The 72,089-nt window shown below is 45.1% G+C and overlaps 2 protein-coding genes across 3 annotated transcripts; both read right to left on the reverse strand.

Moving 5' to 3' along the window:
* Positions 1 to 6,342: 6,342 nt before the first annotated feature.
* spsb1 (splA/ryanodine receptor domain and SOCS box containing 1) lies at positions 6,343 to 25,493 on the reverse strand. Its single transcript, XM_036531908.1, has 3 exons — positions 25,336 to 25,493; positions 10,531 to 11,423; positions 6,343 to 6,640 (listed from the first exon to the last, which is right to left on the reverse strand). The coding sequence occupies exons 2-3, from the start codon at positions 11,222 to 11,224 to the stop codon at positions 6,513 to 6,515; spliced, it is 822 nt and encodes a 273-aa protein (XP_036387801.1). The 5' UTR covers positions 11,225 to 11,423; positions 25,336 to 25,493; the 3' UTR covers positions 6,343 to 6,512.
* A 5,742-nt stretch (positions 25,494 to 31,235) lies between these two features.
* Positions 31,236 to 50,423, reverse strand: h6pd (hexose-6-phosphate dehydrogenase (glucose 1-dehydrogenase)). Of its 2 annotated transcripts, none has more exons than XM_036532331.1 (5): positions 50,360 to 50,423; positions 40,581 to 41,246; positions 40,264 to 40,381; positions 36,113 to 36,382; positions 31,236 to 34,008 (listed from the first exon to the last, which is right to left on the reverse strand). In XM_036532331.1, exons 2-5 carry the CDS (start codon positions 41,211 to 41,213, stop codon positions 32,648 to 32,650), a joined length of 2,382 nt encoding a protein of 793 aa, XP_036388224.1. In that variant the 5' UTR covers positions 41,214 to 41,246; positions 50,360 to 50,423; the 3' UTR covers positions 31,236 to 32,647. The 2 variants fall into 2 exon arrangements, with proteins under 2 accessions (XP_036388224.1, XP_036388223.1); XM_036532330.1 differs by having other exon boundaries at positions 40,581 to 41,317; positions 50,360 to 50,379.
* Positions 50,424 to 72,089: the final 21,666 nt, after the last annotated feature.

Raw genomic sequence — 72,089 nt, forward strand, 5'->3', positions numbered from 1 at the left:
ATGTCTTTTTATTACATTTGAAATGAATGTATTTGTCCAGATGTACTTTGGCACTGGGATAGATTTTTGGAATGTCTCATTTGGGATGTTTCATCAGCCACTGGTATGTCTCTCTCAGATAAACATGGTTTTTATATGGGGAGTTAATTCAATAAACATGTTGTACCTTGGGTGCAATGTAGTAGGAAAAAAAGTCAGAGGGTGACTGGACTGTCAGGTTCTTGTCACATTTTGCCCTTGTTTTGCACTCCTTACACCTTTTTCAGTGGAACTTCAGAAATTAAAAACCAGAGCATGCAAAAGACCCCTCTGGGCTAGGAAAGTAGGTCAAGGTCACTCATGAGCGAATTCATCTAAGCTTTTCCTGAAACACGTCTGTTCATTTGTGGTAGTTTCATAATTTCAGTTGCAGTGTAGACCCAGACACAGGACATAGACAGACAGACAAACACACACACACGCACGCACACACCGCTGACAGCATTGCATCAGTTTGCATGGCTGAGGCGGTAATGAAGGTTCTGATTTGCTCAAGATGTTTTGACTATGTTCTTTTTATTCAGCGCACCAGTGTTCTCTATGGTCACGTTTGGAGTTTCTTCACCTACTTGAGATTCAGTTCTCTCTTCCCTCATGGGCATGGCCTTTAAAATGCATAGCCTATTCATGGCATTGTTTTAGGTTAGTATCAATAAATACCATTACGTACCATACCGTTTCTAAAAGTCCCACCAACCTTGCACATCTCTCAAAAATGTGTCATGAAGGATTTTTGCTTAGGCTGTGGGAAAACTTTTTTTTGCAAGTACAAGAATTTAACCAGAACCATTATGTGGCAACTGATGAGAAAGAGTAGTCAAATCTGTTTCCCTTCCGTGATGATGTTCTCAGTGCCCATGTTATGTGAGGTCCCCTCTCTTGACTGTCTGTCTGCCACAGCTTTGGCAAATTGTTCCCTTTCCCATGACTTGATGTGTGACGTTGGGGCCTTGCTAATCCAGGGATCATTTTGCATTAGGTTAGGTTTCTTCGTTTTGTCTGTTGTCTTGACGTTCCCAAATCCCGCAACTGTTACACTTGCGGTTTGTCTAGACACAGACAAACTGCAAGTGCCTCAAGTTGTAATATCGATAAGAAGTTTGATCCTGTCATCTTTGCCTCAGTGTTTACAAAGCTTAAACCGAGTATCAACCACATCGCAAAAGATCACCTTTCAGTGTCAGTGCATGGTGACTAGCTGACCCACTACATGTAAAACTGCAGTTGTGTAGTGAAGTTTCTCTATTGTTCTGCAAATTTGAAAATAAAGCTGAAAATAAAATGTTTTTTTCTGCCCAGCCCAGATGGCTTGATAGCATGGCAGGAGAGCTGGAGCACATTCTTAATCATGTTTGAGTCAGCATAATTCCATTTTACAGGTAGCAGCTGCAGTTCGCTCCCGAGCTACAGATCTGCACTCCGGACCCCTGCCTTTCAAAGAAAGTCTGGAACAGTTTCGGAACAAGGAGGGACCGGGGTGAACAGTTCCAGACACCCAAACACCGCGCCGTTCCAGCCGGGCTGCATACTTGAGATGAATGACCTCATACCTCAGTCGCAGATCACCGTGTTTGCGAGTACATCTCCATGGCAACGAGGCGGCGTGCGGCGGGAAGTGGTCCGGGACACTGAAATGAACTCTTTCCTCACTCACCCAAAGGATCAGCGGTCAGCAGTCGCCTGAGATCAGCGGCGGCCCGTGCTGCTCTGGCGTTCCTGACACGCTGGCGCTGACTGAGGCCCCCTCAGAAATTAAGCCACAGCTGGATAGGGATGATACACTCTTTATCACTGTAACACCTTGATGTCAAAGCTATTCAACCTTCACTTTATATGGGTTTTTTTTTCGTTTGTTTTATGAAACACATTTACGATAACTGTGATGCAACAGGGAGCAATAAAGACAAGAAGTAGTAAAGCTACAATTTGGAATTTCCACTTTGGAGGAACAACACGTCATTGAAGGGCTTGGCAGAATGTGTGTGTACAGCCTCACCGAGGCACAAACCTGCATATTAAATACGTATACCCCTGGGTTCATTAATTATGCACAAGGCTTCCTCACATCTAACTACTGTTGGGGAGGACAGGAATGTTCCATTGCTCTGATCTGGGGGGTGTTTGAATTCCTGGCAGTTTAACTGCAATAAATGCGCTACTTCCATAAAATCCACTGTCTTTAAAGAAATGTGCTTCATGTTATGCTCTTCAGTATTCCTCATACCTTACCCCCCCACACCAATTTAAGTAATATGACATTAAGCTGTTAACTGGCATGAATTTTTTTGCATCCTTTGCTCAAGCATTTTGAAAGGTAATATGCAAGGAGAGAGCTGGTTTGCCTGTTCAATATAGATCTTTATTTCTGTAAATGGTAACAATTTCAAATGATCACATGAGGGGAGGTCTTTTTTTTTTTTTTTTGATATGAGCCAATAAACTCCATGAAGGCAATAAAAAGTACCATCATCACAATAAAGCAGACTGGCAGCTGTATTTCAAAATGCTTCTTGTTTCACACAGTTCTGCATGAACGTTATCTTCTAAATTGTGCAACGCGTTATCATTCTTAAATCTCATCTCCCATCACTCAGACATATTTAGCGATGAGATCAGTGCAAGACCAGCCCAATTTTGAGTGCGTTCCGCGTTTCGGAGAGGAGATACGGCTGGTTGAAATCATTCCAGTTTCAGGAGTCTAAATTGCCTATAACAGTCAAAGACCTTAAACATGGAGGTTAAGCACAGACATAACTGTGAAACCAGGACACATGGTTTCAATCACCACTGAGGCTTGAGGCAATAGAGCATCTGCCAGATCATTAAAATCGCATGGACTCCACGTAAAAGGCAGTGCGTTTGTCAACATCTACAGCGTCAGTGCTGTGACGGTTTACACTTAGCCATTTAGCAGACACTCTAGTGTCACAAAGCAAAGGTACATAAGCACATGTAATAAAACCACACAAGCAACATTACATACAGAAAACATATCTCTCTATGCTGCAGGACTTTAAGTTCTGAATCAGACTGATTTTCAGTTTCATATGTGTAATCATGAAAGGGTGGTGGTCGTTTGATTCTTAGGCACAGTCTACATCAAACAGAAACTATTTTTGGTTCAAAGTGTTCAAGTCTGGTTTCGCTGCATATCTGAAAAGCATTCCTAATTAGATTTTCCTACTGATGTACATGACACTTGGACAAATCAATCAAAAGAAGACAAACCTTTTAGAATAGAGGAGGGAGTTACACTCTAAGGGCCATGGTCTAACATACAAGCTTCAGCAGACATAAAACCCCCCAAAACACCTCAGTACTTTAAATATCAACATAAACATGTCATTTAAAAAGATGACTTAAACACATTATCACTTAATAATTGACCCATTTGGAGGCTGACTAAAGGTTTTGGTTATAACTGGGTGGGACACAATCCACATGAATTACTGAGAAAAGGAGAAGGTGTCAATACAAATTTAAGGGAAGTCTAACATACAGAGGTTAGGCACTACTGGCATCACATCCACGGCATCTAACCCTGCTGCAGGCAAAAGCTATGAAACAGGAAGTCACATCCTGAGTGTGGAAACTACACTACAAAGAACCAGTTCTGAAGGTCAGTCTTGAGCTCTCCGTGCAGACTCTCAGTTTGCAACATGGCATGATATCAACAAGCAATCAACCCCAGGCCATCAGAAACAGTGCTTCCTAATATATCTATTTACAAATAGGTTCTCATTGGACCATCTAAGCACTCATTTCCTATTGGCTTATATTCTCCATGTGACAAAATGTGACGGGGGCCAACTGGAGGAGCAAACGTTCAACAAGTAAAAGCAGCCTTTTCTGTATTTGCTCAGAACTACCTCCACGTTAAACACGCAACACAGCAAGATGTTCATTTCAAGCTGAGGAGGCCAAAAAGGTTAAACACTCTTCTGAAGTAGCATGAAGGCTGTTAAATGTTCCATCACTGCATATTTTTAGAATATCATAAGTTCTCTTCTCCCCCTAAAGAGCTTTAATCTTGTTTTTTTGAAAAGCCTGAGCACCTCACAAAGCACCGAGTTCCCATTCCAATCAGATTTAGATTTTTGTGACTTTTAAGGATAAATGAAAGATTTTAAAGGATTATCTCCACTGCTGCAACAGTCAAATCCCTATTAAACTGGAATACTTTGAAGCTGCAGTTGCAGGGTGAAATACCGTTTGAGACATGTTTTTTTAAAAAATACTTTTTTAGGCATGGACACACAATTGCAGATGCTCTTTGCAACAGTTATCAGACACATAACTTCTTGTCATCCATTTAATGCACAAGCATGATATCATTTACTATTAAGTGAAGTTAGTGAGTGTTAAGAAAATTTCAGGGTACATTTCAAAGAAACGAGCAATAAGGTAAGTAAGATTTAGCAATACTCCATGACTAAGGGATTGTGGGATATTTGATCACTTTCCAGGACTTTGTGGGGGGGGAAAAAAAAAATTAAGGATGACTGTGGGATCGCTGAAGGTCACCACGAACACATTCACTCAAAGACAGTAAAAGATTAACTTATAATAAACTTTATTAGGTAGTTACCAACATTATGTACAGCACTGAATACAAAGAAAATGATATTATGCAGGCATGACAGGGGACAGAGAGGAGGAGGAGGGGGGCACTGTGCACACATGCTTGGCAAAATGAACGCCAAACGAGGACCGCGTGTTACGCAGGAAAGAAAATCATTTAGGGACAGTCAGAGAAAACATGTCTTGGCAACTTTCACCCTCTGCGTCAAGTCAACAGGTCAGGACTGCAAACTTGGACATTTAAACACTTCCTATGGATTACTGTCAACACATCACTTCACCTTCTAATGAGGAAAAAATGGACTGGGTCTTTAACAAGGCACCATACAGCAGCATCACACATATACAGTTTACTTCAGCGCCATCCCCCCCCCCATCCCCCCCGCACCCCCCCCCCCTCCCCCACAACCCCAAAAGTCCTCAAAGACCAAACACAAGCACAAAATAACTCATTTTGACAAGTGATCTGATATTAAGTGAGATTTCACAAATTAGGGAGGGTATTATGTGGTATGACTGATGGACAGGTTGTACAGCCTATCACAGTGATGTAATCATTGGAGGAAAAAAAAAAACCCCTCCAATATTTCAGTACTGCAGGCACTTTGAACGTCACAGAGGAACCCCAACAGTCATTCTCTGTGTGGAGAGTGATGAGTGGATGGGTGGCCCCTGGTGTGGCTCTGGTACCGCAAAGTGCGGCTTCCCCACAGGAGGCACAGATTCGGCCGCTTCCCAGAGCGCTCAGAGTGACCGAGTCCCTGTGGCGACGTTAAAGCCGCAGCAACCGGGCTCGATTTCTCCTGGCCCTGCGTGCACTGAGTTGCGTTTGAGATGAGCTCAGCAACATGGGAACTGTCTGCTTATTGCGTGTCTGTGTGTGTGTGTGTGTGTGTGTGTGTGTGTGTGTGTGTGTGTGTGTAAGGGATGAGCACACAAACAGGAAAGAGCACACAAAAATACCCAATTATGTTTACACTCTCATTACATACGTCTAATGGTGTCTGAAATCTGACCTGTGCTTCCTGTTGGACAACAAATTTCACATGCAAATTTAAAAAGTAGCATTTTTAAAAATGACTAAACCAGTTGGCAGGATAAGCTCCAGTGCTCGGCAATTCATTGGCAGAGAATATCCATCAATGAAAGGAAAAAAAATCCAGGTCAACATTTAGCCTAGTAATTTACCACATGACAGTGCCAAACTTCATTTTTAAAAATAAAAAAACAAGGATGGTTTATAGATAGATGTTCTGCAACAAAAGTTATTAAAACACTCCCTTCCCAAATCAAGCCGTATCTGTTAAAACCGGTTAAGATCGTGTTCTTTAGTCACAAGCAATTAAAAAAAGAGAGGGGGGGGATGGACTCAAGTAATCACCAAGGAGAGGCCTGGCCAAACAGCTGATGTGCCCACAAGTTCACTGGACCTCTGACATGCAGACAGACGCAACAGGCTGGCCTTCTCAGTCACCAGGGTCTGCTTTGGAACAAAGTGTTCTGTGCATCTCTATAAATATTCCTACTGAGTAAATGATTGAAACGAGGCAGAATGAGGAAAATAAACCTAGGCAATAAAATGGAACGAAGCCAGGATGACGCTAAACAAAACACAATGAAGTATCAAAAAAAAAAAAAAAAGCCCTAACACAGGACGGTAGATTTCTCTCTGTGCAGTTTTTTGGACAATGCCATTTCATTTCATATGGAATGGCTGGGTGGTACAGCATAAATAATAAAAGGGTAGGGAGGTGGAGGTGGAGAAGTCAGATGTGACACGTCCATGTGACCCCGCGACAGGTCTTGAGGAGGATGGGGGAAGGCGAGAGGAGGAAGGCCTTGCAGAGATGGCGACGGGGCCCATTCCCGCAGCGGCACCGGTGCTCCCGCTGTCATTGGTAGAGCAGGTAGTTCTTGAGGGAGGCGGGCAGGGGCAGTCTGTGGATTTCTCCAAGCCGCTCCCTCCCCAGCGCCACTCGGACTGAGCGCCGACACAGGTCCATCAGTGGAAGGGGCTCCGCTGTGAGGAGGAGGAGAGAGAGACACTTAGCAAACCGGGCATTCAAAAGTACCAGGAGAACAGCAACATAAATACACGGTTGTGGATCTGGGGAGTAAAAACACACAAAAAAAATCCTTCCATACCGCTTCTCGCATGAAGCACTGTGTTCTTTCATTTGACAGGAGCTAACGTTTTGGTCGGACTGACCGTCAGATTGCCTGCAGTCACGCAGAATAAGCAAGAGAGAGACTTGCAGGGACTGTTTTAGAGGAATGATCCTAAACTGCCAATGTCCCACACTGAAAAGGTGTTTCAGTAATGGGACTATTAGGGTCAATGTTGCATTTGTCCTGTCCCCAGACAACGGAGAGAGGACACTGTCCAGCATTGGGTCAAACCCAGGACATAATGATTGAAGGCAGCTGTTCTCTCCAGTGTTCAGCAACCTTTGATCTGAGGAAAGACAAGACTATATACAGGGGCTATAGGAGCAACAATTTGGGTGAATCCTGTTCACATTGGAAAACATCCAAATTCTAAACACTGAAGCAAAGGATCCTGGGTAAACACTAGTGGTGCCAACCAAGCTCCCAAGGGAGGAGTTTCCACACTGACCATAGGAAAACAGCCTTTTATACATGAGCTCACAGCTGCATCCTCATCTATCAAGGCATTGAAGAGCAGATGTCAGGTCAGACGGTGAGCTGGGCTTGACTAACCGACCCAAAGAGGGGTGGATGAGAAATTTAAAAAAACAAATAAATAAATAAAAAGTCTTCCCAGCATCACCATTAGCGAATCAGCTGTGTGCCTCTGAATCACCCCTTTTAAAACTTTAAAGTCAAGATGTTCTCATTACAAAACCGCGAGCGGTTCTCATGAGCCGAAGCCAGCGCGCCGGTGCCACGCCGCTGACTAATGCTCTGGCTGAGAGCTTCTGAGACCTCCCACTGGAGGAAAGAGAGAAGCGCTCCCCACAGAAAGGAACACCTGCATCCTCGGACGCCGCGCGGAGCTAACGTCTCATTACCCCGTCCCTTCCTGAGAGGTCAGGCTTCCATTAAACAGCCGTCTCCCTCCGTGGGTAGCCTTCGGCGACCTCGGGACCAGTTTATTTTCAGCTGTCTGCAAAACACACGGGCGCAAGTATGTGTAATTCATTAGACGTGATGTAAAAGTTCGGCTGCCAAGCGGAGCAGCTCCACAGCAGCTGGGCCGTTCCGACTTGTGGAGCTCCGCTTATTACAAGTAGCAGACGCTGAGCCAAAGGGATCATTCCGTCAGCACTGAGCTGGGGTCAGTTTCGCAAATTCAGTTCAATTTGTCCTCTGGATCATTGGCCCAAATTCCCTGCTTGCTTATTGCTCTGAAAAGTTCCAGCTCCATTACGCTCAGTTCCACTCCATATCACGACAGTGAAACATGATGTTCAGTAAGATGGCATTAGCAAACTCAATTACAGAATATGCAGACTCCTCTGCCTTTACTTTTAGCTAAGGCATGTGCCAGTTTTTTGGATGGATGAAAGGAAAAACAAATCCCAAATTTACTGTAATCACACAGGTCTCAGCCCTACATCGTGGGGGCCCCGAGACGCGCTCTGGCACTTCCATGTGGTGCACTACTTAAGATGCTGTTCACAGGCACCGGAACATTTACAGCAGTTAACTTTCATTTTCATACACATAAACGTATTGAACTTGCATCGAAATAGCTCCCTAAAAAGACCCTTATGTGAAAATGACCACAGATGTGCCTGCTTTTCACCACAGGACAGTTATATGAGAGTACCCAGCAGCACAAGGTACTGGAGGCCCGAGGGTGGCCCACAGCCTTGTTACCTTTACATTGGCTACGTCGTGTCAGACAAGTAAAATGCTACTTGGCTCATGAGTTGAAAGCCATAGCCACTCAAACTGCCTGATCCTGGAAGATGAGCAAAATAGAGCCTGATGAACGCTAGGACAGCAGACTGCTTGGGAATACCATATGCTTGTAGCTTGGACGAGGCTGAGCTTGTTCTTTATGAACCCGCCTTGTTAAATAAACTTTAAGCAGAGTTCAACAAAACTGGCTCATCCTACCACATGAAAGTCACTAGGCAAGATGATTTCATGCCCGAATTTGACTACAGTTATATCAGAGGGAATATATTCTGCAATAAACCTTTGTATTATGAATAGTCTGGACCAATACAGATCAACCATTTTATGGCTGCTACTGTATGGTTAGGGCAATATCTTAACAGCCAGCTTATAAAAGAGGACATAAAGCTAAGCACAAAATTAAAGTCAAGGTTTTCCAAACATTCCTGGCAATATGAATGAAATTTTCAAAAAAAAATCATTTGGCCTCAGAGAACTTTAGAAAACATGCTCATTTCCAATGTTTACCCTAGATGCTCTTATTAACCACTTTAAAAAGATGAAAACTTATTGTTACTCTCAAATGGGACTGCATGCGATCGATAAGGATGTTATAAGTTTACCCCAATGCAGCAAATGTTAGCTTGTGCATTCTAGCAAGTAGTCCATCTGCTTGAAAAGCTTCCAGTAATGTGTTGGAATGTTTCAACGTTACTGTTTATATTAAAATTTCACACCAACATGTTCAAGCGTGACTATTTCACTAAAAGGTCTCTAGCGTGAAGAAACCATCATCTGCCAGTGCAAAAGGGAAAGGCTTATCAACACAAACCTTACTGAAATGTGATGAAATAATGTAGAGATTCAGAACACACGCATGAAGCCAAATTAGTTCTGCAACTGCAACAAAACCAATTGAGGTAAAAACATACTGGAGCCTAGTGTGCAGTTTTTGGCTGATTTAACTCTTAATAAAAGGTCACATTTATCAAAATGGAGGATTTAAAAAAAAAAGCAGCAAGAGTGTAATGGCAGACAGATACACCATGGTAAGGCATGGGCTCCACTGCAAAAGAACTGCAGAAAGAAGCAACCGATAAGGAGCTTAATGAGCTGGTAGTAGAATACCTTGCTGCACCAGCAGGGACCAAGAAACCAGCATAAATCTGCCTCTGTCCAGTGGAGAACTAAACTAGAGCATTGACTGATGGTGATCAGTGTGACAGCTCACCTGAGGTCTCCTCTGAAGCACTACCGTTAGCGCTGCACTTACAATGGCACCTTTCAAGCTCATTGTTCAGGCACCACACTCAGGTTAAAGGTAAATCATGGAAAACCCATGAAATTTTGCTAGTGCAAGGCCAAAAACAAATGGCCTGGCTGGGAGTTGCCACTCCAAAGCTAGTCTGGTTCGGTTTCTTCTCCGGCAAACAGCAGGAGCATTTATTAGATGCATACGCAAGTCGCCAGGTGGTGCATATGGGCTAAGAAGGTTGCAGCTGTCTTCTGGCCTTCATATCTCATCACACGTCCTGCGCATGACTCCACACATCCCACACAACACATGACGGGACCGTGGGGGCCGACCGGCCTGACATCTGCCCGCATGCATGGAACCGGCTCGGCTGGCTATGTAGGTCACGGAATCTCATTAGCACGATTCAGCAGTTTGACTCAAACCGGGAAGACGCTGCCTTTCAGGAACAAGCGCTCTCGGACATGCTCAAAGGAACCCCCGCAGGAGAGAGAGGCAATTCAAAAGGACTGGCTTTAGGAAATAAAATTACACACGCCGCCTCAATCTCAGACAATGCATCTCTTTGAAGAGCAAAAGGGTTCCCATCGCACATGAAGGCTAATTAAAAGGACATGTCAGAAGAAAATGTACTGTACAGTATCAAAAAATAAATATAAAAATGTCCAAAGCACACATATCTGCAAAATGAATTAACAACTTCTAAAACTAGAGAGCCATGACTAATGAGAACTACAGTACTCTCAGGGAAGGTGGGGGAGGAGGGCAGGGGGTTAGGAGATACTTACGATCGAGTCCGTTAATGTACCGGATTCTGATCTCGCAGTGTCCCCACACAGCGCTCACTACAGGATACAGTTTTTTGCCCTTCAGTCCTCTGAAGGCCACCCCCAGATACTGTCCATCCACAATGAAGCTTAGCGTGCCCTCGTCCATGTCCAAAACCACTAGAAAGGAATCTGGTACGATAAAGGTTTCGTCAGGCTCCAGAAACGCAGGGTAGGTCTTACTGGGCTGGTTTTTGCCATCGTGATACAGTTTGTTCCTACCCAGGTCCCAGCCCCAGGACTCACTATTGTTGCCTACTAGCGCCGTGTAGCCTACAGAATGCAGGGGCGCGTCGGCTGTAGCCACGCCCACCACCGCATGGGTGCCCCGCTGGCGCATCACCCAGCTGATCTCCCACACGTGAAGTCCCCGGGTGTACCCAACTTTCCCCCGAATCCCGTCCGTGCTCTGGGCCACCGGATGCCGGTGAAATATCAGCTTGTTGTCCTCCTTGACGAAGATGTTGAGGGAGCGGTCGTCGTTGTTCCAGGAGTGCTGGACCTGGACGTCCTGGGGAACGGGGGGCATGTCCAGCAGCATGTCCAGCCGGGCCGGCTTGGTGTAGGCCAGGGCCTGCAGCTCCAGCTTCAGCGGCCGAAACGCTGGGTCCCGCATGTCCACAGTCTTGATTCCACCAGGAACCTTCTGCCCCATGCTCTGGGTAGGGGTTTTCTTTGCACAAGTTTTCCGTTCCACCAGCAAAAAAAAAATATTAAGTAATAAAACAATGGAGAGAATATCCTTGGCTTGGAGCCCCCCTCCTCTTTCGCAGCCTGGTCTAACCAATCAGGAGGCTGACCCAGTCCTGTACCAGCTGCCGGGTAACGAGATCACAAATTCTGGTCAAGCACACCTGGAGAGATTGGAGGAGAAAAAAGTATATCATTGATCATGGTTACAGAAATGCATGTTTGGCTTGCTTGTGCAAGGTTTTTCTCCTGAATAAACATGCAAATATTAATATGCTTTTAAAAAAATGCCAAGACAACCATGTCACCTTGGGTAAAGGCATCTGTTAAATTATTTAACAGTGTTATGTTAGTCATTAGAATAGGAATTCATTTCACTTGTCTAGACATATTAGTCTTTACAAAAGAATTTGCATCTACACAATGTTGCCACACACCTGGCACAATATAATTACCCACATCATAAATAAAAGATGTGGGACCCATCAGTCCCACTGTTACATACATCATTAGGGTGTAAGCTGTGGTTCTGCCAAAGTGTAATTCTGTTCCCTTGACATTTCACAGTAGGAAAAAGGAGTGGAATTCCTGATTATTTTAATCATGGTGTGTGATAATCCTTTGAGGCATAGGGAACAATGAAAAGAACTTAGAGGTCAAAAAAAGGTCCTTTCGATCTGAAACATGTTTTTTCTGACTTGCACATGTCATTTTACCCCCCCCCCCCCCCCCCCCCCACCTGCACTGATCCATATCATCAACACCATTTCAAAAGCAAATACCCACAACTTCTGTGTAGTTTTTAAAAATAGGAATTAAAAATGCAAACAGGAAACAGCTATATGTTCTGCTTCACTTCCTCCCTTTACAAGGAGGTCTGGTGAAATAACAGGAAAGGCAATATTAAAATGTCTGACTAAAATGAGGAGAAAAAAAGCTCTGCAGCTGCGTCCTTTGAGGAAACCACAACAACATTGGGCTGGTTGCCATGCTGGTAGCGGCAGACACAGACACTTAATGTTATACTGCAGGCTGCCGTCACGCCTCAAACTGCTCAGTGCAGCAATGAAGCAAAATTACCCATATCCCCCTGGCAGATATAGCTAGAGTGTCGCCGCTTTCGGACTTAGACATGGTTCAGTTTCAGAACCGGAGACAGTGCAGACAAAAGAAGCCACACATCTACACCACCGACCGCATGCAAAATTGATGAGTTCCTGGAGGAATTCATGGAGCAGGTTCTCCGCTTCAAATGAATCATGCAAGCGCCGTGGCTCGACCGTTTCAAATTTGGTTTTTGGAGGATGACAGAGGTGCAGGGAGGGTGGGCCGAGTCAGTAACCTTCCGGTTCATGCACATCAAACAAAACCATCTCCGCAGGCCTGGAACTTGAGACTGCAGTGCCAGGATCCGGGAGACAGATCAGATCTTTTTGGTAAATGTGTTATACATTAGAGGACACACATATTGTTCAAGGTACCATTTGTTTAACATGTTTTTGCAGACAGATTGACTGAAAAGATGTCTGAGAGGCATCTTGCAGTATAACACCACAGAAAGAAAGGACGAAACTTGTGATCATACAAGCTGACAAAACATACCAAAAAATTCAATATCCCAGGATATTTTAACAGATGGACCCAGGAGAAACACTCTTTGTGTGATGCTATACCCAAAACCAAGCTCACCAGGGCTCCGCCAAACAGCTCACATGCAGGGGCTCCCTGCAGTCCAAAGGGTATCAGGACGACTTGAGACGAGCCCAGATTTTGGTTCTGAGGTAAATTCAAAAACTTGTGACACGGAAGTCACTGGAAAAAGGACAAATAAGAGAAAAACAGGGATAGACAAACAGAGGCAGAGAGTGAGCAAGAAACAGAGACTAGGTTACAGATTACACAACAGGCGAGTGAACAGTGAATGAGCATGCGAGAGTCTGCAGAGAGCCTGAATTTGCATGAGGATTAAATGTGGGCTTGACAGTCGCCACAAAAGGTGCCAGTGTTCCTCCAGGCCTGTGCATACAGAGGGCCTTTTCTGCATTTCAATCACCTCCCAATGCAGGGGGCCAGTACCCCTGCCAGCTGAAGAATCACATGTGAACTGAGAAGGGAGCAAGGCACTCATCAACTTTCCAGGAGGAGAGGCCTCTCAAAAAATTACAGGATTCCACTGTGCCATGTTTCCAGGTACAAATTTTAAGAAAACAGAGGTCCATCAAACAAAACCAGCACCTCACAGACAGGAGAGAGAGAAACCTCACAGTGTTGCCGGCACGTCTGCAATGGAACTCGCTTCCTCCCTGCAAATCGCAGTCATCTCCCTTGCAGTTATTAATCAGCGTGCATTCGGCAGCCAGACAACCACGCATTCCTGCAACCTGAACTCACAGCTGCTGGGGAGGCATCGGCCCTCAGAAAGCCAGCCGAGAGCAATCACCGATAACATTGCCGTCCCTTGTAACACCTTCTGTCTCCACCTTCCATGTCCACGTTCCCAGCCGCTTAGGGGGAAAAAATACAACCCCTGAGGGGATAGCCATAAGCCAGACCTGCTGAACCAAGACAGGACAGGAAACAGTTAAGCGTGAGCACCCAGAGGAGTGTACAAATTAACATCTCTCATTTTCTCTAAAAAGCTGGACAGCCATTGAAAAAAGCCCCTGTTTACATTCACAGGCTTACCACCCACTGCTTGCTTTTTCTTCCCCTCCATTTGGCCAACAGCGGAGAGACATGACCCATTTAAATGGCTGTTTACTCGATTCAGAGAAGAGGCCAAAATGCCTCTCAATAAACCCTGGTCTACAATTCAATTAAAAAGAACGCAGAGGGGTGCTCACAGGCCAAACTTGCGTTTATACCCAAAATGTGTTCCACACAAAACATGCAACAGTACTTTCACAGAATGTGTGTTTGGAAGGAAGGCACAGCTAAACAGAATCAACTGGGGATTCTTGCTAGATCTGAAGAATTCAATTCATTACATTGCAAAGAATTTTGGGGGGAATTTTATTGCCCTGTGATGCGACAGCCATAATAATGGACAAAAATAAAACCAAATAAGGTTTCTGTAGACATTTTTTGCACGTGGGTCATTAACACTTGAGTGGCAGGTATCAAATTTTAGTGAAATGTAAACCGGGTAAATTATGGTAAAAATCACAGAGGGCACAGCTGAATGAGCTAGAAAGGAGATGAGCTAGAGCAGTTTTGAAAGCCAGTGCTAGAGTAAAATCAAAAAAGCAGCTAACAGTTTTAAAAAAAGCTTTAGAGGAGGAGATCAACCATTTATGTCTTAAGAAAAATGGTTGATCACCTAAGTGTGATCAAAAATATGTACTACAAAGTAGTGAGAAGGGCAAAGGAGCAGCAGAGGTGAAGGCGATTTCATGCACATGCCTCTGGTGGAGTGTATGGGCTTTAATAGGAAAGCCCGGGATTACAGGGGCACGGTGCAGCATGACTGCGCAGTAAACAATGTTGGCTCCACCACCTCACAGCACTCAGACAGTCTGCGTGGAGTTAATGGAGGGAGACCGAAAAACAGATTGCTCACCCACTGACTAGACAGATTAAATTGCTCCACTCCTCCCGGGTGGAGGGGCCAGGCCGGGCAGAGACAGGTGCCGCGCTGTAGGCTGGCACTAGCGCGCGGTGCCCGACTGCAGCCTGTCATCATTACAGCAGGGCCGCTCACTCTGACCGCAGGCTCCAAACACCACTCAGGGCCCTTACGGCTGTCTGCCGCTACCGAAACCCACAGAGTTTCCTAAAGCCGGCCATGTCCCAGCGTGGGACGTTTCCATGAGGACAGCTGACCATGTCAACTCTGCCTACCCCGCAGAAGCTTGGTGACCTGGAGTGACAGACACCGGTGAAATGCGTTTCTAATCTAAAACGTGTGCAGGGCGATCCCAGGACCCGCCGCGTCTAACAGCAAAGGGAGGCCGACTGTGACTGCACTCAGCTTGGAAAAGAAACTGTAGCTCGCCCGCGGGAATGATATCCTTGATGTTGAGTGCCGATGCAAAGTGCTTGTTTTTTCCCAGCACGCGTGGAGGCCAAGGCACCACCCCCACCACACAGGGCCCTGAAGACCCCCTAACCCGAAACACCGCAGCATGTTATGAGCAAGCTTTGAAGATTTTCAACGGCACTTGCAAACAAAATATGGGGAGTGTTTGCCTTGTCACGCAAAGATGTTCTTATTGACTCGAGCCTGGCGGGGGGAAGCTCCATGATATCCTTGGCTGGGCCAGAGCAGATACTTCTGAGGACAATGCAAAAGCAGCGCAAGGCTTCTGGTCACCATTTGCAGTGTGCTTCTCTTATAAGAGATGTCTAAAAGACAGACTGACTCACCACAGGATTGAGTCAATCTGTATGTCAGAACAGAAGTCCCGCGATGGCAGAAACAGAGCCACATGTGACACTGAGGCAGGAGAGGAAGTGGTGAAGGAAGGAGGGTGAAGGAGGGGGGTTGGGAGCAGGCTGGAAAGGGAGGCGGGTCTTTCCTGGACAGCACATGCAGCCTACCACAGTCACAACAAGACAGTTCAATGAGAGTGCAGCGGCGAGACTCGCTTCCTGGCACGGCTGCACATTGCGCGGGAGGAGGCAGCCGGGGGGGCTTAATGACTGCGTAGAGTAGGAAGACCCACCAGAGAGGGGACGCTCTGTCTGAAGTGGGTAGAGTGGGGAAGATTCAGCAGGTTCAACCGATGACACTACACGAGTTGCCACTTTATCCCGAGACTGAATAACTGTGCCAAATGCCTCATACAGTCCACACTGAGAGTGCATCAGTCAAAATGGCAAAAATTTTCAGAATAGCTTAGTTATATCAATCAGAGCCTCAGTATACATGTGCTTTAATTATTGGGAAAGAGCTCTTCTGCTTCTGTTCATTGACAGAAAGTCACATCCTCCTTATTCTTTCATTTAAAAATGTTAGACATCTCACTAGACATCAATAATGTGAAATTTAGTTCCACATGCACCATTAGATCTAGGATATTACCCTTGACAAAAACTCACTCTCAAGTGTCTTGCAATTACCTAAAAGCTCCCCATGATCACTGCACAGAATCTGTTTGTTAAATAAACAAACAAATGAATAAGTAATGAAAGCAACAAAATAAAAAAAGATGAACAGATGAAATGTTTCAGTTTTTGCTCACGGGTCATCTTAGACAGTGGGAGGCTGGGTCCCAGAATACCAAGGATTCTTTGTTGTCTCAAGAGATATCCTATCAAAGCACAACACAGTCATAGTGCTTTCACATAGTGCTTTCAGTGATTTCACTCCACCATCCTTATTACCACACTGAAGTACAGGTATTAACCCTTACAAAGTTAGCAAATGACTACCTTAAGCCAGGTTCTGCTGATGTCTGGACAGCAAGGCTGCCAACCTCGACCACTGCAGCTAGCAAAGACGGCATTGTAAGAAACAGCTGGAAAGCCATGATGCCAGTCAAGGGTTCCAACACAGGAAATGCCACTTCCTAACAGGACATCAGGGTTGATCAAGAAAACTCAGACAAATTATGATCTTCCGTTGACGCACAGGCTCTGTCCCACTTGGGGAGCCTGTGCCCTGATTGGCCAATTAGGTGAAGCTTGTGCTCAAGTCAGACTTTGTACTCACTTCAGTATTGCAGAACATCCCAAAAGAAGATTTGTAAGAAGGCCGATTAAACTACCTTGTGAAGCAATTTGAAAATTTATGTTACTACTTTCATATAGTATAAGTTTAGAATTATTAAAATACCGTGTTGAAAGTTTAGAGTAGTTATTTAGAATAGCTTAGGCTGAGCTTAAACGGCACCTTAAGCCATAATTAAATGTACAGTGTATCCGATTAAACCAACGATGGCTGGAACAAATTTATTTTATCTACACATAAAATGTACATGTTAACACACTAAAATTGTTTTTAATAGACATTAAATAAAGATTTTCATCAAACCAACTATTTATACTTGAAGTTTGCCATTATTTCTAGCAGCTTTCTGCCTCTTGAAATCTCCCCTTATGGGTCAGTGACTGAAATCCACCTACGCACAGATGTGAGAAGCAGACTTGGGGAAAAGTGGCAAGAAAGGGACAGAACTACTGCAGCAGTCTTGGTACAGGGACACGGTTAGTAACAGGACATACAGTATGAAACAAATGGCCCACTATGGACAGGGCTATATTATATAATGGGGTACATCTGAAAAGGTCCACATGGAAAAAGTGAGTGGATAAAAATCCTTCTGGTTTTTAAAGTGGATACCAGAAAGATGCTGCCCAGGACACCACCAAGATGGCCAATGACCTACCTTCCTTCCACATGGCACTGGTCAACACGTCTGAAAGAATTACACACAAATTATATCACTTCCTGAGAACCCTTTCCAAGAAACACACATTCACAAGACTGATTCTAACACAGCCCCAGCAATTAAGGGAAAAGTTCCACCCAGATTACAATCTTGAACCTCACAAAGGGCTTTCAAATTTACAGCGAAGACATAAAATTTACAGCTGCTTGTGGAAAAATATATAGCACGTAAAAAGTATCCGTGTCATTCACGGTATCCAGACAGACACCGATTGTTGTAAAAACATTATTAACACATTCAAATGTCAGTGTGTCCCATTGGTTTGTTACAATCATAGACTCCATGGGGCAGGAGACACTCTACAAAAAAAAACAATTCTGCTGGAACATTCTGGAATGTACACCTTAATTATCCAATGATTCATGCCCTCTCTATCACCTGGTTTAGGGTAGGTTGGTTGTAAAGGAAGGGCCCTAAAAACAGGTTAAGAGAAGTCATGAGGCCACTCGGGCAAAAAAAAAAAAAAAAAAAAAAAAAACCCTGTCAGGGCAGTAGCACCATGATGCTGTTGCGGAAATCAAAGTTCATTCCCCTCTGATGGTGTGAAAGATTAGAAACTGAACATCCACAGACTACAATCAGGAATAAATGTCTGTAATGGCGTAGACTGCTCCAGTCCTTAACCATTTTGAGGGCTTGTGTACAGAGGGATGAGGCATTTATCATGTACTGACAGATCCTGACAAGCAGGTGAAAGTAGTTAATTCTGGACCGGATAAAATTATCAGCCAGAACATTCATGCTTAAAAAAAAAAAAAAAAAACGCACAGTTCTTTGAACTCGTTTCATTTGCCAGCACACACGCAGGATGACATTTTGGTCTGGGTCTCGCCGGGCCTTTGCCCCACTGCTATAACGTCCCCTGTGCCGTGTTTGCAGTCACCCAGGTGGTAGATTCTCAATGCTCCAAGGAGAGAGAGAGAAAGGGGGGGCCTTTTTTAAAGCGGGCAGGATCCGGATGCCAGCGATGTCATTCCTAAACCGTTTCCAGCCCCGGGCTGGAATTTCAGCAGATTTAAGGTTTCCAAGACTCACACACACAAAAAAAATGCAATATTGGTAAGTAAAGGGGAACACTGAAAACTCAACACCTGGGCAGCAGTGGCACTTCCACACTTCTGGAGAAACTTCAGGTCAAAATGTTAATAAAAATTTTATCAATGTGTATTCATTTCAGTCTTCCACTGAAGCCCAAGACCCAATCCCAGCCATGGGTGGGGTATGCAGTGGCTTTCAGTGAAAGTGTAATAAGCTGGCAAATACTGTATTCAGAATTGCAGGTTTGATACACAAAGGCACATGGAGCGACGGGCTACAGGTTTCACAGGAGTGAGCTGCCGCTGCTCCAATGACTGTGCTCTCAGCAAAGTTTAAAGAGTTCAGGTGCTAGCTGTCTGAATAAGATAAGTGATTATCAAGTATCCATTTAGAGTACACTGTGTACTCAAAGGTAGGGTCAATAAAGTCGGAGACCTACTACAGCGATGGGCAAATTCAGTCCTTGAAGAAAAGGTAGCTCAAAAGCCTCTATTCAAGAAGAAAACCAGGTGAACCAATGTCCCATACAAATCACTTAAAGAACTGAAAGCCGTGACAAAATGAATACCAACAAACGGACTGCCTGGCTGAAACTGTCCATCCCCGCATAGTTTTGAAGTATGTATCACCCCTGTCCTTTTAATGAATTCTGTAGTGAGCCATCAGAAACCTGTACAAACACTCACTGTTTTTTTTTCCCAAATGAGAACACAAGTGCTGTTCTTGTACCCTTTTGAAGTTTCCTGTTAAATTTCCCATTACCTACATGACCTTAATTCTTAAGGGCAGTAAATGCAGGAGATGTAACATGGTCTATCCCTTAAAACAATTAAGTCGTTAAAGTTGTCTGTTAAACACAGATCTGGGATTCTTTTCCTGACCTGTTAAACAAAAGCAGTAGTAAGGAACTGAAGTGTTAATTTACGAGACGATTCACTGCTACTGATTTGCATGGGAAAGGAACACCTGTTGTTTACCTGTAGTGTGTTCAATAGAGCCACTGCTAAGTACACAGAACCTCACAGCACTGCATGGAAGAGGAGGGGGGAGCCTTACACAGGAGTGACTGTGGCCAGGTCAAACGGAGCAGAACGGTTAACATTTAAACAATGCGGACCATTGAACAAAACCGAACTGCCATGTTGCTAACACGACCAGTGGAAGTCCTGTCCCACCACAGCATTACCACAGAGAAATTTCCATCCACTTCTCTCTTAATCATACAGCGTTCGGTCCTTAAAAAACCTACAGCAACGGTAAAGTCAGCAGAAGGTCTAAAGAAGTGGGATATAGGAAAAAAAATAGTTTAAACAGATTTTACAGAGGTTAGCTTCTCGAATAATATGGTTTACAGACCTCGTTTTGGCTTTCGAAAATGAGGTTGCCAAACTGCTGAAGCAGCAAACCAGAGGTTGCCAAAGACTACTTTGAAGCAAATATTTTGATGTGGAGAACCCCCCCCCCCTTCCATCCACCCCCCAGACATATATCCCCACCACTGCCTGAGACAGGCCAATGCACACCCCCCAAATGAGTGAGTGATCACTGTACCAGCTGCATCTGGAGCTCCGCATGAGAAACAACACTTGTAGCAGCGGTCACCCAAACCGCCCATTAAATGTTCTGGCACCCTAACAGTGCGGTCCCGGGACTTTCTGCGCAGAAACCCAAACTCGCTTTAGTGCTCCCCACACGCCCATAAGCGCATCCCGGGCTCTTTCCCCTGGAGCAGGCGCTCTGCACAAACGCACGGCAACAGCTTCTCAGCGAGGAATCCCACAGGCATTTTGTCAATTTCCTGCTCAGATCAGATGTTGTGTACAGCCTGACTGTCAGACACTTCAAATTTTACATTATGAAATTATACATAAATATTACAGATAAACAACCAGGTTTCAGATTAATGGAGTTAACTGACTTGAAATGCTTATATTCCTTATTACTGAGGACTGATTTCCTCAATCTGTCTCATCCCAAATCAACCTGGAGAAAATGTGGTGCCCATCTGGCCATGAATGTCCCCATGCTGCACTGCCAGATTAGCAAGCGTTAAATCTCAAGTCCATCTTGATTAAGCACAACTGGGTATTAAATGACTTATTGGGGAGGACCTAAAACAAGTAATCGAATATCCACTTAAGCAGATCTAATCAAATTGGTCTTCATCAGGTTGAGAATCAGTACTGATACAATGGTGCGAAAATTAAGTAATATGCTGCAATACCATTTCAATATACCTCCAAGAAATTCATCTGACCAGCAACTAGCCAGTGTGCATGGAGGGTTATCTGAAGCAGGATGAGGAACCCCTGCTGTAATGGGTTAAGACAATTTGCAGCATAATGCCCGTTCCGCCTTCGCAATACAGGAACCCATTGTCTCCCAAGAGAAAGAGGCTTCAGTGTTGACTTGGACTGGGCAGCTCTCTGTCAGATAGAGATATCATTAGGACTTACACTGTTCAGGCAGCCAGACAGATGGCCAAGCTGGCACACTGGGTGACTAATCCATCATGGCAGCCATTGTGTGCGTGTTTGTGTGGCCTTAAAGGAGAGAAAATGTGTCCTTAAAGATAACTCCGGGCAAAGCCTCACTGTGGGCGTACCCTTCCAGTGCTGTTTTTAACCCCCTTTTCACAGAAATCGGATTGCGGAACGGCGGCCATGAAATCTGGCGTGGAGCTTGGGCGAAGCGGAACACTTGCGACGCGCAGGCGGCAGAAGGGCAGCTTTGAGTTCTCCTCAGTGGTCCACCCACAGCGTTTAGTCTCGGGGCCTCCAGCGGCACAAAACTCTCAAACGACAGACCGGGTGTTCCAAGAAGGGAGGGGGGGGGGGGGGGTGTAGTTGGGTGCGGCTGACGAGGGGGGCTCCTGAACAAAAGGCAGATGAGAGCTGCCGCAGCCTGGCCCTGGCACAGTCTCAGTGTAAGAGGCTTACATCTGCAGAGAGCCTTGCGCAGGTTCCCTGGGGAGGGCTGCAGCCGCAATACTTCATGTGCGTGTTTTTGTGTGTTTGGGGGGACGGGGGTGGGAGGATTGCCCCTGTGGCAGATATCCAGCGCATACCCTTCCTCTCTCAGCACAATCATGGGAAGACAACTGGCAAAGTGGCAGAGTAAGGAGGTCAGCAGACCCACGCCACACCAGACACACTCTGCATGGAGGAGGGTGTAAGGGTTACCGGAGAAGACCGTGACCCAATCCAGAATCATCCCAAAGGGGAGCGAGCATGCAAATCCCCTGAAAGCACTGGATAGGTTTAAGCAATATGAAAAGAAACTACACCTCACATATTGGAGGGTTAGGTAGAGCAATTATCATACTGTGGACATTCATCAAATCCTTTCAGGTCCTTGAGGGAGAAATCAAGTAAGGGCTAGGGGAAGGGACTCGGGGGTGGTCCTGGCCTGAGCCCACAACTAAAACCTAAGGTCACATGAAAAAACACACCTGTCTGCACTAGTCAACTGCTGGACTAGAGGGTTAATAAGAAATGAAGATGACAGCATTCAAAGACTTGACATTCAGATTCCCATAATCAGCCAGAGCCATCTTTAAAAGGACACATTACTGCATAAAGTGCTCCATTTGGTATACAGTATTTACAGAAGTAACAGTTAGCTAAAAATAGGAAAAATTACTACCAGAGCATTTTGTTTATTGTAACTACCCAGGTAGGTAAAAGGTAAGACAAGCAAGACAGCTAAATATTGTGGGCAGGAAATTAAGTGGCAATAAAGATTTTAACTAACAAACTAATACGCAAAGAGGATAAAGAGGACATCACTGCTGCATTCATAAAGTTGGAAAATGTCATGAAATTAACAAAAACCTAGATGTTAAAACCTAATTGTTATAAAGTCTAAGGAGTTATAGAACCTTATTGCCTTGAATAGCATATCCCTCCTTTCTATAACTTCAGTCCAGTTTAATGGGGGGCAAATTGGTTAAAAGCCTTAAGAAACTCCACCAGGCTCCAGTTTCTCAAGAACGTTCAGTTGAAGAAATTATTTTTCAGTCTATTAACTTTTACAGTTGAGGAATTTTTCACTGCTGTTCTTAGTTGGTAGAGCAGAGTTGTCTTTGCCAACGCTTCAAAGTTCAGCACACCACTTGTGAAGTGTTCTGCAAAAGTTTCTAGAAATACTACAGCACCACCATTAAGGAGCATTTATATCAATTTATATTAATGTTACAACATGCATTTTTAATCATTAAATGTTATCTTATTGTAACATGAAGACTGGACATACAGCATCTGTGAAGCATACTATTAAGATGCTGATGTTGTGTTTGGGGTTAGTAAATGCATGGGGATGAAAGGGTTTTTTTCTTAAAAAAAAACTGAGTACCCTTTCACCACAGAAAGTAAACTTGAATCCAATAATAAAAATCTTGATTCCAGGTAGCCATTTTGAGCCGCCCGATCAGCTGAGGTGGACAGGAGCAACTGATTTGATCATTTAAAGTGGATAATGATTAGAGGGACTGAATGAAGGAGCCAAAAGAACAGAGAATCACCTACCCAAAGAAAAGTGATCTTCAAAAACAATTCTGAATCAGCACCCCAAATTAACACCTTTAGAGGTAGCAGCACCTATGCCAGAATCCCTATCACTGGGTTAGGACATTGCAGACATGACGAGGTCACACACGCTTTGTTTGATTAATGTGCCTGGAAACACACACTTTAGCAGCAAAAGCACAAGGGGAATTTGCCATAACCATCATGTATCACAGTTAGATGTTCTTTTGCAGTACTTAAGAGCCACCAGAGCCTGCTGATCACTTTATTTTGGAAGGTACCTTTTGTTAAAAAGCCGGACGGTGTCAAGAAAGAAAGAAAAGAAAGAAAGAAAACCGGTCAGTATTCAGTGCAAGCAAATGTCTATAAACTCCACACGCGGTTGTAACAAAGTTAGCATTTGGTTCCTGTTCATTCGCTTTCAATCGCTGCGGATATGCAGGCTCTCTCCAGCGTTACGCTAACGCTAAATACCAAACCGTGGTGCAACTTTTCTCCGATTAAGCTCAGCTTACCTGATGAAACACCGCGCAGATGGGTGAAAGACTCAGCTACGCCTGAGACTACACGGAATAGTCGAATGATTAACACATGTTCAACCCATTTAGGCGCGCGGCTTTCGAGTCGCGTTTCTACAATGTCAGTCACAAGTAAACTCTTTCTGTAACTGTGGTAACAAATTATCACGTGGGGCTTCGACCACGAGTGCTGACCTCATCACTTTACACAACGTCCAAATAAAAACAAAATACATCCAAAAGAAACAACGTCTTTGTTTAAGATGGCCATAGCAGCAACTGGAGGAACGTCGAGTACGGCATGTACACGGAACGGGATAATGAGCACAATGAATGGGCGTTTCTTGTTATAAAACAGTAACGTAGATTCTGAAACCGATAAAATGCCTGCGATACACACATACATCCTGAAACATATTAAAATAACTCTGCCCTTAATATGGATAACATTCAAATAATGGCTAGAGTTTACCCAGTAGCCAACCGAAAGGTGGATTACCATAGGGATAGTATTCAGAAATCAACAGTGGTTAATTTTATTCCTCAATTACTTGTTAACATTTTGGGAGAACAATTACATATAGCTAGCCTTTGGTCGTACGCATCTTCCAAGTTGCTATACCCCTTTACAATTTTACTTGACATCAGTAAATTATCGGCGGTACAGGACAAGTCAGTTGTTACAAAGTAGCCTACTTGTTTAAAGACACAAGAAACATTAAATACAATAACAGTTACATGTTACTCATTTCTAACGATAGGCAAGCATATACATACAATGTGGTACTTAATTACTTACTAAATAGCCGTACAATTTCGCACTGACTGCTGTTTATAATGCATACCAGAACGTTAAGAAAACGATCTAGTAATAATACGCTTTGTCAAAACGAAAGTAGAACTGGCCGTGGTTTCTTCAAGCCAGTTTAGTCCTTAAACGAAAAAAGCATGAACGTGCGACATTTATAGGAAACACTGCCCCATAACCAATTAGTGGACAGATGCAAGAATCACAAAACGCAACGTCCCCGGCAAACAGTTTTTGACAAACATCGCTTTTCATGTTGTGTACCGTGTTATGAACAACTCAACCCCCAAAACAGCCTCATTTAGCCAAGTTAGCTAGCTAGCTACTTTTTACCGGACATACGCTGCAAACTGGAAGATCACAGAAGTACCTTGCTCGTTACCAAGCTGGTTATCACGGATTGTGCGTTATACGATTCAGTGCATTGCTGATTGCGCGTGTTTTCATTTTTAAGCACAAATAGGAGGAATTTTTCGCGCAAGACATTCATTGCTTTTAATATAACCTGGTGAAAATAATCTTAAAATAACACAAAGTACTTCCGTTTCAATACAGGATATTTAATACGTTATTTACATTCGAGCGGTGCAATTCAGCATCTTAAAATAAAAGTTTAAATCTGCCTTTACGACTTTCAATATACACCTCTAAATATACATATTTTCTTCACTATTTTTTCATGTTGACTCTTCGACTCCGTATCTTTAGAATGGCTTGCACAAACTATTCCTTCTTTCTGTCTGAAGTGGAAACAAAGCATTGAATGCAGACGTTAAATACAAATTATACTTCACCTGCAAAAGCTACAGCCACGATAAAGTTGAAAAAACCGGAGCGAACGGAAACAAGCGAATTATTCCCTCCAGAATAATCCTCGTGCTAGTCCATGGCTATTCCTTTTATTCCGTCGCCTCTCCGTTTTTCGGGATGGATTTGTATTGGAGTGAAATGATGGCTGCTACTGCGAGAGAAACATTAGACTTTCTCTCGTCACGTGGTACATATAGCTCCCAGCTGCGAAACTGCACCTCCCAATTACAATAAACTACTCGGGTGATTACCATATTTCATTGGGCGTAATAACTCTTAAAGATGCAGTTAATCATTCGAAATAGATCATTTCTACTCTTTTCAAATATTCGAGGTATAACAGCGGCCGATGTGGACGTCCCGATTTTGCAGACAGCCCCCGAATGAGAGAACAAGAAGATCCTGTACTTTTGACAAAACGAAATAACCGGTCTTTTTCTACCAATGTAGTCTATGAACAATCCACATCATATTACCTAACAAACAGACCATGTATGTACAATAATCGATATCTGCGGTCTTGGATCCATTTCGTTCCAACTAAATGTAGAACAAAACCGTATGGATGATTACTATAACAACGAGTTTGCACAAAATAATCGTTACAACACGCTACGTACTTCTTAAAGTGAAAATATAAAACCAAGCAACACAGTCAGTCCTGTATCTACATATAAACCAAATAAGTAGACCTATTATAAAGGTTATTAAGTATTTATTTGCTTATATGCCAATGTAAGGACCAGAATCCAGCTCAGTGTTAGAAGGCAGGGATACAATGGAAAGACGTCAGATTTTTCATTTCTATGGAGAAGAGTAGACGCAACACGGTGGATGCTGATTTGGAAATGTCACTCGTGTATAAATAGTTCCATCCGTCCGTTCAGCAGTGACCACCACAGGGAAACTTGCCTTGTTTGGGCCAAGTTTGGGCAATACTTCATCAACAGTCAAGGTAGGCTACACTGTACAGTGATTGACAGGTGGCTGCCAGAAAATTAAGATTAAGCTGAAAACGAAAACGAAGATAAGGAAGTAATGTCCCCATATTTCTGGAGATGTAGGCCTGTGTGAAAGGTACAGAAATGATTTCTTTGTAAATGATACAAGGACCCAAGTGAATTACACGTCTGAGCAGAAGGTGGAACCACGCGTCTGTTCTCGTTTTGTCAGGGTTTATTACTGAGGACATTTTTCAAGTTTAACTACAAACATCGAAATGCTTTCTGTAAAGTTTGACATATTTGCAATAAAAATCGGAATGCAATTAGTATGATGATAAAGTATCTAGAAAATGTCATTAAAACATGCCATGTTTTAATAGCATTTTGTCCTTTTGATAAAATACAATAAAACATAATTTGCCACATTTGCCAGGCACAGAAGCAAATGTGTATTGATGGTCAAATAATTTAATAACTTTTTGTAGTTAAAATATTTGGCCTAATTTTTTTTTCAAATCACAAATGTAAAGCCCTTATGTATATTTTATGTACAAGTGGTTAACGTGTATGCAGATATCCCCTTTTCTTGGGGTGAAGAATGGCTTTAAAGACACTGCTTTCATTTGCTTTAAATAGACACCCAGACCAAGGAATTTAACAGCAGCTTGGTGTAAAACCATGGCAGATGGGGTCAAAACAATTTGCAGATGAAAATGAGTCACTGCTGGGGTGGTTTATTAGATTATGAAAATCCTGGAAAGACAGTTTTTTCAAAACACAATGGGCTTGAGCCTAGGATTCTTGTTGAGCAGGTTAAAATATATCCCATGCCAATTTCATATTTAATTATTCTTACCAACCTTAATGCAACATATTCCCTAATTGTTAGGTGGTTGTGTGATACAGAACAGAGAGATAAAGCAGTATGCTCTTTGATCCTCCTGTTTTGCTAAATTGAGAATGGAAGCAGGTGCGTTTTTTTTTTGTTTACCTTGATAATATGAGTTCGGTGGTGTGAAAAGTGTTCCAAAATGATCAAACGTAAATCCTTTTAGAGGAACCCTCAAATTTTAAACAAATCCAGTTCACAGGGGAAATGCAAAGGGCATCTAAACACACAGAGCAGATGTGTCCTGTCTCCATTTATTATATGTGCCAATGGCTGTCTGATCCTGTTACATCATCAAGTTGTGTGATGATGTCATAGTCTTGATTTTTCTAGACCACTGGATCCCCTCAACCTCTCGTGTGAATTAATGTTTAATTCGTTCTGAATCCGTAACGGTGCCATTCGGCGCAAGACAAGCGTCATCGCCAATGGCTTGGAGTGCTGCCTTCAGATGTGGGTAATGGTGTAAAACCACAGTAAACAAACCAGTCATTCCTGCTTGTGAAATTAATGAGGAGTCTTCAGATGTAGAATTCAAGTGTGACACTCTGAACAACATCCTACGATGAGATTTAGTGTCAAAGAGTTAGCGTCATTCAAAGGCAGACTGTTTTGTGAACAAGGTAGAAAGAGAAGCCTAGCTTTATTCCTGTAAGTGCAATGTAGGCCATAAAATGTACCCTTAAACACACAGATGCGACAGGAGGCAGAGCGACGCATAATGACTGCTCTGGTCCCTTGTGGGTGTGGTTTGCTGTGTCAGGTCAATAAAGTGTGAAGCCAAATCTGGCACCAGTGGAAAAGGGCGCGGCCACAAACACTTGATTGATTTAACCTTAAAGGGCTGGCTTCCATTTTTTTGGCTTGGCGACATAAAGGCATGAAAACAAAAAAGGATCCCGGCCAAAGGTGGGGAAGTTCAACGATTGTGAAAGACTCCATATATCAACGATTATGAGGGCTTCTGGTTTTTTTGTTTGCTCAATCATGTTGAGCATTTTTCAAAGATCAGAGTGGCCAAAACTCTGAAATAGGAACAAAACAACACAACGAAGATGATCGCATGGGTTGAAGGCTAAGTTTGTTTTTGAAACATAACATAAAGCAGAAGTCATGCAAATATACATACATTTGGTTTAATACATAGGCTGTACAACCAATAATAATATTATTAACATCCACAGAAGCTGCAACTGAATGAGGTCGACCATCAGGCTGCACCTCAAGTTCACTGTAAAAAGCCACCGTGTCACACTTTTCCTTGCATTTCTGCCTATGTCTCAGTGTCTGGGTGTCACCAAAGAGAGCACTTCCATTTTTATCTGAGAGGGTCCATCTCATTTCCGTTTTTTCTTTCCACACGACAAATGCAGTGTGCGGGAAATGGCCCCCAGTCTACCGTTCTAAGAAGTATCACTGAAGTGGTTGTCTCGAGCACTTCCTCATTCTTCCATGGAAAACCATAACTTCTGGTTTTCGGTTTCGTGCCTCAAACTCATGGCCAATGTGCATATACCTCTACACACCGCAGGATGTGGGAGGGGCTTGTCATGAGAGGTTAACCACAGGAACATGAGTAAAATGATGAGTGAGACACCAACTGGCTTGCTGGCCAAGTTGAAACTCTATTGTCTTTTCTTTTTTTTCCCAGTGAGGTGTGCTAGCATAATTTTTGATATCATTAACGATGCTACTTGTACTCATAAAATATGAGTTGGGCCATATGCAAAACAGGGCGGGCAGGAGATTACTACATGGAACGAAATTCTCATGTCAATGTGCGCGTTTCCATTTGTCATTGAACGACAATTGCACATCGACCCCTTGTGGAAAGTCGTCTATTTATACTCTTATTGTCAGCCAGGACCACATACTTTTCCTTTTCTCTTTTTCTGGAACAGTACATTTTGTAATTTTCCTGTGTGTATGATTAGAAATATTTCAAAAATAACCACATGCATGCAATAGATGAGTGTCAAAAGATGCCAAAGTCTAAACGCTAAATTCTCCAGTTGTCTAGCCATACACCTGCATGGTTATGTAAAAAAAAACTACTATACAATAGTTGTAATTGTAATTGTAATTGAATTGAATGTAAACTCAGTGACATCAAACTGTTTGAGCTTTGAAATAACTTATCACCCATTTGATGCTACACAGCATATCATATCATATCATGACACAAACAGCCTGATGGGATTGTTATGGGGGAACTACCAGACCTCCAAATCTTTGAAAATGCCAGAAGTGCGACACAGCTGATGGAGATTCCTTATCTCGGAAGTGGCAATATATGATTCAGCTGTTGGGCTGTGAGGTGCAGTTTTGCTCTCTGCATTCTTTGGTGCAGGGCTCATTCCACACAGTTTCGACGGAAACCCGCACATTGCTGCCTAGACTTGCTCCTGCATATAAATGAACCTGATGACCAGGAGCCGAGATGGCTATGACGGGAGCGTGGGTCTGCCGCACTTTGAAGCTCCTGCCGGCTGAGAAGGCTCAACACTAAGAGCACGAGTGCCCCACCCTCAACGCCCCTGCCAACACCCTACCCCCTGTGGGTTGTGGTTTGCCGGCTCACAGAGGTGGGCCGCTCGCGCGAAACCGCCAAGAGCGCCCGCCAATTGGGCAGGGCTTCGCTGGGATGACTATCCCCCATGCCAGTCATGCATCGCTGCCCCTGCCACCTCCTCACAGGGCCTGCGGGGGCAGCGAGGTTCCCCGGACCCGTCGTGACTCAGCGATGCGGCCTGGCACCTCGGCTTCCGGGCCTGTCTGGAGATGGCGGTGAGCTCACCCTCCTATCTGCGGGCTGCTTGCGCCACACCCTGACCCGGCGTTAACACTGCCCGCCTGCCCACTCACAAACAACCCAGCACTTTCTCTGCGCTTTTTTTTTTTTACCCTGCCTTCTGGAAAGTCCCGGTTCTCGAAGCATGACCAGGCAGCGGAGGGGGGGGCTAATATTCCAATCAAGCGAAAGCAGCGCAAACAACAGGCTTTTTTTCTGTTGGGCCTTTGTTGCACGGCGCAAATGTTTAACAGACTATTACGGCTATCTGGCGGAATGCAACGGCCATAAATATTCCCCAGCGTTCGGATCGGCTGCACCGCTTCACCTAGTTTAACTCGCCGACCGTCCTGGGAGAGGCGAGCACACAAAGGAACAGAACGCGAACACAATCAATGCAAAGTGAAAAAACATGTTCTTTAGACTTTGAACAAGAGAGCGTATGACTAATAGTGTTCTTTTGGCTGCGCAGGAACACGCACAAAAGGAAAACAATGCAATAATTTCAAAAACCCACTGTGCCCTGACAGGAACATAATCAAAGATTGCACCAGAGGGAAGCCAGCATTCACGCAGGATCCGTGTTTGGGTTGCACGCTTGTTTAGCCCTCATGCTCAATTTTTGATGCAAATGATAACGTGCTGGTCAGTATCCTCCGCCTCACCTTCCATTCATTATGTCTCATCGTTATATCTGTCGCCGGTCCCACAGAACCCACATCCTTTTATCACACCGAAATGCCCAGCTGTCTTACAGAGAGTGAACTCTGCCAAACATCTGTGCTTAAAAAGTCAATGCAATGATATGCAATAAATACAGCCAGGGCTCTAATTGCCAATTGTTCTGAGTTACATTACATTTGCCTAGCAGATGCTCCTATTGAGAGCGAATTGTATAGCTTACAATTTTCTACATGTTGTCCATTTAGACAGCTGGATGTTTGCTGAGGTGATCCAGGTTCAGTACCTTGCCCAAGGTAATATGTGACAAATGTTAGGCTCATACCTTCTCAGCCTCTGAAGCTTAGCCAGCTCGGGATGGCGAGAGATAAAATGAATCAGTAGATCAGTTTGAGCAGTATTTTTACACAGAATCATAATTCGCGTGGCTAGAAAACCCTTAAGATACATGTGAAGGTTTCACAAATTAAACAGTGTTTTTCTTTTTATTTCCAAAAAGCAACAACCAAATTCTTTATAAAATATGTATTTTTTTTCCAAAAAACAAGAACAAACTTGTTTATAAAATGTGTAGTTTATTGCAGGAAGTTAAAAATTTGTTATATGACAGCAAAAACCACGTACCTATCACAGAAGGCGGAGATAGGTTAGAATTCATTCGGCCCCCAATTTTACACAGCCATTTAATAATTTATTCGAGATAAGTGTTTCAACTGCAATCAAAAATAATGAGGAACCAATCTTACAAGAGTTTCAGCACGATCAAGCAATGACTCAGAATTTCAAAACAGTGCAATTAAATATAAATTATAAGGTGAAACTACAGAAAACCACAGCACAGCTCTCTCTTAAGCATGGCTTTTTAAAAAGATTTAATTGAAATTGAAACAATGCACCAGCTACAGAAAAGTGCGGGGGGTTGGGAGGGTGTTTTAAAATCAATGGGAAGCTGGTCAAAGCCGCCGGGCCGCAGTTCAGACAAACTGCGAGATCTCCGTTGCGCCCACGTTCTTTCTGTGGAAAAATGAGCGTTCCCCTGGTCTAGGAAGGCACTTGAGTTCAGAGACATAGCAAAGCTGAACTTTTCAGAAGAACCACACTCACCTCTTTAATGATAAATGCGGAAGGGGAAAAAAAAACATTATAGCATAGGCTGTTCCTTCAAACAAATGCAAACAACCGCACACAGAGAGCAAACGGGCCTGGGCGGACTCTGTGAACCTTGATTCACCCTGCCGACAGAGTCATAAAGGAAGCTCCTCTCTGATTCGACACCACAGTACTGTTCCTCGTCCCGAAGCCCAGGATCAGCTGCACTGTTAAAGGTAGACTTCTCAGTAGCAAAACAGTGCATCACAGCGATGTGCCTGCAAATCCTTCACACACACACACACACACACACACACACACACACACACAAAAAATCACATGAACACAATTCCTTTGGAATTCATCCCTGAAAGATCATCTGCCTCTAGCAGAGCTGGACCCTAATATTCTTTTTTTTAATTCATAAAGTCAAGATGGTGGCCATCACCAAGGCAGTGCTACTTTAAGGTTCAACACTGGTGTGCTATGACCCTGTCATGACTCCAGGGGAGTCAAACCCACACGCACACACACACAAACTCACACGCACGCACTCACACTCATGCACACACTTGAACCAACCATATAGAAATAGATTGATATTGTATGAACAGAACCGTTTTTAAAAATGATTTTAAAAAAGTCCATGATCAAAAGAACCCTGGACTGAAATACCATTTTTTACATTCAGAATTTTCCAAACACAATCAATGCAATCCATGCAAATCAAACTCAACAAAGGAAGCAATCAGAACATTTCAATGCCATTGCTAGAAAAAAAAGCAACCTTGCGCAGAATGTCTACCGTTGCCAAAGCGTGAAGTTTGGTCGGACCTCATTCCACTGAGGCGTTCACAGTGATGATGCACGCTGCAAACCGCAGCCTCGGCCCCACGGCCCCCTCACCCCAGGAGAGCCTCGTAGTCAATGTACCACACCAGCTTCCCCCCGTTGGGCTTGACACCGGTTATGGGCCACTTCTGCGGGTCGTCCTTGACCCGGCTGAGCTGGGTGATCAGCTCGTGCTTGCCCTTGCCCGTCACCAGCACGCCCACCTTTCGCGCACGGTTTATGGCGGCCAGCGTGAGGCTCATGCGCTGGTGTGGCTTGGCGGGGCTCTCCGTCAGCGCCACCAGCCGGTCGCCGTGCACCTCGGGCCGGGCGCCGGGGAAGAGCGAGGCGGTGTGCCCGTCGTAGCCCACGCCCAGCAGGACGAAGTGGAAGCTGGAGCCGTTGACTTGGCGGGCGATGTCGCGCTCGTAGGCCAGCGGGCCGCCGTCTTCCTCCACGCAGAGCCGCTGGTTCAGCTGCACGGGCATGGGGTGGGCGTTGAAGTAGGGCAGCCTCACGTGATGCAGCAGGTGGTCGTGGAGGGCGCGGAAGTTGGAGCCGGGCTCCGAGAGGGGCACACAGCGCTCGTCCACCATCCACACGTGCGTGTGGCGCCAGGGGAAGGCGTAGTGGTGCAGCGCCAGCCTGTGGAAGAGCGCTAGCGGGCTGGAGCCGCCCGACAGCGCCAGGTGGAAGCGGCCGCCCTCGCGCACCGCCTCCTCGGCAGCCTCCTGGAGGTCGGCGGCCAGCCGGTACACCAGCTCCTCCGCCCAGGCTGACACCATGTCCGCGCCGCGGAACTTGCCCTGCGTCACCTGGAAGCTGCCGGCGGACGCCGCCCCGCCGCTGCCCCCGGCGCCGTCCTGCGGGATCACCACCACGCCGCCGTCCCCGAGGAAGGCCACCTCGCGACCGTGCAGCTCCAGGTCGAGGAGGTTGCCGTTGGCGGCGCCGCCGGGGTACGGCCGGGGGAACTCGTGCGCCAAGGCGTACAGGAGCGGCGTCCAGAAGCTCCAGGAGGCCAGCAGCACCTCGGCGCTGACGAAGTTGTCCCTACGCCCGCGGAAGATTTGCGAGATGAGCAGGCCGTACGCCTCCTTCTGCTCCGCCGGCGTCTGGACGTGGTAGTCCGACAACGCCAGGCCGAACAGGCTGAGGTCCTTGCGCTCCTCCGGCTCCTTCCAGCCCTCCACCGTGGCCGGCTTAAACAGGTTCTTGCTGACCAGGACGGCCGGAAGGTGCAGGTCGCCGTGGCCGAAGTGGAAGATGATCTGCCGCGGCTTGCAGTGGACGCTGGACGGGTTCTGCACGCAGACCACCTCGTTCTTGAAGAGAACACGGGCGTAGCCGACCCGCTCGTCCAGCATCTTCCCTGAGATCAGGAAGATGGGGACGCCGTCAAACTGGGAGTTGTCGAGATGCACCACCACACCTTGAGGGACAGAAGCACAGTAAATCAGTTCGGTGGCGTTTGACAACTCAGCAAGTAGCTGCGCTGGCCTCCCGTACGCTCAGACCATGCACGCCAGCCCTTCCCTGTGCAATCTTAAACCCGGAGGTAGAAGAATGGCAAGACAGCCTGCTGATGACTACTACCAACATGCAATCAACGTTCATTATTCACACTAAGGCTGAGGAAAGGACGATCAGCTAACCCACAGAATGAAACGTTTCCTAAAAGCAAGCGCAAGAAGCCTAACTCTAAGCACCCTCGCTATGACTGCATGAGAAAGAAGAAGCCCAGGGCTAACCCTGTGGAGAACTGTAAGGCAGAGAATGTGGAGCACTTGTAAAGGCATCAGAGGGTCTGGATTTGCAGTTAAGCATCGCCTCCATGCTCAGAGGTGTTCTGGGGGGGGGGGGGGGGGGGGGCTTTGAAGAAAACGAAAGAAAAACAGCTTGAAGGGGAGGAGGACACAAGAGGGGAGAGGGGCCGTGTAGCAAGGGCTGGCTAATACTGAAAGTGTCCTTTGTTGGGAGTGAAACCAGACGGCAGACTTTTGTCTGGCCCTGGCGCGCACGTGAGACCACGGCAATCGCTGCAAATACACGAAAGGGCAGAACGTGTGACAAGTAACTGGATCGCCTCTGCCATCCGGTCCTCCCGAAACCCACCACCGGACACTCTGTTTCGTCCGGAGGTGCCTGTTGTTGTAACCCGCTGCCCACCTTAGTGCCAGCCCCGGTGCCAGCCCTGCCGGGGATACCACGGGCCGTTTGGCAGTGGTGCCGCTCCCAGCGAGGGCTGCGGCCGGTTGGCAGGGCCGGGGCACAGTGACTCATTCTGACCTGGACAATTTTCCACCCAACCGGCCAAAAACATCACAGCATCACGGCGCTAGTCACTCCTCTCTTGTTTTCTTTTCTTTTTAACGTGTAACAGAAAATATAACCGGGAAGGAAAAACTCGATCAACTAGGTTGTCTGCGATTTAAAATATGGAAGAAAATGGCTGTAAGTTGATGTTTTTTCCCCTCCTTTGAGGACTCACTCCTGGTAAGTGTGTTTGTATGTGTGGGGGGTGTGTGTGAGTGTGTATGTGCTTGGGTGGGGTGGGGGGTTTGTTGGCTGTCCACCTTGACAAAACACTGCAAAACAGTGAGTCACTCTGCTCGGCTTGACGCTTACCGAACGGTCTTTTAACGGTGGGCGAGAACTTTCCAAACTGACTGACGCGGGATGCTGGGATGGCTGCGGCACGAACAGCACCCTCTCACCACCGCGCTGCTCTCCCTGACCCCCCTACCCCGCCACCCCCCCGCCGGCCCCCGTTCATCAAGCGCGAAGGGAGGGGGGGTGCCTCTGATCGTAAATCTGCCGCTTCGGAAGGGGATCTTTCACTTGGGCTGTTCCCCGTTCCACACAGCCGGCAAACGGCTGGAAACAGAGACCGCAGGAGGGAGGGAAGGGTGCAGGCGGCCATGCTCTCTCCATGAAGGATGGCTTTAGTCACATCTAATTCAGTTTTATGGGGGGCACGCATTAATGGGGAGGGCAGGGCAAATCAAGCTCTGTCCTTCAGTGCCATGTCAAGCCAAGCCCCTGCTTTGGGTGCACCTCACCCCCAACTATTAATCATCGATTCAAATCACGGTAACTTGCAAATCCTGGACAGCGGCTGAGCAGCCAGGGATTTTTGGTGGTTTGATCAGATTGGTCAGCAGCATCCCATCCTGGATCCGGACTGAATATCACCCCCTTGAGATCGCCAAAGCGAGAACTACCTTCAAGCTGCACTGAAACCATTTCCCTTAAGGCAGATTTGAAACTAAGTGTAGTCCCACTGTATTGCTCATAAATGATTCTTTCATTCTGATTGAATTGTTTACCCAGGTCCTGCAAATCGATTCACAAATATGAATGAATCAGCTCTTCAGTCTCGCTGAAGCTTTGACCAATAATTGCAAATAATGATGTTCACTGGTGTGAAAAATGAACAAAAAGAGTGAATCATGGATTTTTTGGCTTGTGCGGACTTCAGTACGCTGTTAAATCAATCCACCGGACTGAGTATCACTTGGCGCGCTCTGACCTACCTGCAAAGGTGGGCGTGATGCTGACGTGCTCCTTGGTTTTGTTGAGCTCCTCCTGCACCTCTGCGTTATACGCCTGGTACTGCCCGACGACCGCGCTGCTCTTGACCAACTGCTGCAGGGCGCCGAACACCTCCAGCTTTTTACGCATGACATCCTGGCTGTTTCTCAGGTTGGCTGGTACCTCCATGGTCAGCAGGGTCATGACCTCGGTCAGGTGGTTCTGCAGGACGTCGCGGATGACCCCGTACTGGTCGTAAAACTGGATCCGGCCTAAAGCAGAGCGGGGACACATCAAACACTGCACGGCTTTCCTCCGGGTTGTAACCGCCTGCTGTGTGGGTGTGTGCTGGAGCTCTAACAGAGGGGTTTGTACACCGTATCAGCACCATCGGCAGTGATTTAGGATTCTCCCACGCAGAGGCAACACAAAGTGCTTATTAAAGGCAACAAGCTGTTCATCACCCCGTGCGCCCAGGTGCACACTGTTCTCCATCTGCTCACCAAGACAGACTGTCCTGCTGGGACATCAGTGTATCAGCGCTCACACTGAGGGCTAGAGAAATGCTCTACTGCCATCTAGTGGCTTGTTGTAGTACTTTCAGTCTGGCGCAAGGTCACTTCAGGCCACTTAGGGTCATAAATACAGATCTATCCGAGGGCTCTAGGCGCTGTTCACCCATACAGAATTTAGTCATGGCAGATCTATTTTGCCCTTTTGACCATGAACAGTGACAAAATCATTTCCCTGTCGCAGACATAATTTGTCATGGCTATTCCTACCAACACGGCCTCCTTTACCAATGTGGAATGCAGCGAAAATTACAACTTGAATAATGCATTCATCCATTTACATTCACTGATTTACAGAGGACACTGTTGCTGAGAGGGAAAATAACACCTTGTTTACTGACTTACTATGACATAGGAGAAATGCTATCATATTTTTAACATAGGATCCACAATATGGAAGAGTAACTGAGGCCCTAAAATATGAATATTTATGAACCCTAAAAGTCTAAAGATTGTTTATTTGAGATGAATAAAATAGCTGATCTGAGAACCATGGCAGTAGGATTGGCAGAACTTCCCTGACTCTGTCTCCCTGTGCAAAGACAACCCTGACTTTCTGCGTATGAAATGAAAGCCTATTTCCCACTGGCACTCGGAGCTTTTGTATCTGTGACAGTCGGGTTGCGAGTTAGAACTTGAGAAAGCCACCGATCCCTGAGATATGAGAGAGCACAGCGTACAGCTCCAGAGGAAAGGTATTCTTTCAAAATGGCTGCACCCCCACACCTGCAGTACAGTGGCAGCAGAGCCGTTTCCCAGCAGCCCATGCAGTGGCTGCATCAGAGAGGAAAGGAGCAGTGCAATTAAAGGCATCTGATTGGACTTTTTTTTTAATCACATAATTCAAATGCTGCACTCCTGCAGAGCCAGAGCATCCAAACCTGAAGTGAACAGTGACAGCAAGATTCAAAACATGTTCAAATTGCCTAACTCATTATAATTTAACTATTCACAATAATGTTGATTAGCATCAACGGCAGTTAAATGACAATACTACTACTTGTACTAGTAATAATAGTTTAGACGTTTCTGGAGCATCTTTACATACGACTACGTACATCATGAAACCTGCTGATATACTGCATTATTACAACATTCAATTAAGTACATTCTACTGTTAAAGTATCACTGTACCTCCTTAGAGTACATTTTATACTATATGCATCACAATGCATTATGTATGCATTAAACATGCAAGTATATTTATCATTCAACATTGTACTGCTCACATTAAATTAAAGCTTTGCGCTGCCTGGCAACTTATATTACTCACTCTGTTCTCTCACTCAGTATGCACAAAAGCCAGCAATTTGCGATTACCAAGGTCATCACAGTTTATTTGCTTGGGTCCTGTTTGTTCTCTTTTTTTTGCAGTTCATTCCAGGGGAACTTAATGGAGCTTTTCATTGACCACTCTAATTTACCTTAATAATTAATTCTGCGGCGGCTCGAAGGAGGAAGGTCGAGCGGGTCTGAAGGTAATTAGACTCATTTTACAGCGCTGGCGGTGCGTGCTGCCGCTGCATTAAATCGCTCTCCGCTCAGCTGTCTCCCCGCTGAAATTCTTATTTTCCAACGCAGCAACTGCAGAATTTGCTGAGGGGTGTGTTATCTTCCCCCGAGGCGCTGCGGAGAAAACTGCCGTGTGCCGGGAGTTTCTCTTTCAGGAGGGAAAAAAAAAAAAATGTGATGGATAACATCTGCCTCCCTTCAGACAATGCCGGGCGGACGGGCTGCTGGCGGGGAGCATGCGCGGCCGACGTCAGCCCAGCGACCCCGGGTGACTTTGTCGGAACGCCAGGTTGAGGGACCACAGAGGAGGGAGAGTGTTCGGCAGCGAGCGCAGTTTCAAGGTAAGACCGATAGGTGGACACTCACCATTATAAATGACAGACGGAAGGGTTGGCTGTGCTGAGAGAGCAGGACATTGGGGTCAGCTGGACTCCTTGCGGGCCTGCTAGTTTTACATCTTTTACTTTCCACAGATTGCGAGGGATACAAGTGAGCCCCAGCACTTTTATGTTGATAACATCCTGTCCTAACCTTTGGAAGTTGTGGTATAAATGTGTATCACAGATTTTAAAATTGCCTGGCGTTAAGAAATGACTTAAGGGAGTAAGGTCAGTGTTCACTTTCCGAGGTAGACTGTAAACCCACCTATTAGGAGCAACACCTTGGATGCTGAAAGTCTGACCTCTCTCCTTCCTCAGGCTGTGAGGAAAGCTTGTGGTAAAACTTGATAAGAATTAGAGGCAAAAGCCTGGTGTTTCTGTATAGGCATGGGCTGTAGAAAAAGACTGGTGGTCAAAACTTTGTGGAGACTGAATTTTTTTTGGTGGAACAAGCTTGGTGGCTGAAACTGGCGATAGCATACGTTTGTGCACCTTATCACAGCACGTACCGTGGCAATGTTTCTCACAATTATATTCCCAATACGGCGCGAACTTAGATATTCAGTATCTATATGAATACATGCTGAACCCTACTGAATGCAGTTTTTGTAGCTCGCTCTGGATAACGCCATATATAAATAGTCATTGGGATATTTGGTAAAAAAAAAAAAAGTTACACAAAGTGACTTAAACACAGTTTAATGTAAAAGTAAATGTAAATGTAAATGCATGAACAGGCCGCACATACGATCTGCATGCAGTGCAACTGCATTTAATTTCACTTCACCACTAATGGATTTACAGGCAATTAAAATGGCTGCAACTCAAAAATCAGAAATAGTTATCATACCAGCAATATGGGGTCTATAACAACATAGAAAGGCAGCAAGCTGCATCACAATGATTCGACATGTTCATGAAATTTTGACGGCTTAAAGAAAGCAACCATTACGTGATGCAGCTTTGAAAAAACACTGAAAAGAAATGCGAGAAAAAAGCCCAAGAATGGATGAGGAGCTGACTGCATGTATGGCATAGACAGAAGTGAATCACACGACAAGTAGCCGGACCCTGATTGGATGTTGTGTGAAATCAGGTGAATGGAACAGGACTGATGCACTCTGCATGACGACTTGCACAAGGGTTGCAGACAGACTGCACTGGTGAAGTGTGTACTATTTGGTTTGGTTGCAAGTGATACAAACTGCATTCAAGGGCTTCTTGCAGTTATAAGCCATCCAGTAGTGTGGGATAGCAGTAGGGAGCAGGGCTTGTCACTAAAAGATTGCTGGAGTGATTCCCAGGTGGGCCACTGTTGTTGCACCGCTACAAGGTGATTAACCTGAAGAGCCTTTGCAGTACCGGCAGTAATAGCGCTGGCAGTATACATGGATAACATGTAAAAATCGTAAGCTATGCAACTGTGTAATTTGCTCTGGAATAAGAGTGTCTGCTGAGCCAATATAATGTAATGTAATCCAGGGGAAAGACACAGCGTCCATAATGATTTACAGTCCATAATACCACTTCATTCCAGCCTCTACTGCTCTGCAGAGTTCTCTCACTCTAAGCTTCCTGATTTAACTGGGGCTGAACCGAGGTTCCATCTTGCTCTTTCGGTTCGGGTGCACTCGTGTGTGTGTGTGTGTCTGCAGACCATGAGAAAGAAGCGACCGCAGCACTCATTACCTTTGGCATCCAGGGTTTCCTTCAGTACGATCTCTATTCTCTCGATGTGGTGTTTGTTCCAGATGGGCTCCAGGGACATCCTGTTCTCCTTCCGGAACGGCAAGATCTGGGAGACCACCTTTTACACAGAGGAGCAAACAAAAACACACGAACAAGCACAGCTCAGTATTGTGTACAAAGGCATTCGGCCTGCTGAAAATGGCCTGCTGTATTACACTGATGGCAGATTGCCCTGGCCCGGACTTTACGCAGAGGGAGGCTTGGTCTTGTCTGAGAGCTCACAGCCAAGGTTCACAGATAGAACACCACAGCCTCACCTGTTTCCCCAGGTAGTGGTCGATCCTGTACATCTCCTCCTCCTTCAGGGACTTCTCCAGCTGGGCGGAGAGGACCTGGGCGCTGCCGAGGTCGTGCCCGAATGGCTTCTCCAGCACCACCCTCAGCCACGCCCCACTGGGGGGCCGGCAGCTGCCGTTGATGTTCTCAGCGACGCCGGCGTAGGCGAAGGCAGGCACGGACAGGTAGAAGAGCCGGCCGGCCTCGGTCAGGCCCTCCTGCTGCACCGCCTTGGCTACCTCTGCCGAGAGCGACGCGTAGTCTTCCGCCGTCTTCAGCCTCCTATACTGCGCCAGCTTCAGGAACTGGTCCCTCAGCAGGGCGCACCTCTCTGGGGTGAGGCCCGGCGGGCACGCCAAGCCCTTCAGGATCTCAAACAGCACCGGCGTTCCATTGTCGGTCTCGGACAGCGCCCCGCCATAGAAAGAGAAGCTGTGTCCACCACCGACCTGGTCCGCGTAGAGCTGGAAGAAGCCCTGCCAGAGGTATTTCCTGGCCAGGTCGCCCGTGGCGCCCACCACCACCACCGTCACATGGCCCTTGGCTTCGCCGCCCTGCCCCTCCTTTGCCCACGCTCCGCCCAGGAGCGCCAGGGCACACACAATGTTCCACATCGTCCTTCCACGGCCGACCCCTCAGCTACCTTCCTGCAGAGGAAGCAGCAAGCGGCTTTAGTGGGTTTCTCTGTGCAGACACTATCTGCCCTTAGTGACTGATCCTGGAACAGAATCAAAAGTGCTGTTCTGAATGACTAGGGACAGGGAGCAGGGGTGGAAAATCTGATCTCAGGTTGTTGTAGAGGGCAGAAAGTAAATGGAGCCTGTTTTCTCGGTTCCAGATTTTAATAAGTGCAGCATCTCATTCAAGCTGCTTTTACTTGAAAGCATTTTCTTTGCTTCAGACAAAACCCTGATTGAGATTTGCAATCAATGCATTCTCCCATCCAAAGGATATAAATCATACAGTGAAATAAGCCTATTAAGGCAGTACTGCATGCGGGGGAAGCACACAATAATGAATAAAGGACAGAACAGTGACAGGAAGTACAGCAAGCAGAGAGGCTCACAAAGCACAGTGAATAAAGGCTCTCTGGCAACTGCCACCTTTTTCACCCTCTTGTCTACAAAGAAAAAGACTTTTTCTTTGTTAACTTCAACTGTCTAAATAATTTATGGCCTCCAACCTCATGCACACACAGGAAAAATACCTAGCATGCAGAAAAAAAATTCACAGAAAGGTAGCTGGCTACCTACATGTATGATATTCACTTTGTTTAAACAACAGGGACACAAGGAGACCTGACCTAGCTACCCTTGGTTTTGCTATCTCTGACAAGAGCGAAGCCAATTTGCTCATGGAATCCCAGGGACACAGCTGGTTTTGAACACAGGCTGTAGGGCTCAGCCTGCACTCGAGGCAAAGGCCATGATGACTGAGCCACTTGGGACCCCTTACCTGCGATGCTTTAGAGCGAAACTGGACAAGCCACAGTCCACTCACTTCAACATCACCTTTGGGTTTTTACAGGAGTCTACTGTATATTTCATCTGAGCCTGTGTGAGAAAATCACCCCAATTTCAGTCAGGTCAGACTTCATTTCACTCAAAGTGAATGTGCCAAAGAAGCCATAATGAATTCCAGGAGAAGCTGCAGACAGCTGTAATTGCCTCCAACAACTTCAAATGCAACAAACATCCACAGGAAAACCTGAGGGAAATGCTCAATGGAGAAGTGTAGTCAAAAATGAAAATATTTTTCTGATGCATTTCAGGTAATTTCATGAAGGCTTATGTAACCATGTCCTTCATCCCCTGTCCTTCATGTACAGAGCCCAATCTCGCTGCTTTAGTCAATGACACAAGCCATCTTTCCAAACCAGTCAGCGCATTTCATAAGAATGAATGGATAAATACTGTAAAAAATCCTGTCTAAAAAGCTGCTTCTGCTATAGATAGCTCTCGGACTACTTAAACACATCAAGACATCAAGCAGAAAAGCTTGTCATATACTGTATGTATATGTAGTTTGTGTGAGATGACCATGTCACTAATGGGATATGAAGAGCAAAGTAATGTAACTAGAGCAGCCTTTAGAGTTGGAGAGAAATGAGTGAGGCTGACTCTGTGTGCTATAGTCACAAAGGAACCTGGCGTGCCTGCATCCTGGTCTATGGTAATGTCACAAGCAACCAGTCAAAACTGTACAAAAATCCCTTAACTGCTGTACAACAACACTACAAAATTCAGCTGATCACAGCTTTGGAATGCATCAATTTTCAAGAACGCTGAAATTTCAGAGGCCAATTACTCAAAAAGAATAAGAACATATGAGGGCTAAAAATTCCATTTAGGTACACCTGATGCAACAGGACAAATCAGTTGGTGTGAAAATGCACATATGAATATTGCTTAAGTCTAATGGGACATGTGAAATATGTGTATATACTTGGACAATCACTACAGGTTGGCAGATATAAACTACTAAAACAAGATGTGAAGCTTCTGTATCTCCGTGTGGCGGCCTTGGCCGATTCACCACCTATAAAAGCAGTGGAAGGAGCCATTTACAAAAAATACATACAGTTTCCAAATCGAAAACTCCAATGCATTTCAGGAACCTGCATCCTGACAGCATCTTACACACAATGACCAACCGTCATAAGCAGCCACACACCTGTATTTACACAAGGCTAATTTAACAGGTTTGGTTTATTAACCAATGGCTGGCTTCTTTCATGCAAATGTTCTTCAAACACAGCCATGACTGTTACAGAGTATGAACCGAAGTTTATGGATTTGGTTTGCTATGGCTAGTTTCTGTTCATGGAAACTGAGGATTCTCCAGATTACACACTTAAGCATTCGTTCATTCATTCAATTCACAGATACTGTACGACTTAACGACAAAATGCACGCTGCTAATTTTCCCAAATATTTGAACTCGCATTCCAAGTTAAGGCTTATCCTTCACACTTAGGTTTGGAAGAAATTCATAAGCTGCAACAAATTGAAGGCATTTTCAAGAAAATTGTCGCTTTTGTGGTAGGTTTGTCTCACTGAATGGATGTATCATTGGATGTATCATTTTCATGCCGAGTCAAATTTGTAACAGAGTCAAAACATATTATTTCGGTGAGCCTTAAACACCACCTCAGTGCTGTGGAAGGGCCAGTGCTTCTGATTCAGCGAATGCCTTGAGTGACACGTGTGTTAGCCTCCCTGGTCAAGAGTGCCATTCTAACGGCCACCAAAAGTCTCAATAAAGCCACCCGACTCCATGTTGTAATGATATCTAATGCGCTGCGTCCGCTTTGCATGTCCGTGCGCCGACTGCGCTGAGCTGCGGAGACGTACATCTTTCTCTGAGGCACAATAAACTTGAAGCTGGCCTATAGAGAGCCACCGTGAGGATGAATGGGCGAATCGAGCATCAGAGGGGGGGGGGGGCAGCCTGAGCTGCTGAACAAGCAGCCTTTTAAAACCCTGATGGTTAAAGAGGATGGCCACCTGGGGTTTTGTTTGATGAACAAGAACATTCAAAAGAGCCAAGTATTTACTGAACCGAAAGTTCTCTCATTCAGAGAGTCTAAAAAAAAAACGAGAGAGAAAATGAGATGTAGTCATTCAGCTCTCTGCCCTAGAAGGTGCACTATGTCTGCTGGACTCCACAATCATACATTAAATTACCTACACAGCTATTGTGACCAAGTTACTTTGTTTAGTAACATTTTTTTCTTAATAAAGTGTCTACACGTTGGTGCAGCAGCTTGCTGATGATTATGAGGGTAACAACAGGAGTATTATGTAATTATAATGAATTATATAAATGTAACTATCTTCATTTGTAACTGAACGCTGAGTTTTGAGTTATGTATTCTGTTGAAATGATCAGTTGCTTCAGAAAAGCTGCCCTCAGCACCAACTTATTTTTCTACCCTGTAATTTTAGAAAAGGTTGAGTTCCAACTGGAATGGGGAAAAAATGAATTAGCATACTGATGTGAAAAGAAGTACTGTCTTTGGGTTCATTTTGTAAACACACAGGATTCAGAGAAGATATATATATCAAATCAAAAACATCCAAACAAACAAAGAAGCAACATTTGGTATAATTTCAGTTCATGAGAGTAAAATGCACCATTTTCCAGAATCAACTGTCTGCTCGAGGTTGAGGCTTTTGAAATTACATACAACAGATACAGAAGTAAGATCTGGGGACAGCAGTTTGTGTGCAACTTCATTATACACTGCTTTCAACCAAAATGAATTTAATAAATAGTTAACCAAGTAAACTAAGTAAACTAAGTAACTGAAGTGAATTCTCAATTCATAGTATCTGCTTTATTAAGTATTAGAAAAAAGCATTTTTTTAATATTACTTACTACATACTATAACTCCTACCCATTTTGGTAGTGTAAATGTGAGCATCAACACTAAGGTAAGGGGTACGCCTAACCGACAGCGGGCATTTGACACAAGACTCTAGCTGTTGTGGTGCAGAAAACTGGTGAGCAATGAGGACTGTCCTGGCCAATCAGGAGCCAGCTCTACTTTTAACATTTAAGATGAGTCAAATTCACAAGACATTGGGTGAGCCCCACCAGCGCAAGCATTTTTAGAAGATAGCATAAAACAAGATGACAGTGGTAACTCAGTGCTCCTCACTGGCTCAGTCAATTAAGTTGATTCACCTAGCAGGTGGGGTGTGCTCCCCTGTGGTGCACTGTGGGACTTGTAGTTTGCGAAAATTACCATTGGCTGCTTATGAGTGTACCTGTGGATCGCATTTGTGGCGTTTTACAGAGGCTAGTTTGATGAGGTATAATTGTTTAATCCAAAAAAGGTGATGGTACTTCAGCCTTCCACTTCAGATAAGGTAAAAATGTGCAAGATGTGGCTTCAAGGGAATCAGACCTGCATGCTCAAACAAGTTTTTTGCAACCTATCATTGGAGGAAAGAAGTTAGGATGTATTGTAATCTCTTTAGATACCTGCTGGGAAAATAAAAACAGGAACACATGCATCCCAGCTCCTGACAGTGAGGTAGCGCTGGGGGGGTCAGTGCATGAGTGCACCTGGGTGCTTTTTTGTTAACTTTTTAGTTGAACTATTTCATTAAAAATGGACACAAACAATAAAGAGAGATCAACACAATCAAACACAAATGTACTCCCCCCTCTTAAAATAAATGAGGTCATGATCTCTGTGTCTTGATGTTAGTCAGTTGGTGCTAGCTATCTACCTTCATGTTTGAGATTTTTATGTCCATCTTTATAGCAATATCAATAGTTTTCAACAACCTCGCCCACGTTTCCTATGACTCCAGTAAACATTCATTCCAACAATAATATTAAATACCTTTTCCAAAAAAAAAAAAAAAAAACCAACACCTTTTGCATCACAGAGCTATGTAGATGCTGAAATAAAAGCATACAACTTAATCATGACTGCAAACAAATGAAGTCAGAGCCAAATACCGAAGTCCTTTATGTCACCGGTACATTTACTGGATTGACAAAGCTGAAGCCCATCAGTGTGATAAGTCTTCCATAGTTTTCCTATGAAAACACTGACCCACTTAGTGCTACTTAAGTTATAATGCACGAACAAAAGGTTCATTTGTTTACCAGAGAGTAGCTAGTTATACCAAAGGCAGTATTGTAGAAAGATTTGCATTTCATAATGGGCCTTGATCTGACCCAGTTCTGACTTGCAGCCCTCAGTACCCCAATAAATTTGTTTAGATAAAGATGCACGTTTATAAGACTGAATAAAGAACTTAAAAAAGGAAACTACTGATTCTGTAAAATACACAGTTGTCTTTATTTAGGCCAACCATCCACTTCCTGCTGACCTCACCAGATTGTTTATCTCTGCCTGACAATCAATAAACTGTAAATACTGTTTTAACTAAATGTAAAACCTGTTTTAAAAACCATTTACACAATATTAATTTACTTCACACTTAATTAATTAACTTAACATTAAAATATAATACAGCACTATATATTCTGTGTTTGGAAGAGAGCTCACAGTAGTCCTTACTTCACTGCACAACACACTGTGCCACTTATATTCACATCTGGTTTTAGTTGCTCGGAACTGTATGACTGTTTGTGGTAAAAAACCAGATTTCCTTGGGGACTAAAAATGATCATTTAGCTTATCATTCAAAATCCTATCGCTCTCCATAGGATTTCCTTTCATTTTTTCCCCACACCTGAAATAAAAACCTAAGAACTTGAACTTTTATGAAACCAGACTCCAGCTCTGCATTTGCACCTGAGGAACTTCCACACCAGCCTTTTCGAAAATGTCACTTTAGCTGGAAGTCGTTATTTTTCAGGCATTTAAACTTTCAGGTATTTAAACTTCTTGCCATCTTGAAGCCAGACATTGCTTCCCACTGGCATGTTAATGTAGTCAATTTTGTGTCTTCCCAGCCTGCTTCAGACAGCACCACAAAGACACACCAGCAAACAAAGTCCTCCAAACATTAACCTCCTTTAGGGGTTGGGACATTGTGGTAACGTGAACGCCACCCTCTGTACTTCAACAACGCAGACTCTAGAGTGGAAACACCCTGAGGTTTCTTTATTGGGTGAAGAAACAGACTATGTGCTGTCGTATGCAGAGAGGAATTCCTTCGATTCTTTAGAAAAACTTAGCTGACTTTACCAGTACTTCAAGCACGGTGTGATGCCAGACTATGTTTCATGCTGCAGGAATGCACGTGGAGGGATAGAGCAGCTGTCGGACTGTCCCTGGGTCTTCTGTGAGGCCATAATGTAATCAGACTATTGTACTGAGGCAAACAAGTGCTGCAGAACATAACCAATCCGCATCCTTCAAAATGTAGGTTTCTGAGCCTGCTGGGAGTTTTTTTGGCACTAATTTCTTGCCAGGATGGGAGAGTTTAACGGGAATACACAACTGGATGTGACTTACTTTACAGCCAACCCTGTAAGAGTCAACTCTTGTGGGAGTGGTTGAACTCCTTCAGCAGTGCTGTCTACCAGTTCACAGCTGTTTCGGAATCTGTTACATAACCACTGTCTAAACAGCCAAACGATCTGCCCAGCAACTGAACACACAGCTATATGCAGTAGTGTGCAGAAGGAGGTGCTCAGTGACTGAGCATTGGGAAGTGAACTTTTGCAGCAACCAACCACTTTCACCAGACATACATACATCTCTAAACACACGTGCACAATGTAAACTTTTACAGTTTTAAGCCTGTTGTGAATATGAAATCATATCAAAAAACTAACACCACTAGATTCACCCCCTCATCCACTTCTGGGAAATGATTCAGATAGAAGCCAGAGACAGCCCTGAAAAACAAGGAGAAGAACTACACTATCAGAACAAATTCTTTCCTTGATTTGCTTGGATTTGTTTCAGCCAAACCAAATTCTCCAAAATGATGTGAAGTACATGCCAGTGTTTATCTAAGATCTCTCTATAATGTCTCCAAATTTCATGCCAGTTTGTTCACTTTATTTAATTAAAGTAGCTGTTACACAGTTTATTGCAATACACAGGCAACATACACTCATATAGGAATACTTGGACAAAACAAAGCCACAGCAGCCTTCAAAATGACTTTAAAACAGTGAGGTTATCACGTTAACTACTAACGGTGGAGTGTCTGAAAGTTTACCAAGAGTAAATAATTTGATCCTGCATTGTGAAAAACAAACTGTTTTTTCAACAAAGAAGAAATAAATTAGTATAGTATCTGACTGAACGTAAGGCCTAATCTGACAATAATGACGGAGACAAGTTGCGGGAAATAAAATGGGGTTAAGTTGATCATTAACAATGACAAATATTTACACAAGGATGATACACCAAATTCCGGTAACATCTGCTGAAAAGCACTCTTAAAACAAACATTTCTCAAGGGGCAAATATTACAGGGCCAATTGTGCCTCTGCACCGTGGTCCACAAAGCCAACAACAAAAATCTATGACTGAACTGGAATCAAAGTATTTCAGGTCATGACTCCATAGATCCGACTCAGTCAGTCCAGCTCATAAGTACCTATTAGTGCACACTCTGATGCCTTGGCATAAGAAGACTGATGTTGTAAAAGGATGTATATTATTAAGAACACTAAGATATCTATAATTTTATAATAGAGCCATATGGAAGCCATTGGCTTGGGGTGTTCAGCCTCCATGGGGTTCATTTTGACTGCTGACCTGCTGACTTTAAAATTAAATTCAAGCTCCAAAATGAAATTTAAAAGTTTGTGTCGAACAACATTTTTGCCCACAAGTAAAACTTCTCATCCTCAAATCTTTTTTATTAATCTTTAAGACCAGGAAGACATTGACAGTATACTATGAGAAAAGAATTACAGGGAGAGGCAGGAAACTGTCAAGTTGTCAGCCATGAAACTGGTTTCAGTCTTGAATGGGTTTCATCTGTGTGTCAGTCCAGATGCTGGATAAACTCCAAGGGACAGGACACTGAATTGATTGTCAAAAGCACGATTTTCTCGATATGAAGAAATCTCACTGCATAAACTGCATGGTACAACTGAATGTGGCTAATGCATTTCAAGCTGGTTTAAGTTTCAGTGTGGTTTAACTGCACCCAGGATAGCTATAGAGACAGTGTGTTAGCTAACGGGCCACACACAGCCTGGTACATTGTTGTTTGCATAAAATATGAGCATCAACACTACTGGTTTGATAATGCCTTGTTTTTGCAGACTGCCTCCTAGGTATGTCTTTGTAATATTTATTGCATGAACACACCCTGAGACGTGTAAATTGGAAAATACTGATGCTAAAGAAGTGTGAACACTTCTTCTTTGCTTAGGAATATTGATAGGTGCTTCGCCAACCAGTGAGAATCAAACTACAACTAGTTTTAACTACTAGTCAAACTAACACCAGTATGTCCACTATTTTATATTAGCAATTATATATCAATGTTCTGCATGCAATGTTTTACAAACCTGAATAGGAAAAATACATTTTAAAAATGAAAATAATTTTTAAATAGTTAAATCAATATTTAGGCCTTCAAAAGGAAACACTATGCAGTTTTTATCAACACATCATAGCATCGTTCATAAGAGTATGACATAATCAATGCACTACAGAAAATCTAGTCAGAGACCACACTACTGTAGCTGAGACGCTGAGACACCAAAATTAAGTTTGTATTAAAGAGAAGTAACTAAAGGCCGTTTGATGGGTGCGCGCTGCTTTCTATCTGTATCTCTGAAAGTACAGAAATTACAGCTGTAGCGACTGTACAGATAGCAGCAGCATGTGCGCGATTTGTTACGACTTGTCACTACAACTGTCTCAGATCATTGGCCAGCAATAACTGAACACGCGTGCCAGGGGGCCTTAACTGAAGGCTATATTGACCACAAAGCATAAGAAATCCGACGGCTTTACGATTCAAAATGTTACAAGTTTCGATACATGTCCATTGCTCCTTACAGGCACATGTCTTTTGAAAAAAAAAATACGAAGCAAGCATCACTTTAGCTGCTAGCTAGCTGATGTTCTGGACCAACATGACAACCGAATGCCTGAACAGAGAGCCCACCTGTCAGCGAAGTAACATTATCGCCAGCCAGCAATTTTCACAATGAATTGCCAACACGATATCAACGAAGTGTTCCTGAGGACTGTTGTAAACGCATGACTGAAAAGTAATTTTCAACGTTGTCCTACTGTGAATTAAAAAAAAATAGTAGTCGATCAAAGTGACCGCGACATACAACTCTTACCTGCTCGAAGCGCAACGTTGTTCAAAGTGACATGCATCGTTGTGAGCTGGAGATATTGGCTTCCTAGTACGTGGTCACATGATGAGGATATCCGGACTAAATCTTGAGGTTGATATACTTACTATTCCAAATCGATTAAAACGTTTTCAGCTGCTCGCATCAGACCATCCAAAACAATTATGCGGTTTTGTGTATTTTTGTACCAAGTCTAACGAGATTATCAGACACACAGACGCGTGCTGTTTGGGTTCAAAATGTGGGAAAACAAAACAAGTGCGGGCGTCGACTGGACACAGCAAAATATACGCGTTCACTACCTGGCCTAATGTATCGCTTCAAAGCGCCACAAAGAGGGGGGTCTCACATAGCGCGGATTCCTGACCAATCGAGCTCCCTTCGCTCACGTTCATTCATGTCATTGAAACCGTTTTGACTTCGGTTTTTTTTTTTTTAAATGAAGAACTGTAAATAGTTTAAGCACAAAAAAGGCCAATTAAATCACCTATTTCACATGAGGCGTGGATAGCAGAAATATTAGGCTGGATGGAATTCACAAATATTGTTTTAGTAAAAATGTTAAGAGACCGCAGGTTGTCATATATGTTTTCCCATGGCCAATTAACCACACTGAGTGGGTCTCTGGTTTTGCTGAGTGAGAAAACTGAATGAGAAACTGTTGTCTTACAGTGTCAGGCCAGTATGTCTGCATAATGGTAGTGGAGTTGGCAGGTTCTGGTGCTCAGTTACGGCCCATGAAACATATAGACAGTTGGAACTTGAAGCTTTTCAGCCAGCACTGGTTCACCCACTCCCTTCTCTGCTGAGACAGATGTGTGCTTGTCCTAAACCACATGTCCACAAGAAGGGCCCAGTGCCAGCTTCAGTGTAAAGCCTGTTAAGGTGCATTCAGACAGCATGGTCCCACTCTCATTATTCTCAATGAGTGATTGATGGCTGCCCTGTGTTTTAGAGAAGTGGCCATCCACTCTCAGGAGCGCAGAGGGTTTTTTTTTCCTCCACTGACCTAGTTCAGCACATTTTCACTTTTTCAGCTGGATGACCAATCAGATATGTGGGGAGTTCCCATTTCAGAAACAAAATGGCGTCTGTAGAACAACCCGTGATTACTGTGTTTGTGTACCCAGATTACTTTGACACAGACTGTAAAATGCAGAGAGAAAGGTAAGCATTTGTTTGGAATGTGCGCATCCATGTTGGTCTGACCAGTTATTTTAGTTGGCTAAATTATGTATTATTCAAGCAGCAAGTCAGTAAGACTACAGGCTGAAAGCACATCGGTAGCACTTTCATTTGTACTGTAAGTTACTTCCAAGTTTCATTTTTATACCAGAGGCAAGGGCTAGCTTGCAACGAATTTTTTTTAAAAATGATTACTCCTGCAGCAGTGATGAACGAAATTGTTGTCCTAGTAAGCTTGCAACCTTGGTTTTGCACACAACATAAAGTTAGATAAACCTACATGGGTGGCTATTGAGTTTGATTGCTGAGCTAGCCAGCTAAATGAACCACCACACAATGCCTGACAATTACCTGCAGTCCTCCTTCACTGAGTCTGCCAGGTAACTCCAGGTAACAGACACTAAAAACCAGTCCAGCTGCAGGTGGAGGGAATCGCGGCCAGAAGTTAAACATGACATGTGAAGGCACCTTTACTTGGACATTTAGGTGCTGTTGGACCGGTTGCTATGGGAGCTCTGTTCCAGGCATTGCCATTTGTTTCAGGAAGCATGCAGGCTGTTCCAGTGCCTATAGAGTCAGGCTACTGAGAGCATGCAGCTGTTACTTTGCATTGAGTTATTCAGCAGAGGAGCTTGCACCGTGCACTTAGCAATGTAGATGAACAGTACTACAGGCAAGTAGGTGGGTGTGAAGTTTGATGATAGCCTGCAAGTAAGTGGGATCCATCCTCTTTCCTACCTGGTAGACCAGCAGGAGAGTTCAGAATCTAATGTGAGCCATTCATGGTAGCATTTTGAGGAAGATAAGCAGCAGTGAGACATGTGTATATAGCAGATTCTGGCTGCAACGTTCTGGATATGCATAGAGGAACACTGTGGTACACAGGTGGAAGCCAGCAAAAAGAGAGCTATGGTGGTCTGGACAGAGGAACACAAGGATCCTGAACTAGGAGCTTGGGCTGAGCAGGAGGTGAAAAACAAGCCGGTTCTACGATGCTGCTGAGCCGCTGCTCCCCTGCAGCTGAGACACATTAGAGCCTTTCCAAGCCCCATGCAGATAGCTCCGTTCCGCAAAGCGATGGAGGTCTCAGGAGAAAGATGAGGGGTCCCCGCGTCCGGCCCTGTCTCTGCGGCACTCCTCTTCATCCGAGAGGTGCAGGAGGTGGCTCATGACTCAGCTATTGCCTCCAGGCTGGCTAAGGTCCCAGAGCCGTTTCCAGGCCAGCATCATTAATTCATTGCGAATCATCTCAGCCATTGAGTATCTTGAAAACGGATAGATAACTGTGCAGATAGCCTGTCACCTGGCTAGCCTGGGATTGATGGTAATCCTGGAGCAGGGTAACACCATTTTTGACACTACTGATGATCAATACGGCTTTTCTCTATGCAATGATATAAAGATGACAGTATATGCATTTTTAAATATTAGTAAGAAAAATGTATCCAGACTATATGTTTTTGTTATGTATAAGTTTTTGTTTCTATTCAATCAGGGGTGTTAATAAATATTGTGTTTGTGTGTGTGCGTGCACACGTGTGTGTATTTCCTAGAAACACATCAAATGCTTCAGTGAGGAATTTGAAATAAACAGTAAAATTGTTGTGGTGATAGTTGTTTTCTTAGTGATCACCATCACCTTTTGTTTATGTGGCCACTTCCTTTAACAGAAACAGGAAATGCACTATTGCACAGGATCATGTATTGTATTTTTGGTGGGAGCTGCTCATGTCATTGACATTGTCTTTCATAGCTAAAAGCTATAATGATACCCATGTACAGAAACAAAAATATTCATTTGAGTATGTGCCTAATGCTCAGTTATTGTGTGCCTGGCCTGTACCTACTGTATGGTGTTATTTTTATGCCTCTGTGATATGCATTTCAAGTCACTCTAGACATGAGTGCCTGACAAATACATCAATAATTACAAAAACAGAGGTTGTAATAAGAAGCATGATCACACAAAGCAACCGTTGCTTCACCTTTTAGACTTAGATTATTGAATAATCTCCTGAGTCATTCATTCAGAGTCCTCTCTCGACTGAATTACAACGTCCTGTTGACTGAAAATGCTCACGCTTTTTTTTTGCCAGCGAGTCTGCGAGGGCACGTGTCATGATGTGCTTTGCTGTGCACAATGCTCGGCTGCCACACGGCCCTTACAGCATCGCCGCGCTTCCTCCACTGCGCTGGCTTGCGTTTCCTCACAGAACAAGTTTCAACTTGTCCAGTAGACGCGACCGACCTACCCCCTTTCCAGTGGACGCACCGATGCTGCGCTTCGAGCGAAGAATGCCCTTGTCAGCTTCGTGTGGAAAGTCTCGATCGAGGTAGGTGCTTGAATATCATCGGTTTTTGCGCGGAAAATATTGTTGGGAAACGTACTGACAGGCTCCGAGCTGGGTCTTTCCGTAGTTCGCAGTTTTATCAGTTTGTACGAGCGCTCCAGACAAGCTGGTGTACCCTGAACGTGCGATGATGGATTGCGTTCGCATCGCGCCTTCATGCACATCGGTAAAACTGAGATAATTAACCCTTGAAACCTGATTTTTTTATGATAATGTTAACAATTAAATTAATGGTAGTGATACATTTGTTACATATACGTGGGAAAATAACGTAGCTGGTAATGTAGCCTCTTTTAACGCTGATAAAGAACGCGAGTGGATTCTGAATGTCGCGGAAAAACGTGCCTATAATTCGCGGTGTAAACCGTAAAATTTTGTTATTGAGCTGGTATATTGTGCTGAGGCCGGGCAGGGGAAAATACACTAAATAGAAAACTTAACATTTGTGCGGTCTGCGTTGTTCTTCGGTACCTTTGCCCAACCAGGCGCATCATAATGCCTTTTTCCACCAAACAAAAAAAGTAACTCTGACGATCAGATCACATAATTACATGGTGCATAGTACCTCAGTGTGCCGTACTGCGAAAGATTTCCCCTTGAAGTCCCCTTGATGTCCGCAAAGCTGTCGTCCCAAGTACGAAAAGCCGTATTTTTCGTTTTATCTTTTAGTGTTGGGCTCAAAGGTTTAAGATCAAAGGAATGGACATCGTATTTTAACCGAAATGCCTGACTAGAAAACCCGGCACTTTGGCCGCTGAAATAGATGCCTGTCTTTGATTCTGTTGCGGCGTAATGCCGCTGAAAGCCAATTAATATAAACCCAGCTTCCAGCAATAGCAAAATTAGACACCTTTAAATGCTATTTTCACTAGCTAAACTTCAAATACAAATGGTTATTCTGTGTATTACTGTCTGATTAACATTTTTTTTATTTAAATAAAAATTAAACGGGCAAGAATGTTTAGGGACAAGGACAGTTGCGGGGCCTTTCCGGCTTGGTATAAAACTGGGTTCTGGCGTTACTTTTGGGATATCTCCCCTGTCACTCCGCGCGGGACGCTAGACTTTCTTGAGAATACGTCGGTAAAGTTGTTTCTTAGGAAAAAAAGAATGAGATGTGTAATGCCCTGCATTTAATTTATGATGGATTTTCACACGAACCTCTTGTGGTAAACTTTTGGTTAACGCTGTCGATGCAGTGCAAAACAAGGTATGTTGTCGCATATCTGAGCAAAGCAAATTTTAGAAAATACACTATCCATGGTTTTGAACTTATAGGCTTCTTTTGTCCCTTAGTGTAAGTATGTTATATTTTAAATTAATGGGAAAATTTTTTTTCGGACTGAAACAATTTAGATTTATAAGTTAACGTCTGATCATTTCATCTTGGCCTTCAGGGTATCAATGTATGCCATCAAACAGATGCTTCAGACTTTGTAGGTGCAAACCGAAAAGTTCTAAAATAATAAACTGCTAAACAATTGATGGCCATCTCAGATGTGTCGGTCGGAGTTAAATTAAGAGGAGAACTTGATGATACATATTTGGAGTTTTATTGAAACTGAAACTAAAAAGGTGCACTTGTAATTTGCATGAGTAATTTTTGAAACTTTGCAGAATGTGAATGTTGGGCTTTTTTTTAATAACTGCAGAGGTCCTCCTGATATTAACTTGATATGCACAGTAATCATGTCAGAATTTCCTTATAATAGGGTGGATTTGCTTTGAATTGCCAATTGAATCATATGTTGTTTAACTGGATATTGGGTAGTTGTTTTGAATTGTGTTTTGCACTTCTCCATAATCCACAATCCTTAATGAATTTGTTATTTGTGTGGTTTTGCTCTGATTTTATAAACTGTGCCGTCATGTATTGCAGGTTCAGAATCTGAAAGGAATTTGTTAATTGTCTGGTATTTTTACACTGAATTTTAAATCAGTGTAATCATGTATTTTTCCTGAATTTGCTATTTGCACTGCATTGAATTGAATGTTCATCTGAAATGGATTTATTTGAAACTGAGATTGTGCTCTGTTAAAAGGGTGAAACTCCTTATATGTTGTTGAGTAGAAGCCGCCTTCTTTCAGTTTTTGCACACTAGATGGCACGTCCTGTTCTTATGGTACTTCTGTGTTGATTTTCGAATGTTGTTTTTGACTTTGAAATGAAAACAGAAGTCCAATGTGAAGCAAATTTTTATGCACAACAGACAATAAAGAAAGCAAATCGAAAGTAATCTAATTTAAAGTTCACCCACAATGGCTGTCAGACTATAAATCCAATAAAGTTTCTGCCAAAATAATGTCAGATACTTAATTGGTTTGATTAATTTATATGGCTAGCTAGATGGCTACATTGTGTGTGTATATATATATATAAGTACAAATAAGATGAAGCAAGTGAACAAATAATACATGCTTGTAATTTTGTACCATAATTTTACATTATATATTTATAATGATGAAGATTCGGTCTGTTGCCTGTAGAAGGGTATGTCACCAGTGGGGACATGATAGGAGACCCAGAGTGCTGTTGGGTGGAGATGGTGCTGATGTGTCACTTTACCGCAGTTGAACAGGAGTTTGCTTATCAATACCATTAGAACTTCCCTCTGGTATTGGCCATACGCCAGTGGATAGCTATTTCTTTGTCCAGTCTATGAAGGTGAAAATTGCTGAATAACATTATTTGCCGGTTGTCAAAGATATTTGAAACAATTTTTATTGCAGAACATTGGAAGGTTATTTTGTTACATTTTTGGTTGTTTTATCGTAGGAAGATTTTTGTTTGCGTTTTTCCCCCTGAACCATTTTCCAAAATAAGTGAAAACCATTTTCAGCAGTGAAAAAGACAGGCAGTATCGAATTGGCACATGCTCTCCCTACACGCTGTGTATTAGGATTCTAGGGCTTCCTTTATGTCCTATGCCCGGTGTAAGGTGATTCTTACTATTATACACAATCCAGTTGTGGTGTTGTTACTGCACACATGTAGAAAGCTGTGTGGTGTAGTGATAGGAGCAGGCTTGGAACCCAGGCTTTGCTGGTTCAGTTCTTCTGGTGCAGTGCTACCTTGTGCCCTTGGTCAAGGTACTTAACCTGAAACACCTCAGTAAATAGCTACCCATATAAATGCACAACATATACGAATTGTATTACTGTATAAATCACTTTGGATAAGAGTGTCTACTGAACTAATGTAATTACTGCCGACATAATGCACAAGTATTTAAATCCATTTACAGGAGCATCCTCATAAAGGAGCGAGGTACAGATGACTAGCCTGAGAGAATTATCTGAAGGTAAGAACTGACCTTCAAGTGTGTCTTTTTGCTGTTAGCTTGGGATTTTATTCTATGAAAATACCTCCTTTCCCTCTTCAAAAAAAAAAGAAAAAACAGCCCTGGGGAAAAATAGTTTAATAAGTCTACATTTCTCTTCATTTTGTTGCTCACTGAGAAGAAACAGAAAATGCATGTGGAAGATGTGAGACTATGAATCCAGTTATTTTAATAGAAATTGGTTGTTTGGTGTGAATTGTTGAAATTGTTCAAAGTCTTTTTTTCCAGGAGGGGGGCTAGATGGCAAAGATTAATGCCACATACATTTACAAGCAAAGGCTGAAGTTGTTTTTTTTTTCTCTAAAGTTGATGTGAAATATATTGTGAAAGCAATTTGTTCTCAGCTCTTCCCATTTCAGCTGCATGGAGGGCATTTTAGCACTCCAGTGCATTTTAGTGTCTGAAATGTGCTTTTGCTGTTGCAAGTTTCAGGAAAGTAAAGTCACTATAATTAGATCTCTAAATAAACTAAAAAAAATCATGTCTAAATGGCTACACACACACACACACACACAACATGGATATAAATACATACATTCATGCATGCATGCATGTATATTGCTTTAATTTATATAACAATATATAAATTGTTGTACCTGAAGGTATAAGGTACTATGGTATTAAGGTAGATAAATTATTTTAAGATATGTCACTGTTGTCAAGGAATATATCAATTGGCAAAACATCTAACAGCAGGAAGAGATAAATGTTGTATTCTCTTTTGCATGGAATGCACGTTTAGGCCTCTTGTTTAAAAGGAGTGAACCAGGTGATGACCTGTTACCTTCTCCAGAGATCTTCACCAGCTCAATGTGCAACTCCATACTTGTACAGTAGAGGGCACAAGGAAAATGTGAGTGTAGGTTTGAAGGAATGCACGGAATACCCTCTGCCACTATTGTTGATAAGTTTGGTTTGTACACGCCTGCCCACACAGGCTGGATATATGTGCACCTGCTTCTCACTGCCCATGCTTATAGCAGGGATTGAGGCAGGTCAATCACAATTCAAACTGCAACAGAATGTCCTGTCACATTTTTACATTATTCTGAATATAAAGTGCTCCTTTGTTACTAGTTTAATTTTGCTACTTTGTAGTTCCAGAGGTAATAAATGTGTTGGAATAAGATTTGAGAATAAGACATACCTCTGTGTTGATGACAAAGAGACTAAAAAGGCTTATTTTAGTAATAATGCTCTGTTTGGTTACACGTAATATTCACTGTAGGGTAAGTTGCACTATTTTTTACCTTATTCCCAAAATGACTTAATGAGAGCCAGGAACATACTGGCTAAAATCACTGGCAAAAGGGATAACCAAAGTGATACTACCTTTACTGGCAAGAAGTACTCTCGGCATGTACTGTCTGTCCAACGACAAGCCTGTCTTTCCAGGATCATTAACCTTGGGCTTAAAAACAATCTGAAGTCTTTTTAACATGATATTTATATCAGCATGTTACTCAATAAACAAACCACTCTGTGAAGATTGAGATCTGGATTGAAGTAAGTTACAGTTTGTCAAACCAAGGGAAACACTGTAAGTAAGGGAACCACTGGTCCTGATTAAAATGTTGATGGTTCAGAAGTTCCCACCAAACTACTGGTGTCGTGAAGCAGCCCAGTCAAAGTGATTTCGAACGGTTCAGTTAGGATTACGCTGCTGTGGCAGGGTGTCTTGCCATTCAGGTACAGGTTCAGTAGCACTCTTCCTTTTCTAGTTCTCACCCCTTTTAGCAATGATCTGAGGAGACCCCCTTGTCCTTTCCATACAGCGCTGAAGAGAGGTACCTTTGGCCTCAAATGGCTTCACAAAGCAATGCGTTAATCAATAAAACCTCTTCCCATTGATTACGTGCGATGGATTGCGGTGACCTATCAGGATGAGGCCTCACCGACACTGGTGGGTCACATGACCTGGCTCCAGGCGAGTGGTTCTTTCCGGGTATCTTCATCATTGAGAGGGAGGAACAACAGCAATTGCCATGACTATAGATCTGCCAGGCTACAGCACTGATCTCTCCACTTAACCTTTTTTTCTGCCTCAAGATACATAGAACTGCCCCATGAAACTGTGGTGTCTTTTTAGCTCCTGAAAGATGAGCACTAGCGTGGTAATAAATTAGCATTTAGCACAGCATCGTAGGACAGACTCTAGCCTTCCTCAGATCATGCCTTTGTGCCTGTAGCATTATAGATATAGACAGTTACAGTGGAAAAAGAGCTACTGCTTTTAAGTTAAAACCCCATCTCCAGTCTCTTTTTTTTAAACTCTCAAAAATGTTAAATGTGGCAAGCTCTCTTTGGTATGAGTAAAAATAGTTTGGTATGAAGAGCTCAGAGACGCAATATGAGTGGGTTATAGGAGTTTCTGCATGTATTCCAGTGTCAGAAAACGTGACAACGCTGACAGTTTTTTATTCCAATAATGCAAAGCAAAGAGGGTTGAGGAGTCGCGTGTTTCACTCCATCAGTGCGAGCCGCTGCAGGTATACCTCACAGCACGCACTTTAAAAGGACCCTTTGAATCAAGCTGCTGTGCAGGACGTCACCTTTCACAGGTAGGTGGAATGCACCAGTGGGCACCCTCTGCTACTCCTCGGTCCCACACTGCGGATGGAGCGTGCCTGCCAGGAGGAGCTCAGCCCCTGCACTCCGACAGCTTGTCCTTATCATTAACATAGAGCGGCGTCACAGGCGCAATCGGGTAACGGCCCCGCTCAGTCCCCCTGGTTACTCAGTGCGCTAATTTCCCACAGTGCACTTCTGTGGGAGCGCTGCATCGTGCAGCTTTATTTGCATGAGAATGCACTTTTGCCCTCTCTCGGTTTTACATAATGTAAACCTCTGTACAGCGCTGACTCATCCAAAGAGGTGCCAAATATATGCATCGCATCGGGTCGTTGCTTACAGAGCTCGCATCTCTCCATGTATATTTTTATAAGCAATCTTAGTGCCAGTTGTAAGGGAAGCTTTTGCAAGCAAATAGGTGTCTTTCGACCAACCTCCGCTGTACCGACATAAAGCGTGGTTGCGATCTGCTATTGATACAAAAAAATGAAATTCCACCTCATTTCGTGTTGTATAGTTGGGAGCTGGAATCAAGATGGTAAGGCTGCAGGTTCAAACCCTGAGGGGGCACAGCCGGTATAACCTGGGGCAAGGTTCTGGATGGAAGCACTGAGCCAGATCTTGCGCGAGCCTGTTTGCCGTTAATCATCCAGATACCGTTGTGATATCAGTGGGGGAGGTGTCTTGATAAAGGGTTCTCCCGCTTGCTTTATTCATCAAAGCAGGCACCGTCGTCCAAAGCATTTTGCACAAGAGATGTTTATCCGGCCTTTTTTCCTCCCTCCTGCTGATGTGGAATTCAGTAAAGCCTTTTTTCCCCACAGTGGTTAAAACGGGGTGAACATGCTCACTTAAGGCACAGCAGGGATGTGAGTGAACAGTAACTCAGCAGTAAACAGGAGTTAGCAAGCGTGGCGTGCTGGTGGAGGAAGTGGGCCTGCACCCCAAAGGGTGCTGGGTCAGTTCTCAGGTGGGCCGCTGGTGACGGCAGGCGCAGTGTCGCTGTCGTAGCTGAGTGGCAGAGGAGCCAGAGAGTCGAGCCCCAACCTCAACACGCCCCCCCATGTGTTTCTATGCCACAAGAGCGCCTGTCGCCCTGTCTCCTGGGCCACTTTCAATATGAGAGGGCCGTGAGAGACCATATCGAAGGGGAGGATTTTTGGCAGTGCTCTGTAAAGAGGAGCTGCGGTAAGAAGGCAGGCGTCTTCACGACTGCGTCTGGTTTAACCTCGTTTGGCGCACACGGTCTCTCCGTCATCACCTCACAGCCACAAAGTTCATGTCGCTGTTTCAAAGCTACACGTTCACACCCTGAGATGCCACAGACTTGCAGCCTGCCACGGCGTTGACATGCCCGAATACCGCGAGCGTCCACCCGTCACCCCTCCACGTGTCCCGCCCGCGGCTCGCAACGGGCACGCTGACTCGCGGAGCGGAGACCAGCGGAGATGTGCTTTTACCGGCAGATCAGCTTTCCCTGCTGCGGGATGCAGGGGAAAGGTGGGCTGCAGCTTCTATTTTGGCTCCTTTTTTTTTCAGTCGTCACCGGGGGCTGGAAATGCGGTCCTGGCTGCCCGTCGTCCACCTCCTTCCTCTTTCTGTGGGCTAGACGAGAGGGCGTCGTGCTGTCAAACTCTGGCACGGGCGCCCGCCTCATGGCTGCTCTCTCGTTTTTCAGCGGGGGCCTTTTTTTGGGTTGGGGCAGGGAGGGTGTAGAAGGCAGACACAGAACTGTACAAGCTACATTCTGGAGTGTTGGTGGCAGGGGGGCAGTAGATCGCCTGTGTCCCCGCGGTGAGGTGAGGTGTCCCGTTTCCTGAGGGTTTGGGGGGGAGGCAGGCAAGAGGTACCAAGGAGGAGGTGTGAGGGGGCGTGAGAATAGGCGACACCTCCGCCCCGCCCCGGCAGCCCCTGGAGTTGGGGGATGGGGGGATTTGGGGGGGGGCAGCGTTCCCCTTTAAAAAGCGCACGCCGCACGAGCGATGCGCAGAGCTCACGCAGGAACTGCTGCGGCAGAGGGGGGGGGGGGCGCTCACTGCTGAGCGGTGCAGTTTGTGCAGCCAGTGAGAGGGAGGGAGAGAGAGAGCACGAGGAGGAGGGGGGGAGAGAGAGAGAGGGAGAGAGAGAGAGAGGGAGCCAGCAATGTCATTCCGCTCAGGAGGCTGTGCTGCAGTCAACTTTACCCCTGCTCCGGAACACGGCCGACAAACCACCCCCCCACCCCCTCCCTCCCCCCTACTCCCCTGGACAGCAGGCGGTGAGTATGCAGAAGTTTCTCCTTTCGTGTTCTCCTCTCTTTTTTCCCTCCCTCGCTCTGTCTCGCTCTCTCCGCTGATGGCCGGGCTGTGAGCTCCAGCGCCGGGAGGCTGCGAATGTCTCCCTTCCCCGCCGGCGGGAGGACGAGTCCGGGAGGAATGGCGGTTCATCGACCCGTGCTGCTGGGATCCGCGGCTCACGGCGGCTCTGTGGATTACTCGTCCGTTTCCCTCAGCCCCGGCGAGCAAACTCGGTCTCGGCCTCGGTCGGTTCAAATATTTGAGAATAACATTGAGAGCAGCGGCCAGGCCAGGACACACGGAGAGAATCAGATGTCTGCGCACGTGGGGATAAAATAATAAAGAGGAGCCTCAGGAGCAGGCGGGTGACCTCTGCGAGAGACTCCACTGCCCGTGGCCTTGCAGCTCACCTCTGTTCCTCCTCCGAGAAGCGTGTGCAGTCCGCTAGTGCGTTACAGCGTTAGCTGCAGAGCAGGATCCTGGCGCTGACCTCAGATCAGCGCCGGCTGAGATTTCGTGTGCGGAGTTCATTGCGGCTTCCGGCCGAGAGAGGTCTGAGGAGTTTGTTTCGGGCGGAGGCTACATTGAAGGAGGGTCTCAGAGTGGCCCCCGGAGCAGAGCGCAGGACCTCACAGCGCTGGGGGAGCACGACGGCGATCTCTGTAAGGCTGAGCGGGTGTAGGTCTGTTAATGAGGCCAGGAGAGTTGGAGCCGCCCGGCGCCAGCTGTCACCTGCCCGGAACAGCGAACCACAAGTAAAACCTGGAACAATTCAGCAACGAGTTACACTGGTTCAGAAGCTGCCTCCCCACCAACCCCCACAGAGACGCAGTGCCGTCTCCTGCTCCACCGGCCACGTTCCTTTCCACGGCATCACAGGGCCCCACTCATAAGTCTCTGTCGGTGTGACTCTGGGCTCCCCCAGTGCAGTCCCACGCCTGCTGTTTGTAAAAATCCCTCCCTCCTTCCTTCCTTCCCTCCTTCCCTCCTTCCTTCCTTTGCTAGTCCCGCTCCCTCGTCCCCGGCTCCGTGGGCTCCCCGGCTGCTGAAGCTGCGACTGACAGCTTTACTCTCAGCCGCTCTCTCTGCTGCAGAGCACCGCGGAACGCAGCAGGGGAGAGCAAGGCGCGAGTCGCTAACGCTAACGAGGAAGACAGGCTGCTGAAAAGTTTCTCCAAAGGAGCAGGAACTCACAAATTGAGATCCCGTCTGAACTGGGGCGTGGGAGGGGCAGTTGGTGGTGGGGTTGGGGGGGGTGGTGCGACTGCTCTGAAGAAGTTCAAGGCAGTCTGCCAGCATACCTGCTCATTCAGAGTTCATCTCAGGCTAAACCGCATTACATCCCCTAATGGGACGGTGCATGAAGCCCCACCCCCGTGCCTGCACTCTGTTGTATGACAGGGCTGTCGTACGGGGGGGGGCGTGTTCTCGGGGTGCGCATGAAAAATTCCGGGTCTGATCTGTGGCCCGATTGTGCTGACCGGCTTTTTGCCGACACGGTCTATGCCTCACGGCTCAGAAGCAAACTGCAGCAAGACCGAGCACTAGCCTGACATCCTCTCTGCAGTACTCTCTCTCTCGCTCTGATCTCTCAGGAGGACCATTGCAGTGCAGCAGAGTGTGCGTGTGTGTGTGTGTGTGTGTGTGTGTGAGCGCGGGTGCATTTTTAATGCTTTTTTTTCCTTCCTTTTTTAGAAAACAAACTGCAGCACTGTCCTCAGAACCCCCCCACCCCCAGCGCAACACGCAGGACTGCAAAGGACAGCCGAACCGGCAGAGTTCCTGCAGTGACCTGTCCCCCCCCCCCCCCCCCCCCCGCACGGCGGGTCACCTGAAGGATTTCGCTACACCCTTCAACGTGCAGGAGCGGGGAAGACACAAAACTTTGCGGAGGCCCGGCGATTCGGAGCTGCGCGGCGCGAGGCGGAGAGCTGGGAGGGACGCTGGAGGGGGACCAGCTGTAGGGTCCAGCAATGCTGCATCGTCCCGTGCAGGTGCCCCGGCTCAGATGATGTAATCGATGCAGCAAGCCCCGGACTTGCTTGGGTAAGGACTCTGCGCGTCCTCCCCCATCCACCCCGGCTTTTTACCGCCAAAGCACATCTGAAAGCGTGCGCAATGCTGACAGTGATTAGCGGCTTGTCATTGGGTGATGTGGGAGGGGGTGGGGTTATGGGCCGGTGGGGGGAGGGGGTTTGCATGAGAGTGGAAGATGAAAAGTTGCCCGGCACAGGATGTTAAACCGTCCCGTAGCTCTTGCGCACGTTGGTCCTGTTACATGACCTTCCAGATTCAACGCCTCAGGCTTCTGCTTGGATTTTTATTTTTCATCACTCAGCTCAGATGTTAGAACATCTGCAGGTTTTAAGCGCGGAGCTCTCCGATTCATCTGGTGACATCGTGCTGCTGTAACAGCGGAGGCCGCGGTCACTGGCGCAACTGTAAGCGCTTAATTGCTTTGCATGCAGAGTAGGCTCATCCTAGTGCTCTTCGGACGAGCGGGCTGCGGAGTCCTTTGCAGAGGGTTCGCCGGGAGTCCCTTTGTTCCTGTACGGTGATTTGTAACGCGGGACAGAAGTGCAGCTGGCTCTGTGGGGGGTGGGGGGAGTGGGGGGGAGTGGGGGGGGGTGTGCAGGAGCTCACATGCTGCTGCAGCTCAGCATAAGGTGTGCGGTTCTCAGCACTCTGCTGCATTCAGCATCTCCTGTCCTGGAGACACGTGGCAGCGGGTTCCAGTCCCCTGTTGGGTCGCTGCTCTTGTACACTTACCCAGAACTGCTTTAGTGAGTGCCTGGCTGCGTAACTGGCCAGAGGTTTAAAAAAAACTGCAGGCTTAAGTCCTAGTCAAGCGTCTAGTTAAGAGCATCTGCTAAGCAACTGTAAAGCTATTCACACCTCAGGACGGTGAATCTGTTCTATTGTCGTACATGAGCTATGATATGCCACAGTGCGCATGGCATACGCTCTTCCTGTAATGCAGAGCCGAGCTGTGCAAGCGTAGCTGTGCCAGGCTGTAAGACTTAAGTCTCACACTGCCCGCCAAGGCGCACTGTCAGTAGAATAAAATCATAAGCGAATGGAAATGCAGCTGTGTGCGTTTTTTTAGATGAAAGGGTTTTGGGCACTTTCTGGTATTAGTCGTTTTCAATTTGATCTCCGAAAAAAAAGTGAATGTTCTAGCGTGTGAGAGCAGCCCATCAGACAGTGTGCGGCACGTAGGCTACATGCAGTGAAGATCTGTCTTAACTGTATTCCTGTTGTGCAGAATGGTTATCATTGGATGATATAGGTCAATTGAGCGGGTGATTGTGTGTTTTTGTGTCGTTATTTTGGTCATTTATTTAATCCAGAAGTAGCAGTAAGAGTGATACGGCACAGTATAATGCAAAATATAAAATTTAATATTAGACACGTCCATTACTCTCAGAGAACTGAGCTTACAGTCTGTCACATTTAAAATGCGTTGGTGGTTGATCAGTATGGATTGCTCTACCTCAGGTAAACTCTTGAAGATTTAAGATGGCATATTACCTGCACCACTCTCTTGATTCATGCATCAGTGGGGTCTATCCTCATATCCTCATACACTTGCTTTACCTGAGTGTGTGAGTGTGTGTGTGTGTGTGTGTGTGAGGGGGGGGGGGGGGGGGGGGGGGGGGGTTGTATTTGTATGTGCATTTGTGAGTGTTGCAGTATATGGTTACAGACCTCAGTAGCTTCATCACTGTTTCCCCACAGAGGAGCCCTGAAGTGCTGTGTGCATGCAGTGCCTTGTGACTCCATTTTCCTGTTGTTCATCAGGGTGCTTGCATCTGCCTGCATGTGTCCGAAAATTCACAGAACATACTAAGATGCAGCCCTCGTCCAGTTTTTTAGCTGAAGTCATGCTACGTCCATGTTGAGACACTCGGTGTGTGAGTGGCCCCGCTGAGCGAGGCCCCCCTGACCCGGAGGGCAGCGTGAAGGCCCCAGCACACATTCTTCCTCAGCTCAGCGGACGTGCGCTGTGGACAGGCAGGAGCGGCTCGTGCTCTCAGACACGACGTGCGTTGCAGGCCGCAATGACCCGGCGACAGGAGGAGATGGGGGAACGGTAATGGATGGCCTTAATTTCGCCTGTAATTTCCGTGATTAAGTACGACGCGTGGCTGCTGATCTTTCTTAAGTGCTGAAGAATAGCCACTCCCGGAGAGACTGACTGGTGTGCACGTGTCCGTGTGTGTGTGTGTGCGTGTGTGTGTGTGCGTTTGTGTGTGCGTGTGTGTGCGCGTGTGTGTGCGCGTGTGTGTGCGCCTGTGTGCGTGTGTGTGTGCGCGTGTGTGCGTGCGTGCATGTGTGTGCGTGTGTGTATGTGTGTGTGTGCGTGTGTGTGTATATGTGTGTGTGTGTGTGCGTGCGCACATGTGTGTAGAAGCAGCTTACATTGCATATATACGTAATTGCTACATTAACAATGAACACCATATCATTGTTTTTACAGCCATGTTCAGCACCTCTGTTTGTCCCGGGAACTGCTGTTTAGTGATGCATTCTTTATTAAGGCCATCTATATCCCCTTGTATTCTCGTAATGTAGGTCAGTAAGAGGTGCAGGACTGCTGCGCTACTCTCTTACCGACGGTATGCAGGGTTTCACCTGTGTTCTGCCCCCCCCCCCATAGCCCTAATTTCCCCATGCAGAAACTTGCATACGAGGCAGACTCATTTTACAGCCTCCTGCATGCGGAAGAGAAAATGGCCACGGCACAGAAGTTGAAATGCTGCCCTCACAGTTTCGCCACGTTAGCCTCGACCTTTAGTCTCAATTGATCGTGCTGGGTTTGTGTCAGCGAAAGACAGGGGTGCAGGTGGATGAATGTCTGGTGATTATAAATCCACCATCAGGCTGCATGATGCTGCTGCCATTTTTTTCCGCCCCCACAAGGGGGTGCCGTTTTAGGTCTGTTCGAGTGTTGCCGGTGATCCAAGATTGCCCCATTTCCTTTCCCTAACAATTCAGTGGCCTAGTTTGTCTGTAACTGTGATCTATTCTTTTGTGGAATCTGTCAAGTCTGAAAAATTAAGATCAGTTTGTATGATACAGCAGCGAAAGTCCTCCCCAAAAAAATCCTAAGACCCTGAGTGTCAGGGGAAAAAGCACTGCTTTGTCCTCATTGGGACCGACACTTCCACAAGGGGGAACAGAAAAGTGTGAAAACAACACTATGATAACATATTTAAACATAAACTGTTAAATGCTGTTGTCCCAGCAGATGCAGCGTGATAAAACCTCTGCTTTTGCACGTAGGCTTCACGCACTGAACCGTAAACCACAGGTTAATCAAAGGGCAGGCACACTTTCTGTCACGTATCATAAGAAATTTGCTGTGGCTCCAGGGCGCTGACAGTTACCACTACGCTTTTAAGTGTACCGCTTTTCTGCATGCCCTAACCTTGCAGAACTTCTAAGACTGGCCCGCAATGCCTCAGTGCTTCCTCAAACCAAGTTACAAAATCTAACTGTGGGGGGGGCAAGGTAAAGTAATCTAATGTGTACATATGCTGTTCAGTGAAGCAGCACTCTGAAGCAGTTAATATGGTGCTGTATCCCCCCCCCACACCCCCTGCTGATTCGCTGATGAGGTCAGACACGGCAAAGCTTTGGGAACATTAAAGCCGGACAGAGCGCGACAGCTTTGCTTTGAGTGACTTATCCCCTTGGCATTCCAAATCGAAGCTTATAAGTTAAACGACCGAACTGTGCCAGACGTCGCGTGTTGTGTACATGAATTCCATGTGAAATGTCATTCTGATAATTCTGAGTGTTCAGGTGCTGCATAAAGTTGAGACAGTTTGGCAAGTGATGGTTTTAGCTCATGCCATGTTCATATTGGTCTGCTTTGTAGATAGTCTCAGCCAGGGCGATTTGTCCGCTACATATTCTGACCCATTCTAATGCCTCTATGCCCTATTACTGTTCTGTTTACAAGAGAACTCCTCAGAAGCACGTGTCCATTAATTGTAACATATCTCAGTCATTCAGCTTTTAAACATCAAAGGGCTGCCTCACTGCTTGTAGTCTGCAGTTAATCCTTTCATAAGATTATGTTGCGCAACATTACGCCCTCCATTACTTAACGTTATGTATTGCGGAAATTAACAAGAAATGTTGCATAAGTAATGCTTAATTCTGTGTAATGCTCATGGCTGTTAATCGTGTTGAGGACAAATTATAAAGAAGTAGGATGAGTCAGGGCCTAATATCACACACGTGAAGTTCCTCGTAAGGGTGGTTCAGTCTGTGCTTATAGACTTACTTGTGTTTATTTCAAAATGCAGGAATACATTTGTCTACCTTAATAATATTAAAAATATATAGTTTAAATGATATAGTCTGTTCCTTTTAGCTTTAGACTGTTTCCACTCTTCTTTTTCCTTGATCTTCCCCAAGTTCCTCCCTCCCTCCTCTCCCTCCCCCGCCCTGGCCTGCGAGGCAAGAAGCATTCACAGCCAGAGCAGCGCCGGGACGTGCCCTGACTTGCGCAGGCTTGCCCGGGTCAGCGTGGAGGTTTGTGGTCAGCAGAGCTGTCTGCCCGTTGACCGCAACAGAAAGAGAGAGAGAGAGAGGGACGCAGCAGAAACCAGCAGCCATGACTGGCTAGAAGGCGATGGGATACCTGCTCTGCTGCCAGAATGTTTCCAGGGACGGGGCAGGGGAAAAACCCAGACTTTCTAGTTGAGGGGCGGGTCCTGTAGAACCCTGTCTTTCTAGAAGGGGGTTTCCACTGGAAGGACCCCATGGCGTGAGTATGCTGGGGGCTGGGAGCATGGTGGGGGTTGCAGTGTGCGTGGAGATGAGGGGACGGCCAGGGCTGTTGCATCTCTCTAACTTTATCTGCTGTGATTGGGTCAGAGGAAACTCCTCTCCCTGGGGTTAGCTGCTATTCGCAGGTAGGTGAGCAGGGGGCGGGGTAATAATTCTGTTCCTTTCCGTCTTCCACTGGCAGCCTGTTAAGTGTTTTAATTACGGTCCATAAAACATTTGCTTTCCTCAGAGGTGCTTTCTTCTTTAAACAGAAGCTCGTGGCTCAGAGACAACAGATTTTCAACACACCGTGCAATGAAGTTAATATGGAGCAGGCTGTTAAAAATATACTAATGGGCTTTGTAAGGCAAGCTCGGGCCACATTAAAGTTTTACACCCTCTGACACAACGGCGTGGAGCTCACAACTCAGCCGAGCTGTGGGCTGTGCATTCACCCCTGTTTGAACAGGCCGGCAGAATGGTGCAAAAGGTGAGAATGGTGGGGATGGAGGATCACTCCTCCCTGTCACCGTCACGCTCCAACGCGGAGCGGTAACATCACAGCCCAGCCAGCACGGAGCATGCCAATGGGGAGAGGGGTTTCATGGGTGCAGTTGCAGAGGAGGAGCAGGTGGAGACATCCGAATTTTCCCCATGCCCTCTCATCACACCTAAGAACAGCGTCAACTGAAGTACGTGAGATGAGCTATTGTAAACTTTTACGAAAGATCAAACAACCCGAAGCTGTTAAGGAGCTGGCTTGTTTTGTGAGTTTTTGCGCAGTTTCGGTTTAGCATGCTTCCGCATTCAGCCCCCACTTTGCTGTGATAAAATCGTAACGCTCAAGCACTAAGTCTGGCCAGAGGTGCGAAAGTAGGGCTCTTCCGGTGCAGTGAATAGGGAAATAAATTAAAAGCGACTCAGGTTTGCATCTCAGTGTGCAAACAGAGAATCCACAGAGGTGCCCACACAGCCAATCACAGACATTTTGTCTGGCTGAGCCAATGCTGCAAAAGGGGGGGTCGAGCTACATTCTCAGAGATGGAGAATCATCTCAGTTTGATTGTAATAAATACATCATATTTCGCACACCTGGAAACAGGGCTAGGTGTTAAGCTCTGGAACACTGAATTGCAATGAGTCCAAGAAAAGGAAAAGCTTCATCATTGATTTACTTCATGAAAATATTTCATGTTGAAGCTAAAATGTAGAAGCTGAAGAAATGAAACCAGAAGAATTTGGCAACCTCACAATGATGTCACCACAGTTTCACCAATCACACGGGTCTGTATGTAACTTCATGGTTCTGCCAGGGATGTGTCCACTGTGTGGAGTTACGTGGAGTTACTTCACAGCAGGGCTGGCACCAAGAAATGTATGCGTCACAATGTGGTCCAACCATATTTTAATAGTGCTGGCAGTACTCCACTATATTCTATATTCATTTCAAAAAAGTGTACAGAATACAATATCTTGTTGGTGTAGAAGTGTTTGGTTTGCCTTTTATGCAAACCCCACAAACACTACATATCATAAGAGGAAAAAATGACATATGACAGTCGTCATTTTTTCTTCTTATGATATGTAGTGTTTGTGGGTTTTTTTTTTTTTTACATAAATGTGCACTATTCTCAAACAGCTTTTTACATTGTCTTCTCATGTACGTTTTTCATACAACACATATTCATTTGTTTTGGCTTGAAGACATGAACTTTTTTCTGACACTGCAGGGCTGGAAAGTTTTGATATTTCATGGCTTCTCTAAAGCTAGTACAAGAGAATGTGCATTTGAGGAAGTGTTACATCATGAAAGAGCTGGCAGTCAGGGTTGTAAAATGTCTCCATTCATGTGAACCAGTCCAGTGGCCTCTGAGGTTATTCTGTTCTCGGTCAGAGAAGTTTTACTATGCAGGCTTGTTTGTTTGTTATCAAATGCTGTCTTTTGGAACATTTAAGTGGTTTTCTATGGAGTGATATCAGTTCCAGAAAGAGCTGAATTTGTATTTCACAATGTGAATTTGTGAGTGTATGAACTGAATCTGAAACTGATCCGGTTTCAAAATGTTAAACATGAATTCCGAAGTCTGTGATTCAGGTTTACAGATCTTAAAGTTAAAAGGTAAGTTATATATTCAACTTTTCAGATTCGGTTTTCAGAATCAGTTCCTGAAATTCAGTGTTTAAAACCTTAAGATACCACATCTAGGGTGGGCAAAGAGCATTCATACTGATACTGAAAGTACTATTCCGATCAGCATTTTCATGTTGCTTATGATGCAAGTGAACCATTTTAATGAGGAGCACATCACTTTCAAAATGACAAAGGCTTTACTGAAATTTTAATGTTTCACATATCACGTAACTTACCTTTTGAATTTAAAGATTGTAAATCTGAATTACAGTAAAATTCCTATTTCGCATTTTGCAACTAAATTTATCCAGTTTCAGATTTAATTAGTGCATTCAGTTATTGGAGTTATGAAAAAAAAAACTTTTGTTGTTCCTGATATTACTTCGTAGTTGTCACTGATTGGCTCTGATTTTCCGGTAGTCACAGTTGACTTTTGTTTTTAAATCAAAACTTGCATTCTTAACATTTTCCCCTTTTCTGTAAAGAAAAACAACCATTGCTATGAAATGTACTTCCACAGTCCTTAAAATGAAAGTTAATGTAATTAGAATGAAACACACTCTGCCTTGCAGGTGATACAATTTACAGGGTACCAGTTCACCTACTGTCCCAGACCTCCACACAGTTCAGCCTAACATTAGGGGAGGAAGTCTGGGCATGTCTGCAGTGTGCTCCATGTTGCACCGTGGAGCCCTCGTTAGGGGGAACATAAACTTTCCTTTGTGAAAACCCCAGTGGAGACTCCAAAGAAGTTGCCATTTACTGTGGAATGAGTCATTGGCTCGCTAGGTAATTTCCTGTGCTGGGGGGATTACTTTTCCTACAGCTACTCGTGTTTTTACATTGAAATTTTCAGAGAAAGAGGATCCAGCTCTTTTTTACAAATGGTTTTGACATGTATGTAAGTCCGTTCTAACGGTGTATGTTTGTGAGTTGGGAGAAATTGTGGTTAATGCAAATGGCCTAAGGAGATGTGGACAGAGGCCCTAAGGCCACGTGGGTGGTGTGTTACATACCGGTCGTAGTCTGTCCCGAACGTGCTCCAACCAAAGATCAGACCTGGCCTTTCAGACGAAA

Source organism: Megalops cyprinoides, chromosome 6, assembly GCF_013368585.1.
Source record: "Megalops cyprinoides isolate fMegCyp1 chromosome 6, fMegCyp1.pri, whole genome shotgun sequence".
NCBI classification, from domain to species: domain Eukaryota; kingdom Metazoa; phylum Chordata; class Actinopteri; order Elopiformes; family Megalopidae; genus Megalops; species Megalops cyprinoides.

Coding starts and splice junctions, on each gene's coding strand:
- spsb1 (XM_036531908.1), bottom strand. CDS start 11,224: ATGGGGCAGAAGGTTCCTGGTGGAATCAAGACTGTGGACATGCGGGAC. Junction 6,641..10,530: donor GTACATTAACGGACTCGATC/GTAAGTATCTCC, acceptor TCCTCCTCACAG/CGGAGCCCCTTCCACTGATG.
- h6pd (XM_036532331.1), bottom strand. CDS start 41,213: ATGTGGAACATTGTGTGTGCCCTGGCGCTCCTGGGCGGAGCGTGGGCA. Junction 40,382..40,580: donor ACCACTACCTGGGGAAACAG/GTGAGGCTGTGG, acceptor TCTGTGTAAAAG/GTGGTCTCCCAGATCTTGCC. Junction 34,009..36,112: donor CATCACGCCCACCTTTGCAG/GTAGGTCAGAGC, acceptor CTGTCCCTCAAG/GTGTGGTGGTGCATCTCGAC.